Genomic DNA, 70,035 nt, shown 5'->3' with positions numbered 1-70,035 from the left:
ACCGTTAGCCCACAATTAAAGCAGATCTTCTATCAGGCATGATCACACATGCATACATACGCACTGCATCTAATTAGCTTGGGAGCATGGTAGTCACTCTCACAGTGATAACTGAGTATCTCAGTTATATAAATAGTTGGAATTCCATTTTATGGAATGTTTCTGTACAGAGCTGACATCACACGCAATGCTTGAGGTGGCACCATTGAGGCAAAGTGATGCACTAACTAAAAAAAGAAGGAAGAGTTGATTCCATTCTTCAAGCGGTTTGCAGAAGAGGAAATCAATGAAAAAAATCAAGGGTTTTAAGAAACTCTACAGTGTGCAGTGCTGGGTATGTTTTTTGTTAGTGTTTTATAGAGTTTGCATTATCTGTGTTGTTGTTTGATCAGGGGCACCCCTCCCAGGCAGAGTTGACTGTATTCAGTTAATTATGATATTGGTTTGATTAACCCTGTCAGTCTCTCACACGTCTAATGGCCCCCCTCCTGTATTGCCCTCCCCAGGTGCTGGTGTACGACCTCCTGATTGGCAGAGGGGTGAAGTGTGGGGGGAGCTGGAAGGCTCTGATCATGAAGCACCGCGCGAGGTTGCAGGCAGCCCTGGCCAGGCTCAAGATCAAGAGGAAGGTCAGCCGCAATGAGGACCTGCTGCCCAAAGCCAGCCAGGCTCAAGGTACGCTGGAGTCCACTGGAGATGGTTAGCTACTGCAGAGTCAGCCAGCATTGTTAGGATGTGAATCTGATTCAGGGTCCCACTGTCCTTGTGAGACGGATTGCTCATTAAAATCTGTAGCATATTTTTAAAGAGGAGGATCTATTCAGGAATTCCAAGATATTTAATGAGAAAGTATGAGTGAAGTTACCCGACAACAAACTCCCCATCCCCAGTTGTGCTGCTTTCCTAGACAAAGGAGAACTTTTCGAAGGACCGTTCCACTTGTGAGATGTCTTGCTCATTAAAATATTTAGCACATGTTTAAAGGGGAGACGATGATCTATTCAGATTCCAGGGTATTTAGTAAGGGTTATGAGTGTGGAAACACGGGCACTACAATCCCCAGCCCCCGGCCTTGGTGTAAATCATTTGTTGCTTCCAAACTTCTGAGCACAACTGTACCTCAGTGAGATTTGCAGAGTCTTTCGTAGTGGAGGGTTGTGCTCCTGCATTAGCAGAGCCTGGCGTTCCAGTCAGATTGCAGTGTCAGTGTACAGAGCAGGGCTGCTGTGTGACGGGGAGATTCGAGTGTCGCCTCTTCCTCCGTCAGGGAAGCAGCTGCCCCGCTATGCTCGGATCAACACTCTCAAGACCAGCCAGGAGGACGTGATCGACTACCTGAAGAGAGAGGGCTACACCTACCTGGGGCGAGCGAGCAGGTAGACACGGTGCTGGCTGGGGGGGGGGGCATGCTGGGTTACCCTTTAACACTTTGGAAAGCTGCTTTCCTACCTTTGATTGCAGGCACAGGTAAGAGTTTGTTAGAATCCCAGTACATCTTGTGTATAGATGTCATCCTGTGCATAGAACACAGCTTAACTAAAATGTAACAGTAGTTCATGACATCTCTTATAATAAAAGTAATGAGACACCCAACCTATTAACATATATTGGGGAACACCACAAGGTATTCTTACGCAAAGAGGGAGCTGTTTGTTCAGTGAAAGCGCTGCTGTTTGATTGCAGTCTGGAGGAGTTGCAGAGGCTGTCGGGAAAGAGATTTTATTGTGACCTGCATCTCCCTGGACTCCTGGTCTTCCCAGCCAAGACTGACCTCCACGCGCACTTCCTGTACCAGACGGGACACGTCATCCTGCAGGACAAGGTGAGGGGCGGGCCAGAGAGGAATGGATCTGTGATGTGGGGCACACCTTAATGCTGGTCGATATAGATATGAATTCTGTATGTAATGTTTAGGTCATTTAAATAGACTATCTGACTTCTCATAGAAACGTTTGCCCAGTTGTATGACCAGGTTTCTCTTCTAGTACTATAGTAAATGTGTTTTAATGATTCGCTCTGTGCTGTACTGCTAAACGAGTGCTTGTGTTTGTAGTTCTCAGTAATTTGTCCTGTGTTGCTGCAGGCCAGCTGCCTCCCAGCATTCCTCCTGAACCCCCCTGCTGGGGCCCATGTGATCGATGCCTGCGCCGCCCCGGGGAACAAGACCAGCCACCTGGCCGCTCTGCTGGGGAACCGGGGGTAGGCGAGGGGGTTCACTGGCCTCTCGAGTATGGGTGGCTTTGCTGCTTCTCGACTCCAGTTCAAGATTTTTCTTGTATATTTAACCCTAATAAAACTACAGCACAGGATTGAACAGTTCCTTCTTTTCTGTCGCCAGGAAGCTGTTTGCCTTTGACCTCGACCCCAAGCGCCTGTCCACCATGAGCACGCTGCTCCTCAGAGCTGGGGTTACCTGTCACGAGCTGGCCAATCAGGACTTCCTGACGCTGGACCCAGAGGACCCCAGATACAGCCAGGTGGAGTATATCCTGCTGGACCCCTCGTGCAGCGGCTCAGGTAAACGCACACACACACACACTATCCGAACTGCACCGGTTACATTGCCACACGGAATTCACCAAGACACAATCCAGGGATGTAAAGCAGATACTGGTTTTCACAAAATCTCTTCCTTTAAGCCGCTGTGTTAGATCCACAGTTTAGATGAGTGCCTTTGTGACTCCCTCTCCCTCTCAGGCATCGTGGGCCGAATGAACGAGGTCACAGACTCCCCTGGCTCCGTGTCTACGCAGCGGCTGCAGTCTCTGGCTGCGTTCCAGCTGCGCTGCCTGAACCATGCCCTGCGCTTCCCGCGGCTGCAGCGTCTCGTCTACTCCACCTGCTCGGTGCACGAGGAGGAGAACGAGAGCGTGGTGCAGGCCTGCCTACGGGAGCACCGCCGCAGCTTCAGGTAACCACCAGCAGGGGGGGGGCGTGGGGCTTTAAAAACTGTTTCTACACCGTTTCATCATTGGTATCCTTGGCACTGAAGGTATTTTTGTTTATCACTTCTACTCTGGTAACAAACAGTCCTTGAACACTGAATCGAAAGATCAGTTAGAGTTAGAAACAGAAAGGATCACACCTGTCACAGTCCTCAGCCTGTGTAGGGGAGGACAGCAATATTTACCAGGGGTCTGATTGCACTAACCCTGGCCTCCGGGCCATTTAAATAATATTCTTAATTGAGGGTAGTTGTGAAATGCACGTTTCTAACCGTGGAAGTTATTCAGAAGATAAACATATTTAGTGAAATCTTAGACGAGACGTCTTTATCAATCACATTGAGTCTTCAGAGTGAAACCATCGTAGCAGCATCTGCCAGAGGATGGCAAGAAGCAGCCGTGTGAAATTTCTACCCCCGCAGCGGGGCACATGTTTAATTTGTGTTGCCTCCTCAGGCTGGTCCCTGTTCTGCCGAGCTGGCCGGAGCGAGGTCAGGCCCCCCTGACTCAGTGTCTGCGCGCGAGCCCTGGGGAGACCCTCACCAACGGCTTCTTCGTGGCCATGCTGGAGAGGAGGAGCCCTGGGGAGCAGGAGGAGGAGGAGGAGCTGTGAGTACCACTTACACATCAAACAACCACTGCACCATCATATCAACACTGCATTAGCAGGGATCCAATTATTCTCTCTGTCCGGAATTTGTATCTCTGCCCCTTTTTGCTGCTTCCTTTATTTTTTAGTTCAGCTCCTAAGCACAGCTCTTGAGTCAAGTGTTATAGTTGTGGAAACACTGTCAGAGGATAGTTTGCCTTCTCGTTTTCAGCATCCACCCAGCTGGGCAGGCTGCTTCCTCATCGCCTCGCCTCACACCTTGGTAACCTCCGTTTCTTAGCAGGGTTAAGCCACTTAGTTGGGCATTTCAGATGGAGCAGAGAGGTAGTAGAATTGAAAACACTGAACATGCTGGAGCTCTATTGGCTGGTCACACAGTTAGAATGGAGGCACTTTTCCTTGTTTTATTGGCCAGTAAGACCTGCGGATTTTTAATGTTTTTTTTCTGCTCTAGAACTTCCTGCGAAGCTGTGACATCACTTCCTGCTGACAGCGATGTAGAAGCAGAGTCACATGACCCCAGCCCCTTGGAGGCGGGGCCTGCCCCCACAGCCTCCAAGAAGACGAGAAAAAAGAGGAAGAAGAAACCCAAGCTGCATCAGGAGAATTGAGAGAAAGAGAGACAGTCCCTCAGTATCCCTGGAACATGTACAGCAGAGACCCGTACACGCGGGCGATTTACCTACCCTTTAAAGCAGTACAGTGTTTTAGATGCGCACTTCCTACAGTGTGTGGAATGCTGCAGCATCACACAAATCAAGAGGGCAGAGAGAGAGAGAGTATTGACTTTCTAAGCTACGTGGAAACCCGGCCACAGTTTGTCATTTTCTCTTGTCAGATGGGAATATTGTATACAAAAAATAAATAAGTAAAGCAAACTAGTACACACTTTATTTACATGTTCCATTTCTAAATATCAAGAACAGAGAAAGAAACATCTACTTTAAATAAACCAGACATCAGCCATGTAAAATCACAGTTTTGTTTCCTTTAATTTAAAACCATTTCAATGTAATGACGACATAATGAGCAGAGAAAGAGAATATCTTACACAAGCCAGGTCTGCATGCATTCACTCCCTCCCTCCCCATTTCCACAAAGCCCAACAGCAATGACAGCATTGATCTTTACTTCGAGGAAAGAACATGAAAAAGGACACACACGGATAGATGTCCGGTCAGCAACAGAAACAGCACGACCTTACAGCATTCACACTGAAGGAATCCAGCCTTTAATCAAAGAAGTACCTCAATGCAAAGGAGAGCGCTTTCCAAACCAACTACTACTGTGATAGAGAAACAGCTGAGTACGGGCTTGCTAAACAAATATTAGCACTTCTGATGTGCGTTTGTTTTATATATATATATAGATATATATATATATCTATATATATATTCTCCAATCCTCCAACCAAACTTTATAAATCTGAGTTGCACCAAACCACCAGTTTAAGGATGTCTTTTTCTTGCTCTCAAGGTGTATTATCTGGATTAAAAGAGGATTCCCTTACACATTCTGATCAAAGAAAGCACAGCCACACACCACAACAGTGTCACCTTTCAGATTATACACTTTATTTACAAAACTACATTCATTTGGGAAAAATAAATGAGAAGACATTTGAGACAGGCGGCATCAAGAAATCGCGACAAAAAGAACCCAACGTTTCAAGACGCCAACTGGGAATCAACTTTTTTTGGAAACCATACTCCAAATCTCAGACACCAGTAGTTAAATGCTGCAGACCATTTGTGCTCATTCACATTGAAATATATAAAAATCTACAGACTTCCACAAACTACCAAAAGGAAAATGCCAAACTAAAAATCATCATTGCAGCTCCTGTAAACATCCCCCCTCAATGAACCAAGCTTGAAGGAATTCCAGAAGGCAATCTGCTTTAATAGAAAAATAGAGCTTGCTTTTTTTTTTTTTTTTATAATGTTTTTGTTGCCTGAATTTAAAGTTTTGTCAATCATCTCCCACACACATTCATACTCCAATTCAAAACGGCAGGCGGCTAGCCCACCCGAGGCAGGGTCGCTTCTGTTTGACAGCTACAAAAAGGAACACATTTACATAAAAAAACACTACCACTGAAACTAGAGCGTATTTAATACTGTCAGCTACTGCATACAGCACAGACCCAAGGCAATACACAGAATAATGCAAAAACGATTTGCAAAAGGTTGTTCCTGTACTTTTCACCGATGCCAAGGTAGGGCAACAGTGGAAAAGTAACAAAAATCGATAAATATATTAACACTGATTTCTACTTTATTAGAAAAAAAAAAAAAAAAAAAAAAAAAGACAGTTTGACTGTTCCACATACAGTGGGACAAGTGACTGATACCATCAACATTCATTTATCAAATTCAAAGTGAAAGAGGAGCCTCCCTCTATTTTGTAGATCTTGCTGTAAATGAAGAAAACGCCTGTCCTCGTTGCCATTTCGTTCAAACGCATTCTGTCTCCTTAAATATATTATTTATTTTTGCAGAGAATAAAAAGTTGCCACTCAGCACCCGAGCTACAGAATCGCACTGTGTTCTCATCCGATAATCGTACTCTCAGATTCACTCCCAGATTCCCCTCCCCTGCCCTGCCATTAGTAAAAGCAGATCCGGCACTACCAATGTGCCGCCATTCGTCACAACTTTCCTCCAGACTCGATTCACTGAGGGATTCAAAAACAATAGAAAAAACACAACATTTTAAAAGTAGTAGTAAGAATCAAGTGTTTTGATACAAAAACACTGAATTTAAGAAAAAAAAAAAAAAATAGACAAAAAGGGGTTATCCCAGTTTTAAAGGCACAGGATTAACTCTGTACTGAATGTTCCCGGCGAATTCATTTCAACGAACATGGCCAGCTTCAGCTTTCCAGGTAACGCTTCGTATTGGTCTGCAATGCAACGTCTCCTTTAAAAAACGCAGCGGTACATAAAAGCAACACTTCGTAAAGCATCTCTCAGCGAACTACCAAAAACGAAGACTCCCAATCCCATTCTTCTATTAATGAAGGCGGGGGCCAAGTCAGCGATTCTAGACAAGGAAGTACTGCGATTCCTCTGTGAGCCAGTTAAACCACAAGAGTGCTGCCCAACCCAACCCACTGGAATAGATCAGTGGGGTTTCCTGTATTGGGGTGCAGTACGCCCTCAATCCAGCAGCTAAAACAGCTTTACCCATCAATTAGCAGGTGTGCTGGACCTAAATAGGAAACTTTAAAGGTTAAAGGATAATCCATGTGCATTTAAACCATGGGAACACCCCTACAGGGGGCATAGGAAATAACATACAGGTATATAGGAGGTAGTCAACCACAGAAAAGCAGTGCATTACAGGGCTCACAAAAAGTAATGCGGACAAGGTTTTGTTTTTTTAAATGCTGTATAAAAGGCTAACAATTGCATAGCTGCTGGCCACAACAGAATAGGCTTCTTTTGCTACACAACTGCCTATCTCACAAAATAAAAGGACACGCAGCAATGACTCCAGCAGAATAACCCCTAACGATGTACCTGCCACTCTGCCTAGCTGTCCCATCCCACACGGAGCTGGAGACACAAACACAGCTTGGATGCTTTGGCACCCGATCCCTGTCCCGCTCCACAAACAGGATCACAACATTAGCTCAAACCCCAACCAGATGACCTCCTCAGCCATAAACACTTGCTCACGACATCAGAGTAACTAAACAAGACTAAGACAAGAAGGGGACTCTGGCTTGGACATCTTTATAGAAATCTGAAAACAAATCAAAGCATTACAAACAGCAAGAGCAGAAAGAAGTCCCTGTGCAAGTGGGAAGAGAAACGAACCGAACCAGTGCTGCACCCAAAAAGAGAGGAAAAAAACCCATGGCGAGCAGATATGTACAGAGTCCAGTATCGGGATTGTTTATTCAAGTAAAATTGAGATTCGCTGTTGCTGCTTGTTTCTTTTTGTTGCCTTCAGATCACAAGAACCCAAAACACTGCAAGATACAGGTTTCAAAAAAACACAACCCAAGATAAAAGACGTGACGTCCCACTGGAGTGCCAGCCCTGTGCAGGGTGTGATCTGAACGGAGAGCCGGGGTGGGGTGGGGTGGGGCTCTCGTCACCCAGGCAGGGTTCAGCTCCTCTCCACTCTACTTCTTGCGAGTGTGCTGGCGCCGAGCCATCAGCCTCTGCCTGCCAGAAGGTTTGGAACCTGCACCGATGGAGAATGAAGGGGTGGGGGACCCTGTGGGACAAACAAGCAGCAGGTTGTTCATGCATTGCACGCTGGACTGGTGGTACACTGAGGTCGCAACACGCAGGACACGTGCTGGTTGTGGGTTACCTTACATGAAAATAATTGACAGTCCATTCATACGAGAAGCTCATTTCAAAACAAGAACAATTTGGTGGCCTACCTACTATTCCACACAACCTCAAAGCAGTCTTATTTTGTAGTACTAACTGGTTTATCTATATACAGAGCATTCAGTTCCAGCGCAGACTCACTTACCGAAGGGGGAGGGTGCGATGCTGCTGTAGTTTGGGGCTGGGGTTGCAGGGCTCCCGAAAGGGATGGGACCTCCAGGGGTACTCTGCCCGAAAGCAGGGCTTGCGCTTCCTAAGGGAAAAAAAAAAAAAGGATATAAAAACTGTCAGTCCCACCTTGACTTGAATATGTACTGGGCCACCGCGTTACCATTGCAATATCCCAAATGTCACTTTAAATAAGAGACCACCACTACTTAAAAATCAACAGATTCATGCATTGCATAGGCTCGGACAGTTTCATGTGCCGACAAACGTGGACTGGCTTAATGAACTTAGTTAACTAATTAATTTCTGCATTTTTATAAGATACAATCCAATTATCAGCACATACTTCACCTAAACAAAGCGCCCAACATGCTTCCCCTGCCCCTGCGAAATCACTTCTCCAGCCTGTTCACTTGACTGTTTTGTAATTCCTCCAGTAGACCCTCTTAGTGTGCTTTTTCTGAGCAGGCATGCTTTGACAGACACTAGATAAGCCTGCTTCTTGTAGCCCCAAATACGCAGCAAAGGCAGAACTCCCAGAGGAACAGTCACTTACCCACCAGAACCCCTTCCGGCCATGTTCCACCAACAGTACGGTCACACTGACAGTGCTGTTCGACCAACCCATTTCTACACAGGGGTAACCAGAATAGCTCCTGCCTGTTTAAAGTGTCACAGAGGGTGTGTGCACAGGTCTAATGTGCACTGGAAAGCAAAGCAGACAAACCAGGCTAACGACTACCTGGCTAAGGAGTTGCAGTGCAATTGCGAAGCACAGGTATAGACCCTGCCCATGAAGTCTTCAGAAGGACAAAGAGTTAAACAGCCTTCAAGCGGCGCTGTGTTTATTATTAGGCAGCGTGTAGACAAAGCAGGAATTTAAGTCGCTGCATATTTTACTAGTTGGATTTCGCTATCCAACCACAACCACCCCCCCAGATTACAAGCAGAGCTCTTGCAGCAAGGCAGACAGTATTACTGGACACTTACCAGCACCAAAATTTAAATTCGGAGTTCCAAAGTTGAACCCTGGGGAAAACGCAACAGTTGTTAACAGGGTGGCCACAGGAATAGAAGTAAATTTTCACCGTTTGTAATAGCCAAAAGTGCTACTGATTTAATGATACACGTTTTTACCTCATTACCATTACCGCTCACAATTTCCCCATTTCGGTTTTAGACTAACTAATGAAGCCACTTTTCTCCTGCCACAATACTCTACGTTTGCTTCCTGGGTTACAGGTATAACACCCCAGCTGAACCTTCTAGTCGTGTATTACCCTGCAATGCAGAAAGCTACAGTACAGGGTGCACGACAACACTCACCTCCAAAGGCAGGCTTGTTCTCCATGGAGGAGGTGGCAGCGGGAGCAGGAGCCGCAAACGTGTTGCCGAAGTTGAAGCCGGCAGTGCTGGGCTTAGGTGCTGTGCTCTGCCTGGTCGAGGGGGCAAGGAAGGCGCTGGCTGCTGAGCTCGACTGGGCTGCTGCTCCAAAGGAGAAGCCAGCAGTGGCGGCGGGGGCGGTGCTTCCGAACGCAGAGGGAGCAGCCGTGTTAGCAGACGAGGTCTGGGTACTGGAGCCGAAAGCCGGGGTGGCGCTAGAGGAGGTGTTGGTACCGAAGGAGAATCCAGTGGAGGTGTTGCCAAACGCTGGCAGGCTGGGGGTCCCAAAGGTAGAGGCTGCTGTGGTTGTCTGGCCTCCAAAGCTGAAAGTGGTGGCCGCAGTGCCACCCCCAAAGGGGAAGGGCGCGACTGCGGCCGGCTGAGCGGCAGGGCCGGTAGAGGCGCTGCCGAACAGGGTGGGGTTCGTGGTGGCCCCCATTCCTCCAAAGGGGGTGGCTGTTCCTGCAGAGGAAGTGGCCGCACTGAAGGTTGCAGGCACTGCATTGCCAAAGGAGAAGGTCGCTTTGTTTGCCGGTGCGGCTGTGGTGGCAGGGGCTGGTGCAGCGGTGCCAAAGCCCCCGAAAGCCCCACTGGCTGCAGTCTGGCTATTAAGGGTCTGTCCGAAGGCAAATGTGACCTGGGGTGCTGGTGCTGGCGCCGTGGCTGCCGGTGCGGCTGTGCTGCTAGCTGCTGCCGGCTGCTTGCCGAATTGAAAACCCGCGGTGGAGTTAAACGTGGTGGTTGCAGCACCAAACTGGAAGGACTGGGTGGCTCCGGCCGAGGTTGTTGTACTACTGCTGCCGGTGGGGACGGTACTTGCTGGGCTTGCCCCAAAACTGAAGTTGGGCTTGGCTGGCAATTCAGCAGTGGGAGGCGGTGCGGTCGTGGAGGAAAGTCCCCCGAAAACAGAGTTGCTTCCTGCTGTGGATGCCTTCGCCGAAGGTTGTCCAAAAGCGCTGCCAGTGGTGGCGGTTCCAAAGACTGATTTGAAGATTGGGGCTGCTGAGCTACTGGCAGGTGCTGATACTGGGGTAGGCTGACTAGCTGCTGGAGCTCCAAAGACAGGTTTAAAGGCAGAGAAAGCCTGAGTGCTACTGGTTGTTGCTGCTGCTGTGGAGGAGGAGGAGGAGGAGGAAGAGGGCACCGTGGAATGCCCCATGCTTGAGAGTCCAAAGGTCATGCCCCCTGCTGCTGCTGCAGTGCTGCTCTCTGGCAGGACCTGGCTGAACACAGAGGACAGAATGGAGCTGGCAGGTTGGCTGGACGGGGGGCCCAGCTGGGGGGCCGGCGCAGAGGGGAAACACGTGCTGGGCTGGGGCTTGACAGCTGCAGTGCTTGTTAGAGTTGATCCCGGAGCAGCAGAGGTACGGAGCAGGGACAACAGGAGAGTATTGGCAGCATCTGTGGTGGTAGCAGGAGAAGCTGTGAATACAACGGGGAGTCAAATCAGAGTAGGGAAATCAAGGCCAACAAAATACACAAAGCAATACAGGCTATGAAGCTGAAGTTGTTCATTACATGTTTAACCACACCCCACCTGCCAAACCTCAATTTACTACATTTTTCCCCCCTATAGTTCAGCTTTGCAGACTCTACTTCAGAGAGCAGTGCCTTTTGCAATTTGGCCAAAAACAAACATCTAACCATTTACCGATTCAAGAGTACATGCAAAAAAAAAAAAAAAAAACAACAACTGATAATTCTGTCTCTCTGCAGTGTAGACAGTGAGTAACAGAGGTGGATTATACAGATTACAGTTTGCATCTGTGCAGCTGGTAATTTAAACCAGATGAATTGTATAAGGCAATCATAAACAGTCAAACTAGTTTTGCACTGTACGGCAGGACGCAAAACTGTACAGTTCTGAAGTGATACTGACCAGTAGTAGCAGCAGCTGTTGTGGTGGCTGGGGTGTTGTGCATTTTCCTCAGTGAATCCAGCAGTGGACTGGGACTGGGCTGGCTCCCAGCTGGCAGGGCGCTTGGCAGCGTGGTGACAGTGCTTGCAGAGGTGGTGACGGCTGTGGCAGAGGCAGATGCAATGACAGAGTTCAGCAGCGAGCCTGTGGGGGCGGTAGCTGCACTGCTAGAGCTGGCCGGCAGACTGGTAATGCCTGCGACAGTGGAACTGGGCACAGTGGCAGTGCTGGAGCTCAGTGGCAGGCTGGCAATGGCAGAGGGGGTTGGGTCCAAACTGTACGATGTAGTCGGTGTAAACGAAGCCACAGACTGGGAAGAGGCCATCGATTTAGATGGCTCTAAAAAGAAAACACAAGAATCTACAGTCAGAGTGGTTACCGACCACAAAAATCAAGCCATTAACACGGATTTCAAATGTACTAATCCACATATCAATTTCCAAAAACACAGCAAGTCTGAACACAAACACCCAGGTTGATGATAAAAGAACACAGCCAGCTACTAAACAATGCATCTTTATTTTGTTGATGTAGTTCAAACGGCACACCCAAAGCATACTGTGTTACGAGAAACCTTTGAATTTCAACACAATGAATAAGACGCTGACGAGACACACACCCCTCTGATTTCTTCAGAAAAGGAAAGTTTTTTAAAAACCAGTTTGAAGTTCCTGAACTCACCGATTTCCTCCAAAACCTTTTTGATCCTGTTCAGGGCAGCCTTCTTCTCGGAGTCCAGGTCACTGGCGGTGATGGTGTAGCCAAGCTCGGGCGGTGGGGGCTGGTAAAATGTATAAAAGCAGTAGGGATACACTTGAATGCGCCAAACTCACAAAAGATAATGCACCTAATTGCATGCATGCATACATACATATTAAAAAAAGCTCTCAATTAGTAATACAAACAAAGACAAAACTGCAAATTTTCCCAGTTTTAAAATACCCCGTGGTACAGAGAGTACCACAGGGGGTGCAGGCTCTTTCTCACCAGGGTGATCTGGTCAGCCCTCCGGTTGGACACCAGGGGGATCTTGCGCTTGCGTTTCCCATGGGCCCCTGCAGAGGGAGGGGTGGAGCAGGAGGAGGAGGCCGTCTGGTTCAGCAGCGGAGACAGCTTCTCTGTTCAGGCAAACAAACCAGAGGTCAATGCAGGGCCAAAGACGGGAGAGATATGGAACGAGGTGGGAGCTGTTTCTGCTTCGGGTGGAGATTCATTTCCCTGGTGGCGCTGACGCAGTAGAGGTGCACTACACTTCGGACTACATACAGCTACAGAAATGATTTTCAATTGTGGCAGAACTTGGATAAGCCATGTTTTATTGAGTACAGGGGGATACCGAGTAACCTGTCCATCTGTAAGCCAATGTTCATTTGAGCACAAGGTGAACTCGAATTTTCAATACAAGAGTAGCTGTTACTTACTTCATACTAATATTGGACACGGCTTTCAACAAGATAAAATGAGATTGTAGAGGTGGGGACCAACCAAGACGTAGCTTCACTGCCATATCACACATGAGCATTCGGTGGATTTCCTATTGGCCCAGTGCTAGCAGCTGAAGTGTAGTGCTGGCTCCTGGGATCAGCGTATTTGCAGCCTCCCGGGTGCATCAGCACACACAACAATTACATTTAAGAGACCTTCGCCAATAGAAATGGTTATTAAATGCATTATATTTGTCTTTTGTAATGGACGGGATGTAATTCATGCTGACCATTATGTACATCACACACACAGACAGAAATTCCAAAAACGTCAAGTGTCTTCAATGTCTTTCAATATCTTAAATGTGTTGTGACAGGATGTTTACTGTAGTGGCTTGAGTGATCTTTATATGTATTGTAACAATCCTCTTCAAAATAAAATCCATACAGCTGTGACAGAGTGCAACCAGTCTCACTTGCGAGTTCCTCGGGTGTTCGGTCCGGCTTCACTGGAGTAGAGGTGCTAGAATGGTGGCTGTTCTCTTCCCTGCACGGCAAACAGAAAAACAAGGCATACTGTGAACACAGCCACTATAAAAATGGTTCCCAGCGAAACAATGACTTTGAGAAATGTAACAGACGGCAATGGAAGCAGTAGTTCTACCTAGGTTTTTTGGGTGATCTTTCAGGGGTCTGAGATCGAGACGAGCCTGGGCTGGACAAGGGGGACATGTTGAGGGCTGAAATCTTCCTCAGCTGAAAACAAACACGGGAATCAGTGTTACAGAAGCAACATAGGACCGGGTGGCAGCAGTCCTTCAACCACAATACGCTGGACCAAAACGAAGTTTTAACCAAACTTATCCTGCAAGCAAGCATCTTGCATGGTAGGTAAGGTAAAAAAAAACTAAAGTTACATGTGTCAAAGTATCACAGTGCTCGGAGCATGAAACTCCTAGCAAAAAAAAAAAAAAGACTTGAAATACATCCCTTATCGCTGTCCAAACAGATGTATACATTTTATCAATGAAAAACAAACATAAGCAATATTATCCTAACTATAGATCTGTATAGGGCACAGAACCTCTTAATGTAAACAGCCGACACTGCAACTCCTCCTACTCCCATTCATATACCATTTTACCAAAGTATACACTTCTGTTTCAAACAAACAGTTCCTTGCGTGTGTGTGTGTGTGTGTGTATAAAATAGCCACACCCCTGTCATTTACCTGTGAGTACCCCCGGGTGGAGCTGTAGGAGCTGTGGATGGAGTTGCGCACTGAGCCGGGCACTCCACTGGGGGCAGTGCAGTTGAGGGAGCTAATGGAGGATGTCCTGGATCTCTTCATTGAGGGATCCTCCAGGACAAGGGAGTTCGCACTCCGCTTCAGGGTCCCAGGCCTGACAGAGAGAGAGAGAGAGGTGTTCAAGTATTCATTGACTTCTGAAGCATTCCATTGCCCGTTGCCAAGAAAACCAGAACTGAACAGAGATCACAAGTGAATTTGGACTGCACTTTGTGGAGATTTTGTGGAGAATCCAGGTGCAGTAACTGGAACAGTTGCGTGGCGTTCCAACTTACTTGGGAACCAGCAAGGACGGAGCCCCGTTGGCCAGCAGAGGTTCGAAGGCAGAGTGCGCGCTTCCACCACTGTCATGGCGCCTGAAACACGAGACACATATAAACATGACTACCAGCGTACAAGCTACCAGCTTAAAACTAATTCAGAAAAGACTACGGGCAAACCAATCTGATGCCTACAATTTAATTGCATCTGACCAACTTCTCCTCAATTGTGGTTTTAATCCACTCACTTCTACACTTCTTTAAATGCATTTATTAGGAAGCATGTTTAGTTTCTAAGTCTGTCAACTTTTGGTGAAATATTAACTATAGTACAGATTAACAAAATGTCACGCAAAAATAAAATTCAACTGTAGTCATATTCCAGCTTCAGCTTGCAATGATGTGACACATATGTCCTCCCATTCAAAACAGAGACACACTTATTTGTTCTTTACCTTCTTTTCTTCTCTTGTCCAGCAGAATAGCACCTCTCCTCCTCTTCATCTGCCACTCTCTTCCGGCTCTCTTTCAGCGCGCTCAGGACCGTCTCCTTTGAACACGGGTCTGCAGAACCAGCAGCCACCACTGGAGACAGGGAAGCCACTGGGGAGGGCAGGTGTTCAAAGCTGGAACAGGAGCAGTTACCATCAATACAGCATGCAAGCAATATAGGAAGAGACTTTTATACAGAACACAGCCCCACACTCTGACTGAAACAGGATTTGTTTACACTAGGTGACATTCAAGCAGTTCTCACGGCACCGATTTCATTTTGAGCTTCAACTTTGCTTGGGAAAATTCCTTAAAGACCACCCAAAACATTCACAAAACAAAAAAACTTAAGTTTAATTTACTTGGCAAACAAAGCACTTGGATACTTCTGCATGGTTAGGATTTGTAGCTAACTCATGTTGGAGCTGCAGTGCGTTGCTTTATAAACTTGAATAAATCTACAGAATCAACCAGGAAACATGTTTTTCCACTCACAACACACAGCCTAAATAAAAACCTGGCCCGCGAGACAAAAACTCTTACAGTGGCGAGCGAACACTGCCAGAGTCCGGCCGGGCGATCTTCACCGTCACAGGGCTGTGCACCATGGAGGAGTTGCGGGACAACAGGACGTTCTTCTTGCGATAGCCGTTCCACTGGACAGAAGGCAGCACGCCCACTGAGGAGTACCCCGTCTGCTGAATGGGGTAGCACCGCTGTGGGGTCACACTAAACCTGCGTGCTGCATTCATAGACTCCCTACGAGAAAGAGAGAGAGATGGGTAAATCATACACCAGACAGTTATTCACACTGAGATGATATACAATACTAGTAAAGACACCCTTTGTATCATATTATACAAATGTGTAACAAGATACCTGTTATTTCATTCTTGTTAAACAGTTTATAATATCCCTTTTGGGGACAGCGTGGAGCTGGGCTATGCACTTGAATATCTGACTACAGAATGTAGATGCTTGACTGTGTGATTCTAACTTAAAATACCTTCTTCAGCAAAAATTATTGAGCGTTTACTGATTAAACATATCCGGAGGACTATCTGTATGTAAATGTACACGCTAACATTAAAGAGCGGGGTGGCACTATTGTACCCGAGTGCCAGCGTATAAACAACGTTAATTTGCAATGGCAAAAGCAGAGGGGTTGGCATTATGCTGTAACCTAAACGCAAGAGCCAGCTGTCTTTCCACCAGAGAACTTGCTCAAAGTTACGCGGTGGTGTGCAAACACAAAGGGGCTGGTTTGAAACTCAGCTACTCCCACCAATTCAAATCTTGGAGGGAACTTACCGATTCGTTACTAACAAATAAAGCGTCCACAAAACAGCAATGTGCCGCTCAATCAAATCAGTACAGTACTCGGAATGCAAAAAACACTAAACGCGGAGGTGCACACGTCCTTTGAAAGCAGCCCTTTCCTGCATCACAACGCAATATAGTGAGTCACACGCGTCTATTCTCTCCGCACACGGACTGCGGTTCTTACCCGAATGAGAGCCTCTTGTTCGGGGTCTGCACGATGTGGTTGGGCCGAGCCAGCCTCTCCCGAAGCTCGCGTGTCCCTCCGATGGGCCTCCCATGGGCTCCGGCAGCCGAGGGGCTTTCGGGCTTTGCAAGGTAACTCCCCATCAGTAAATCCCGGGGGCTGAACAACAACGATCCGCTGCTTTGGTCTCGATCTGCCTCCTTTCGCCTCTCCCCACTGTACACCACCGACTGCCAGGAATCTCCTATGAAGCGACCACGAGTGCCCCTATTGCTAACCTTTCCTGGAGAAGAAACACCGTTTGCGGGTTTCCCGGGGAACCAGCGCCTGATAGCCGGGGGGATTACTAGGTGAGGCCGAGGATGATGGCCTAGCCTGCTTTGTTGGGGCGGACCGTTAGTTTGACAAAACAATGCTGCACATGCGAGCCCGATAATAAACAAGACGTAAAGAAAGGTCGGTATAAAGTAGAGGGCCAGGCCGAGGATCGCCACAGAGACGAGCGCGATCAGCCGCTTCTCTCTGGGATACATCGCGGCACCGCGCCGCCGGAGGACTTTAATATCCCACAATCCTGCCCGAGCCCGCAAGGTGCTGGAGCAGGGGGCGAGGCACAATGCGTGCACGTCAGGTGGAGGGACGGGGACGAGCACGCCGGGTCTGTGCGCGGACGTAATTACCCATTTATACAGTTGCTGTTTATTTTTACTGGAGCAATTTTGGTAAAGTACCTGCTTTACATTTCTAATCACTGATTGCAAAATATATATCTATATATATGTGTGTACGTGTGTTTTTGACTCATTATAAAATACTGAGCAACCTACACAATAAAAACAATAGACACTGGGCTGACAAACCAAACTGCGGCACTGTCTCTGTAGCCTTTCTACTTCTTCAGTTCAAGTAAGGAGCTATCAAGTTGCTATTTTTTGCAGATATGGGAAATAGCCAATGTGATCCCTTTCCGGGAATTGACTCGCTGTATTATATAGCAGAGTCCAATGGTATTAACTGCATTAGGCCAGGCTGCTAAAAGAAGGAATGGCAGTGTGGGGTTTGTGGCTTTGGTCACATCCTTAATCACTGACATTGTGGCTCATAAGGTAAAACAACAGGAAGTGGTAGATGGGAAAGATCAGATCATCTTCGCTGAGGAGTAAGTATCTGAGATTGGAAACCTGGTGGCTGAGTATCTCAAACGAGTCCAGCTGCACCTGGATAATCCACATCCTCTGACAGACAACACCCTTCACAACCAGGGACTGCTGAGTTTACAGCAGACCAGGGTGGAGGAGTCAGTGTTAAAGGATGGGTACATGAATGAAAAGGCTTTAAAGTACTGGTTCAGTGCACAGCCACATGCTAATCCAGCTTGTCAGAATGGGGAAGTTAGAAACACTGCATCAGTCACTGCCAGCCAGCTTTACAATGACCAGTTACCAGGCTTGCCGGGCAGCCTCATAGACACCTCCTGAAGACACTCAATGTTAGAAGTAAATCAGAAGCATGTGGTTTCATGTAGGGTTTATATAGATGTACAGCAATGTTAGAATATGTCAAATTTGAGAACTCCAAAGTTGTCAAGCACTGGATATATTTTGATAGTTGCGAGACGGAGGCTGTCAAAAAAAGGATAGTCAACCAAATCATGGAATGCCAGCAGATTTGGAATGCCAGAGAATTCTTTAAGAAGACCAGCGGAAATATGGACAAATTAATCAACCAAAAGGGAGATTTTCAAATAAGTCAGTCACCATTAAAAAAAATGCAAACATATAACTGAAACAGCATCCTAATAAAGTAAGAGCAGAACACATTTTATTCGTGTCATTAGAACTGTATTGAGCATGAACAGCAGAAACGTGTTGAATAATTCAAAAAGAAAATTGAGATTTCTATTTGTATATGACTCCGCTTAAAAGAAAACAAGTCTGATCAACATTTTGTTTTGAAAATGTTGATAATACTTGCATAATGTCTGAAATACAGTGATGTTGTTTTTTTAATACAAAGTGTAGTTTAGTAAGAAAATGATTGGTACAATTAAATAGGGCAAGTTATATTATCTAGAAAATATAGTTTTTCTTTCAAGCATTGTGAAGATCACCTGTACATCTGTTTACAGTAACGATCTGAAATCCTTTCACCCACAACATATTAAACTACCAACATATATTCAACCAACTAGCAACATTCAACATATCCTGATGAACACTCTTTAAAAGTACTTCTGTTCTGCAGGTTCTGTGAAGTGCTGAATTCCTCGTAATGTTAATTCCTTTAGCAGTCTGTGGTAGTAGATACTGTGCTGCCGTGCCATCTCTCCACACTGGAACACCTGCGTAAAAGTAAAGCGATGTCTGTATAGTGCTTCATGATATATGTATTGTTTTTAAATTTTCACAATATGTATCAATATGAAGCAATGTAATATATATATATATATTATATATATATATATATATATATATATATATATATATATATATATATATATATATATATATTATATATATATATTATAAACAGTATTTGTATACATGACATATTAGATAATGAAAACATACTTTTGTTGTCGTCTCACAAAAATCAAGATAGTAGATCTATATAGATCTATAGCTATCTATTATCGATATCTATCTATCTATCTATCTATCTGTCAATCAATCAATCAATCAATCAATTAGATACACAGTCCCTAGATGGTGTGTCTGTGTGTTGAGTCTCTCACCGTCACGTCACATTCCCAGCCCTGGATGGACAGCTGCTGTCAAATCAATAGGTGTGTAATTGGCCTGTGCTTGAGGTGCTGTCACAGTGTTTACCCGAGCCAGGTTTCCAGGGGAGCCAGGCAGTCCTGACCCAGCCCCCTCCACAGCTACCACACCTGGACACGAGGCATTGCAAACAGAAGGACAACTCTGCCTCCCTCCCTTCACTGCAACTCACTTTTAAAGAAATTAAATGAAGCAGACAAACATTTCCTCTTGTGCCTTTATAAGCGTTGTCAATAAAATGCTCATATTTAGCATCGGTACCCACACAGCTGTGCAAGGTCAACTAATCACAAAATGTACAGCCCTCCACAAAGACACTCGCTTTACGAAGCCCACTTTGCATTGTCAAAATGAAATGGATACAGCAGGAGCATTACTGCTGTGCACCTTAGCAGCTCCTAGCAGCCACTTTTAAATCCTTGTGCCCATTATTGTTTTAATGTTTGTTTTATTTGTATAGTCATGTTCTAAAATCCAGTGCTTCCACATTATTGCTACAAAAAAGACACATTGCAAAATGAGACACATTACCAGAAACATTAGCTGTCACATCTCATGACTAAGCGCAAGGATGCATTTCCAAATGCAATAACAGTGCATTAGCAGCACTTAGACAAGTCCATTTGGATTTTCAGTTAGATATCGCAGGAGGATTATTTACAATATATATCTCTGTCTGCAGAACACATTTTCATACATTGCATGTATGCAAATCCATTTAGGAGCAACCCTTAGAGAGCAAATAGCTTCAAACCACAGTTTAAAAGCTGTTCTCGCTGTTTCCCTTATCTTTTCTCTGACAATACATTTCCTCTAGTTAGTTTTGGAATCACCAAAATGGAATACTGCTATTGACGACTACGCGATGCTGTATCAGGCAGCAGAACTCGTGAGCAGACCGGGTCGTGATCTGAACCAACACACACTATCCGGTGTTCCATTAAAGAACTGCTGTATAGTTCCGAAGCCATTCTGTTGGCATTCCTGGTGTCTCTTTGGGCTCCTGCTTCTGGTTCTGCAAGGCTTTCTTCAGTGCAATCCACTGGTATTGTCCAGCTGTCCTGTAGGGTCTGGCTTGCTTCCCTGGAAGGTGTGCAGTACTGAGTGAGCCTTGTTGTGGAGACAGGCAGCTGCAGCCTGCAGCCCCAGCTGGGTGGGATGATGTAAATAGCTCTTTGTCACGCTGCTGTGAAATTCTAAGGGGATCTCTCACTTCCTTTCGCCACTTCCCCCTTCCCTTATCAGACCCCGACAAAACTGAGAGCTGCCTTGTCCTGGGAGACAGAGAAAGAAACGCATCTGAGAAATCTTGCCCTGATCAAATGATCTTCAAGGGCAAGGCAGTAGTGGCACTGCACTGGAAACAGCTCTGTATGAGGGGAATGGCAGCCCAAGGATGCTGGGACGGTATGAGGCTGATCATGGTAAAGCTGACTGGTTTTGTGTTGCTATACCAATGGGATGAACTCACACACACACCGGCGATCTATTGCAGAATCATATGGAGCAGCACCGGGCAGCATGCTACTGCATCAGGACTGGTGTTATAATGGTATGCCAATGGTATTTTTCAAACTCTCTGTACCACTGTAGCCCCATATCCCAGATTGCAGAGGTACAACCCTCCGTCAAAGGGAACCCATTAATGTAGCAAAGAGCCTGTTGTAAAATATCTGCATTCAAATATTTTATAAGCGCTGGAGAGTTCAGACAGTTCAAATAGTGTGTTCCTGAATATAAACCAAATCCAGAGGCATGCAAAAAGCAAGGAGACTTACTTTTTATTATTCCCTTTGCATGTGCTTCTAGATTGGCTGCTTCTGTATGGAGTGGATTTTAAGCAACTGGATTTACCATCAGGTTCAGTTCTGAACAGGCACGCTTTATTCTTATATAATTGATAAAATAGGGTGCATTAACATGTATGCATTAACATAAAATAGGGTGCATTAACATGTACGCATTAACATAAAATAGAGTGCATTAACAAAGCACTCTCCTGAATAGGTTTAAAAGAGCTTAGTAATTTCTTTGTATTCTGTTTAGAAAAAAAAAAAAAAAACATACGGGTTAATCGAATATATAAACACATTTCAACTTTTCTTTGCAATAATGGATTTTTATTTGTACCACAGCGTAATAAACATCGACAACCCAAACACACTCCGAGGAACGCCCACAAATTCCGAGGAAAAATAAGAAGTGCCAATGATATAGCGTATAGTGGAGGAGAGGCGGTCTATTAGTAGATGAACGGAGGTATTAACCAATTAGATGCTTATAAAACCTAATGATTAGTTTTTTTAAGGGCGGGGTGAAGCTGTAGGGCGGAGCCTCTTCCAAACATTCCTCAAAATAAAATGCAGGCGAATTCATTGACTGATTACAATATTAGCCAATGAATGACGCTAATCAGGGGACTGGCAGGCAAAAGCGTTACGGGGTGTTTCCAATCGCGTTTCTCTGTTGCATTTGTGGGCGGTGCCGCTGGCAGCATTGGAATCCTCCGCTATCTTGAAGGAGTTTAGACAGCGCTGTTTCCGACAAGAATAGCCGAAAGTCCCAAAGAGGGGGGTTGGATTGATTAGCGCTGTTAAGCCGCTTGTTTCAAAGAAACTGCCTTTTTTCATACTTCACAGAGGAGGGGAATATTGTTTTTTTTTAATGCCACATAATTTATCTGCTACTACCAACCCGGGGTGGACAATTCGCAAATGGATCGAGTGAAGAACTCAATGCAGCAGGTCCAGAACCCAATTCCGAAAGTGCTGAACCGCCGGGCGGGAGCCAACAGCTTAGAGGCGGAGAAGGAGAACTTTGAGCGGAGCCAGGTAAGGACTGGGCACCGGTGGGATAGCGGTCTGCCCGGACTGGGGAAACGGGAAAGGAGAAGGGTGCGTGGGGGAAGGGGAGGACACGCAAGGGAGAAGATCTGGGGTCCTGGGCGGGTAGCAGTGTTATAATTGCCGTGCACATTCAAAATATTCCACGCTTTCCAGCATGTATTGCGTAATTGCAAAACATTGCACAATGTTTATTTATGAAGCACAGATCACTTTTGTGTCAGCATACAGAGCTTATTGGTATAAATAGCGAGTGTCAGTGTTTAACAAGGGGGATTGTCCAGTCATTTTATTAGCACACTAAAGCAAACAGATCTTCTTCGTTATAGTTGTGTAAACCTTTGTTTTTGTTCTACTAATAAAGATAATGATCTCGTTTATAGTAAATACTACTTAGTCTGTCTTTAAGGTAGAGATGCAGCTGGAGAAACGAAAGAAACAGTATTTTTAATGTAACTCTTCATATAGTGGCGGTTTTGGTTGTCCCGCAGTTTCTTTCTGGTTTGATGTTTTTTGTAGTAATCTTATAGCCCAGGTAGCAGAGGCTGGCGCTCTGGGGCTCTGCCCACTATTGGTGTCTATTTCAGGAGAAATGATCACCTAACTTGAGCGCTGGACTTGATGCGCTGGTCACGCTGTTACCCCTTCATCATAAACAACAGCCCCGCTTCAGGGACTTCAGACCGTATGAAAATACACGTCGTTTGAGTAGAAGGAAAACGACGGGTGTAATTTACAGAACGTGTGTATTTTTGCGGTAACGCCATGCTTAGATCACTTCTACTTCTCCCCCCCAGCAGCTGTGAATAGAAACCCACGGATGAGTCCCAACACTGCACAAGGGGGACACTAAACTGCGTGCCACTCACTTACCCCTGTCACCCTGTCAGTACAGCTCCCCCGTTTCAGCTGCCTGATACCTGGGTGATCCTTATTCTGTGCGTTCTTCAACATAAACTAGACATTGTTGGCTTACCAGTTTGTTTACGTTGTCGTGGGGCTGTCTGTTAAATGAAGTTACAGTTTTGGGCAGCACACCTTTTTAAGTGGTGCTCTGCTAACTGGATAGAAACGCTGTGCGGAGAGGTGGATCAGTAACATTAGCAGCAAACTCAAGGTTGAATGGGAGTAATGAGCTGAGAGTGGTGAGCGTCTTCATTGAAGAAAAGACTGGCATTCAATAAATAAATAAATAAATACTCCTCAGTGATTACAATGTAATTGGAGCAAGAGAACAGTTCTGAGAAGCTAGGTCATTGAAAGTGCTATTTCCATGAGAACATACAGTCCTTCCTATCGAAGGGTAAATACAGCCCCCCTATTTCAAGTAGCGCTTTCTGTAACGTCCCAGTCTGAAGATTAATGGAAAATAAACAGCGTTCTGGTGCTTTGCACGTGTCCCCTGTCCTTTCAAAGGCACCAGTGCTTAGGAACTCCAAAGGGTTTCATTGGTGTGTGCTGTCAGATATTGCATCTTGCACTTACACCAGATTCTGAAACTAAATTCCTGGACACGCTGGGTGAGTGGGCCAGTTACAATGCGTACCAGATTTTGTGTGTGCAAGTCTCTAATTTTAGATGTGAAAGTATTTGGTTGTTTCACAGGAAGTCTAAACTGGTCATTTTGAAGCTACGTCGGTTACAGAGGGTGTACTGTGCTTGAAGTAAAAACAGGGAGCTTGCTTCCCTTGCTAATCTCCTGTCCCAGTGCGGGCACTGTACGAATAACTGGTTAGAGAACAGGATTGCATTATTTTCAGAATCCATTGATATGAGAAGCCGGAATTGCGGTGAATGCGCTTGCCGTTGAATAAGATGCCATCTTATTGCCACTGAACAGTGTGTGGAACTTCAGAGAGTGTTACAGTAGATCACACGTTTTATTATACTAGACAGTAACTTTAAAAGTGGCTTTGCTGTTTTACCTTGGCTCCCCCCCCCAACAGAGCCTGTTTGATAGAGCTTGTCTGCATGATTGAAAAGTTAGTTATCTATCTCTTGCCTTCCCTATCGAAGCCCACATGACACACACAGACACTAGGACTGTTGGAAGGCAGTTAACCAGATCACAGGCCTGCCCTGTTCAGGTATAAATAGAAATGAGCAATAACCCTGCAATGTGGAGAGCTCTGCTTCTTTATTTCAGTGAGCTGCTTTGTATACAGAATCGCAACAGCAAGGAGCAGCAACTGCTAGGAGAGCAGCTCTTTTATAGCCCCCTGTCCTGTCACAAGGTGTAGGGGTGCTGGGACAGCGCTGAACTGGGGGGGGGGGGGGGGGGGGGGGGTTAGATGTTAAGGAGCGGAGTTGGGTCTCCTGAATGCCCCAAAGAACAAGCCTCATCTTTAAGAGCGAGGCTTCACCTTTAAGAACGAGGCTTCCCCTTTAAGACTGTTGGCTCTATTCACAGTTTTAACTGGCGAGTTGTTTAAAGTTTTTGTTTTTGAAGTTGTTTTTTGTAGTCCCTGTAGTACATCACTGTGTGCACACCGCCGTGACTCCAGAGAAAGCAAGTATCGTCCTATACGGGATCATTTATTTTAAACACAGAGTTCAAGTTTCTTTTTATTTATTTTTTTAATGGAACTGAAGAAGAGGCTATTTTCATAACTGAGTTAATGAATTCTGCTTTGATCTGATGTTTTACACTCTATCCTGCTTTGCTCACTTAGTTTATTTTGGCTGTATCCCATGCTGCCTATTTATGCAACACTATGTGATGCTCATGTGAGAAGCTGTTTCTCGTGGAGAACGGGTTACGTATTTCTAGCTGTTAAGTGACAGATGTGTAAATTAAAATAGAAAATGATGGAATGTGTATATATGTATATATATATATATATATATATATATATATATATATATATATATATATATATATAAATACCATTACAGACAGCATGGGATACAACAAAGGTAAAGCAGCACTAAGGTGTTCTGTAAGGCTTATTTATCTCCTGATCAGGCCCAGGTAATTCGATGGCCCGGCTCCCTGTTTGCCCCATCTGCTCCCAGGCTCTTGTCTGCTTAGCTGGCTGGGTGTGGTGTGTTGATCAAGGACTGTGGGTACTGCTGGTGTGCCAGGCTGTTAAAAGCTAACGTAACACCCTGCTCTCATCATCGCCCATTCAGTTCTGTAATTCAGACGTTAATTTCCAAATCATTTCCTGACCTTCAGAAGCAGAGCTTCCAGTAAGGAAGGGAGGGGCCTCTCCTGGCCCTGTGCAGTGTGTTACTCATAGCTCACGCCCATTCCAGACTGCTGGGGCAGACAGCAAACAATCACGGGCAGATCGAAAGCTGAGGGAGCACTGAGACATTTTGTGGCTTGGAACATGGTTTCAGGAGACGAGGTGTCGGGCCACTGCATGGCACACCAGGGGAGCCTTGGGGTTTGATCCAGCAAAGCTGCCTCAAACCAGGTCTCTGCCTCAAACCAGGTTCCTTCATATTTCCATAGCTTTCTAGAAACATTTGAAAACATCTTTAAAAACTAAAAAAGAAAAGACAGGTTGGTTTGCTGTAAGCTGGTTTCTGAAGGTGGGTAGGCAGGAGATCTTGTTAGTAGGCCTGCATGTTAATCTGCTCAACAGTTAAACAGTTCTGTGATAATAAAGATGCAATTTCAGGTGGGAGTATTGAAAACTGCACTGGGATAACCTGCAGGGCCAGTGCATTTCCTTTGTGACGAGGTCACCGTTCACAAGCTTGCACTGTACATCCTGTCCTGAGGCTGTTTGTTTCCAGACAATCAGGGTCACAGTCTGAGCTCAGCACAGTACCAGCTATCTCCCTCTCCCCCTGTCCGGCCTTCATGAGCTCAAGTAAACAAACCACAAGGACAGCGGCTCCTTTCCATCGGGGGAGCGAGGAATTCACTGTTAAAAATAATAGGCTGCCACGAGCTTGTCAGTTAAATTCAAGTTTATATATTAAACAGCATGCACAGTCCACTGCCTGCCGCACAGATGTGTATAAATAGCGCTTTTCATTATGTGCTTGCGTGATGTGCCTGTTCTGACAGAAGAGTTAAAAATCACAGGACACACCCTGCTGGGCCCTGTGTGGAAGCCAAGGCACGGCATTACACTTTTATAAGCTTTTCTTCTGTTTTAGAGTCTGGCTTGGGCACTGTTGGGTAGGATTCTTCGACCAGTGTTTTGGTTATTACACTGGCAAACTCAATGCAACAGGTCCAGTGTATTCTGTGTTGTTCCTGAATTGCATTGCACTCTCCCTAATCCAGACGCAGGTAGTCTGAATTGATTGATAAAGCCCAGATCTCCAGCATGTTTCACCTGCATGTCTTTGGTTATGTTTAAACGGTCAGGCTCTGAACTGCTCTGTTATTAGAGGCAGTGGAATTGACTGGGAGAGCCGAGATTTTCCTGCCCTGCCTCAAGCGATCTCATCGTGACGCTGCTGGTTTTTGTTTTGTTTTTTCGTGTCATGCTCAGCCAATAACCGTGTGGTAAGCCCTGAGGTGGCATCGGCTGTGCTTTTAAACTGTGTCGTTACCTTATGAGGTCATGTCTTTACACTCTTCACTGTCTCAGGTCTACCTCTTACAAGTGCTAGCTGTGATCTGAAGATTTTATATATATATAAGCTGATCCCTGGAGCCAGCATTCAGCCATCAACACCAGACAGAAGGATATCTACATCATCAGATGGAAAGCAACACAAATGGATGGAGACGCAGATGGATCACATTAGTTTACTGTAAAGCTACGTCTTAGTTGGTGCTTATCTTGGCGAGAGCAGAGTGCAAATCAGATCAAGAAGTTCAATATCTACTCTCATGTAATGGAATTCATTTTATATATATTTATAATCATTTTATGTCATTATTTCGTTATCTTTGATAGTGAAATAAAGAAGGGAGCCTTGTGCTGTTAAACGCTTTCTGTAACAGTGGGGTTGCTTGTGTGATTGTGGCTGAAATGGATCTCAGACGACACACCGTTTAGGACACGGCCCTCCTCCTCCTCCTCCTCCTCCTCCTCCTCCTCCTCCCTCCCTCTCTAAACCCGAGAGCGGCCAGGAAGGAAGTCTGAGGCTGTGCTTACCATGGAGCCCACACAGAAAAGAGGGCTACAGCTTCAAAGGGTTAAATCCTGCTTTGCAGAAATAATTGCCGTCCTGCATTGCTACAGAGCTGAAGTGTTTCTGCTTAATTATTTAAACCTGTAATTATTTCCTGCTGCTCGTTTCCAGCAACGAATCCCAGCCGTTCGGTGAGGCCACCCTTCCCAGCAAATGGCAAGAAACGGTCTGGCCACAAACTGTACTGAAGCCTGGAGCTCTTGGAACCTCATTTATCTCAGAAATGTTCGCTAGCCTTGCAATGTTTTCAGAACTCGCGTTCCCTGACCTTATAAAAATGACTTGGCAGGGTAATTGCAGTGTGGGAGTGCAGTGGTATGCTCTCCTTGAGGAAGCCACGCTTCCTGTCCTGCTGTAGAGGGAGGGCCTGCTTTTAACTGTTTCTCTGGCATTACTGTGTGATTTTTATACTGGTATTCTGACTTATTAGCACACTGCACAGATTTAGAAACGTTATCAGCTACTGTACTTTGTTTATTGTAGCTTCCTGAGCCAGTTTATTGGGGTGTGTAAGATTCTTAACTGATATCAGTCTCAGTCTCTGAGCATTATAAAACCTTGTGTTATGTGAACTGTGGTATCTTGCTTATAGCCGAGTCCTTCTCCCCTAACCACTAGGACTACACTGCTTCCCTCCCAGTCCCTCAGCTCTAACCACTAGGACTACACTGCTTCCCTCCCAGTCCCTCAGCTCTAACCACTAGGACTACACTGCTTCCCTCCCAGTCTCTCAGCTCTAACCACTAGGACTACACTGCTTCCCTCCCAGTCTCTCAGCTCTAACCACTAGGACCTCACTGCTTCCTTCCTGTCCCTCAGCTCTAACCACTAGGACTACACTGCTTCCCTCCCAGTCCCTCAGCTCTAACCACTAGGACTACACTGCTTCCCTCCCAGTCCCTCAGCTCTAACCACTAGGACTACACTGCTTCCCTCCCAGTCTCTCAGCTCTAACCACTAGGACTACACTGCTTCCCTCCCAGTCCCTCAGCTCTAACCACTAGACTACACTGCAGCTCTAACCACTAGGACTACACTGCTTCCCTCCCAGTCCCTCAGCTCTAACCACTAGGACTACACTGCTTCCCTCCCAGTCCTTGGGTTAGAGCAGTGTGTGTTTTTCTTAGGAGGGATTTCCAGAATGTTTCAGCAACGCAAAGATAAAGTCCCTTGACTGATCTCCACAACCCTCCACTCTACCGTAGGTCTTTGTGAAGCGGTGCGACGACGCTGTGCTTCAGGCTAGCCACAGTGAGCGCTGCCTTCCCATCCCTCGCCCTTCTAAACCAGTTGCTCGCACACTTTTCTTGTTCGCTTGCAGCTTGGGAATTCAGAAATATCAAACGGTTGCATGCGTCTGTAGCCCAGCCTGATGGGAGCAGAGCAGGTCCAGACAGGCTCCCTCTAATCCTCTCTGCCCACACCTCCATGGGTTTGTTTGTGATTGCTGGCGATAGCTTGCATTAAAGCCACTGAGGCAGCACAATTATCCCATGCAGGAGCGCAGGCCTGCCTGACACGGGGCACCGAGGGGCGAGGACAGCAACAAGAGTCTGAATGAGCAGTGAAAAGAAGTAGTTACAGCTCTGAATATCTTGTACTGCTGTCCCCTGTACCTCCACCACATTGCCTTATGAATGGGACAAACACACTTCCATTCGGTACTGGTTTGATTGATTTCAACAGTGCTACAGGCTACACAATAAGTGGCTTTTTTATTTTTGTTCTAGTAGTTTTTGTGTAGTTACAAGGCTGGCTGCGGAAAGGCTAGTGGGCATTGCTGGTTAACGACAGGAAATAGGATTTCAATCCCTGGCTACAACACCTTTTTTAATATCTTAATTTTTTTTTTATCCTTCAGGCATGATTTTGAGCTGTATCAGACTTGACACATTTACACCAACTTGAGCAATGGGATGCACTGCTGCGGTGTGGCCACAAGAGGTCAGACTTGCTCTGTAGTGTGCGCCACCCGGACCTGGAGTCTGTATTGGAAATTCAGAGTGTTCCTGCCTTCAGTTTTTAACCCATTGGAAACCAGCAAGAAGTATTCCCATGTGAGCAGCGTGGCTGCAGTATAGCCGTAACACATCCCATAATGCTGTTCAGAGCTGCTTCGAGTCTGTGTAGTGATGGTGCTCTTAACAGACCAGAATTAGGCCTGTATTTTCACATGGTTATCACAGAAACATTTGTTAGTAAAATAATGCAAGAGAAAATGATACATTTTGAATAAATAGTTGTAGGCTGTGAAATAAGCCATTTGTAATGTGGAAAACAATACAGACCTACCGCTAAATAATGACAGGCTTCAGCCACCGCAGGCTGAAGCTGCTTCTGTGTCAGTGAGAATGTCACTGGCACTCTCCCAGCTAGCCGTAGGGTCTGGTCAGTGTTGAATTGAAGTGAATGCTTGGAAATGTCCATTTGTAAGCCTTGAACCTGCTTACTACAGTGACACACGTTCGTTTAAGGTTAGTCAGGTGTTTGTGAGGGTTTGTGAAGCTGCTTCTTCAGTCTGTGCATGTAACGTTGTTTATCCAGATTTAAACTCCAAAGCCAGCCCCTTAGCCCCTGGTGTTTGCGGCTCTCTGAATGAGCGATTTTCTTCTCTCCTGGATTTCTAAGTGAATGACAGAAGGTTAAGTGTAGTGTGCGGTTCTATCCCGGAGCCCTGGTTCTCAAAGCCAGGCTGCTTCCACCTGCGGCTCCTCCCAGCCAGCCTGGGGAATGAAGCCAGACTCCCCAGCTCTGTCAATAATGAGGGCTGTGGGGTACTGACTTGTTAATTACAGTCTGGTGAGAGATGCAGACTGTTCTTTCTCCAGAGCCTGTGTGCATGCAGAGACTGAGTGGAGAGGATATAGTAGGGAGTGTGGTGAGTGTGGAAGGGGTTACCACGTCATGCTTATGATAGCACAAATATTTGAGACTGCCAGTATGTGCATATAAGGAGATGCCTGTGTAATTATATCTGAACAGGGCCTGGTCCAGCACTAACTCAATTCTAACTCGACTCTCGGCAGTGCCTTTAACATTGCATCCCTGTGTGCATGAGAAGTGCGTGCATGCGATGTGACCACAAGGGGGAGGCTTGCCAGCATGTGTTTGGTGGTTTTTCTTTTTTGTTTGCTTTTGTGTTTCTGATCTCGGCTGTCATTTTGGTAACGTCCTGCAGAAAAAAAGAAAGTGGGATATTTCTGTCGAGCTGTGATTCCTTCTTGAGCCCTCTATTTTTGATACTGCCAGGAAGGGGTTAAATAATCTAACACAAGAAACTTCGGGTCTTAGCGGCAAGACTTTTATCCACTCCAGATAGCTCTGATGGCTTTAGTTCTAACTTGTAATAAACTTTGTAATTTATGTGAAGGAAATGAAAGGGTTTGTGCCTCATGAAGACTCTGCTATGATGAGGGAAGGAGTGAAGCAGTCCCATAGCGCTAACGGGAGGGAAAAGGACAGCAGCAGTTGCTTGCACAGCTGCAGCAGTGAAAGGGTGCAGACTGCATGGAAACCTGCTCCCTTTGTGTGTTGCTCGGTTTCATTTCCTCAGACCCAGCGTGTGTCTGTTTGGGAGGGGGTGTGTGAGTGTGATCTCTCGGGCTTCAGTGCTCGTTCAAGCACACCACCAACCGTCTGAATTCCTCCCCTGTTGTCCCAGAGTCTCCAAACTAGAATCACCTTTTGTTATTCAAATTGCAGGGTTTTAAAGCTGATGTGGGGGGCTTTCTTCTGCTGAAAGGCATTGATTAGAGGCTGGATCTTACCTTGTGATTCCTCCCCCCTGTCCTCTTCAAAAAATACAACCGGGGGTCCCTACAGAGGAGAGAGAGAGAGAGAGAGAGAGAGAGAGAGAGAGAGAGAGAGAGAGAGAGAGAGAGAGAGAGAGAGAGAGAGAGAGAGAGAGAGAGAGAGAGAGAGAGAGAGAGAGAGAGAGAGAGAGAGAGAGAGAGAGAGGAGAGAGAGAGAGAGAGAGAGAGAGAGAGAGAGAGAGAGAGAGAGAGAGAGAGAGAGAGAGAGAGAGACGGCCAGCCATCAGACTTGGATTAAATTGTCTGCAGCTTCTAATTCACAGACAGCTTGTAAACACACGCACGCTCGCACGCTCACACACACACACGCTCACACACTTGCACCACTGGAAAGCGGTGTTCTCCGTCCCTTCCGCTGTCTTTCCTGGGCTGGATATCGACTTCCAGACGCTGTTTTCTTCTTTATTTTTCCTCTTTTTTTTTTTTTTTTTTTTTTTTTTTGCCTCTTTGGATGCTGCCGACGTCTCTCCCTCAGCCGTCACTAACAGGATTTATTATTTGCTATTCACGAAGAGAGAGGGCGAGCAGGAGAGAGAGAGAGAGAGAGAGAGAGAGAGAGAGAGAGGAGGAGGCAACAGCAAGCTAAAGGGGACTCATGTTGAGCTAGGGAGCCCCAGGGCGGGCTGTTTGGAGCAGACTAACAAGGATATATGCTCATTTCAGCTTAATTCTGCAGAGGACCCTTTTGTACCTGAAACAATGGACCTTGGGAAAATGGTAAGTAATTGTGTGTGTGTGTGCGCGCGTCTCACAAGAGCAACAGTTCACTGAGTAAAGGGTGGGGGTTGGAATTTCTGTCTCTTGTTTTGAGCATCAGTCTTGTCCTCCACTGCTGGTGCTTCGCTAGAAGAAGAAGCGTGCGCTTGCTACCATAGCCTTGTGCATCTCTGGTAATTGTTCTGCACCAAGAGCTCTGTTTAATTCCATTCATTTTGAAATGTATTTGAATCCAGCGCTGGTTTGTTGTTTCTCTGTGTGCTAGTTGCGGGACATGCCTTGTAGCTTTTCCACACCTCCATCACTAGCATAGTAACAGTCTGGCAGCCTCATTTTTATTGTTAGAAGTGTTTTATTGATAAGAATGGACAGCTTTCTTCTCATGCCCATCTGCAGTACAGGGTGGCAGGTTTGCTCTGCTGAATTCTTTGCCCTGGGGCTGCTCGGGGCTTGTAGACACCTCCCATCTCCATTACTGCGATCTCCGCTCTGCTCTTTAACACCTGCTGGCCAGACTGAAGGCAGGAGCTCAAACACTCTGATCCCTGAGCAGAGACATGGGTGCTCCTATTTGTTTCCTGCAATTTAAAAGATGGATTTTGTCCAAAACCGTGTCTCGCGGCTCAACCAGAAACGAACAGTTGTGTTGATACAAAACAACATGGAAGGGGGTTTGAGAGGGTAGAACACGGTACAGTGCAGCAAAAGGACCTGTCTCTTACTGGAGCCGTGGACTGCTGTGGAAAAACAAAGCCCTTTCCTCAAGCAACATGTGATCTATGACATTCTTGTAGGGGAACCCTTTATTGGTATACTGTGCCAGTGCAGTAACAGCTGGCGTCACCCGGGATGTGGATTTGAGCTTCATCAGTTGCTTGTGTAATATATTCTGATACCTGGGGTAAATTTATTAAAAAAGAGACCTTTAAAAATACCCACTCTGTTTCACATGACACACTTTGAACTTTTAAGAGGATGTGGGCAGATAATCTAAGTTAAGCACAAAGAGAATGTGAAACTGAACTCGACACAGAGAGTACTATACAGGACACAGTGAACCAGGCCAGGGATGGGCAAGGTGCACTGGGATATATATATATATATCTCCTACCTCTTTATAATAGACTTGACTCAGGTATTGCAATGTTATATGTTTGTATCTTCTGAGATTATTTATTGAGGTTGTATTGTATTATTGCCAAGGATCATGTTTCAGATTGTCTTCTAAAGGTAAAAGAGATAAGCCTCTGTTTTGTAGATAACTTGCAGTGAACAGTTTTAATCACACATCAGGGGTCATTAATCAACTGGACAGTACTTTTACTGTGGAGCATTCACCAGGACAAAACTGAAGTGTAAGCATCATAGTGTTTCTAAATCACATACTACCCTGGGTTTGTCTATATAGAGATTCTGGGGGTAAATAAATAAGTTCTGTTTAAGTCCATTTGACTTGGTAAATTTTATTTAATACAGCTGTGGAAAAATAAAGCCTGTGTGAACTTCCTTCTGGTCTTCTCTTAGTGTGACTCTAGGAATCCCAGCTTGTGAACTACAGCAGTGTGCACATTGATGAGAGCGCCACATTGCTTCTGTGTTGAGTTATTGTGCATATGAAATCAAACCACTGGAACTGAACATCTTGTGATTGTCTAATTCAGTTGATGACTTCAATAGGCCACACCTGCAATTAATTTAAAATAGTAAGAGAAAAGGAACAGAGAGCCCTTAATGGTAAAATGCAGGAGACTTAGAAAGTTGTTTAAGATACCTAATTAAAGCAGAGTGGTCTAACATTTTCACACATGAGTGCCTGTTGTTTCTATATCACTGATTACTGAGCGGAAATTGAAATTCTCACAGACTGAGGTTTACATGCTGGTAGGTATATAAAACACAAGAACGACACATCGTCAAGTGTTCTAAGACAGTGGCACTACTGTTTATCAGTTATCAATTCGTCAGTCCAGTCACTGGATTGTGAGCAAAGGTCAAACCCAGGCCTGGACTGAACATGACGTGGGGAATGGACAGCACTCTCTGCCCTACAATAATATAGATTTCTCCAGCATTGTATTTTTAAGATGTTACATTTTCTCTCTCCCTTTATTAAGGACACTTAGTAAAATAGTTTCTGCTTTTATTAGCAGTTTTAAAAAAATAATAATTTAGCAGCCAGTACATAAGATTATATGGGATCCCTATCCACATGGTAAATCTCATAAAGCAGTTCTATCTTTGTACTGTGGGAATGAGTGAGATCAGTTTCCAAGTCAAGTCTGGTTTGAGACAAGGCTGGGTAATGTCGGCTATCCTTTTCAACACTCACTATCTTCGGACAGCAAGTTGGACTAGAGGTCAGTATCAAGAAGATGAATGTAATGTCAGTAAACCCTGCAAAGCTAGTGCCTGTAACTCTCAGGAAACATGTGTTCACCTCTACAGAGGAATTCACATACCTTGGGAGCATCATTTGCAGAGACGGTGGAGCCGGCAACGACATTATAAATAGACTAGGGAAAGCACGAACAGCGTTCATCCAATTGAAACGGATCTGGAAGTCACAATTGTACAGTAGGAAAACTAAACTCAAAATATACCAAAGCTGCGTGTTATCTACACTTCTATATGGTTCAGAATGCTGGCGGATGACCATGCAAGATCTTAGGAAATTGTCCAGCTTTCGCACCAGTCTAAGAAAAATGATGCGGATCTTCCAGCCTCAAATTAACTCAAACAAGGACGTTCAAAAACTCAACCAGAGGAAAACCAGAAGGAGGTGGAACTGGGCAGGCCATGTTTTTCAGAAGGAAGGCAGCAGCAGCAGCAGAATTGCATTACGATGGACACCAGAAGGCCAAAGGAAATGTGGGCAACCAAAAACAACTTGGCGCAGAACTGTGGAGGCAGAGCTGAAACAGATGGGTCAATCCTGGTGCTCTGTGGAGAGAATTGCCAAGGACCGCCAAAAATGGAGAAGCTTTGCTGCTGCCCTGTGTGCCAGTAGGCATGATGGGTATGAGTGAGTGATATACCTACCTGCATTAAAATCTCAAGGTGTCCGAATTTCAATTTCCATGTGTCAAAATGTTAGACAACTTTATGCTTTAATTAGGAATCTTAAACAACTTCTAAAAAGTCTCCTGCATTTTACCATTTGGGGGTCTGGGTTCATTTTCTCTTACTATTTTAAATGAATTGCATGTGTGGCCTATAAAATTCACCAATTAAATCAGACAATCACTAATGTACCTGTTTTGACTATTTGCAAGATTTTTCAGTTCCAGTGGTTCATGTGCACAACAAATAAAAACTACAGAAGCAATGGGGTGTTCTAATAAATGTGCGCACTGCTGTAGTTTAATATCTAGTAATATAGTTTTACTTTGAACAGGGCTATACCTTGAATATTGCTAGAGAAATCCAGTGTGAATGTGAAGCTGATTTCCACGCCACCCATTAACACTGTGCGGTTTGTTTTTTGCTCAGCTTGTCTGTTGTAACTTCCCGCTCGCAGCTCGTTGCTTCCTTGCACATGCAGACCGGAAGGTGTTTCCCAACAGATTCTTGCATGGCCCCGTTTCTTTATCTTTGTGAGCTTTGAACAGATACCGTTTCAGTTCAGAAGATGATTAAAAGGTCAATAACGTTGAAAAGCCAATTTTAAAACCAAGCCACCTTTCATAAAATGATCATTTTAACATATAATGTTAAACCACTAGTGTTAAATATTAAAATAGGACCAAAACAGGCATGTGATTGGCTTTCAATGACAAAAACACATGAAGGCTCCTTGCACACATTTTTATAGCTGGTCTTCACAAAGATCCCCTTGTATTGGTTTAAGCAATGCCGTTATTGAGACCTGCCACCGTTTCAGATCAATTGGATCGAATCATACATCTGTCTTCATGTACTAGCTCAATATCAGGATGGTGCTTGCAGTATGTCCCCCACCAAGGATATGCATAGGATGCATAGCATGTGGGAAAATGTCGTAACAAATGCTTCTGCAGATTTACATCAAGATCAGACAAGCGCTTATCAAGACATAGCTTTGGATTACTCAGCCAGTCAAGTGTCTGTGCCATGACCGACATACTGCCCTGCAGAATATACAGTAGAATAACTTCCTGTAACAAATCTATTTAGTAGATCTTAATAACGCCACCATTACTGTTTAGGCCCTGTTTTAATGAATTAAACAACGGCATTGTTTAGGTCTGTCACTGATGAGATCTGTCGACTAGACCCTATCGTGCCTTCGTTTGCCCAACCAAGTAGATGCCAACAGCACTCCTGCAAAAAGGTCCCCATACCCTAAATTCAGATACCCTGAAGAACATCCTGCTTTCTCTGAAAATATGAAAGTGAATAATCTCTGAATGGACAGATTTTATCCACCTGGAGAATCTGTTATCATTGCAATAATAATCCCTGTTGCACTATTGCTATTTTTAGTTTAGCTGTTTGTGTGGGGGCATGTTTCCTATGTAGGTCAGATCCCATCCCATTGACTTTCACTCCATCCTCTCGTTGAGCTCTGTGCAAATCCAGGAGGAGAGTTCATGCTGGAGCAGCTTCCTGACACAGCGGTCTGCCGTGCGGTCGGCTCGTTGCAGTGCATGCGCTCTGGTGCCAGGGCTAGGGGTGTTTGTGTGTGTTTAAGAGCGAGAGTACAGTCCTTGCCAGTGCACTCATTATGAAAGACGGTGTTCTTTCCCTGCGTTGCTGCAGGAGCACTGTGGTTTTGTGTGTGAGCGTTTCATTTAGATTTTAAAGCGACACTGGGTCTAGTGATCTAAGCAACACTGCTGATCTTTATCTGTGTATCGATCCAGCTGTGGTTTCCCCTAGCCTGGGTGACATACTGATTAGCTTTTGAACATTGCTACACAAAATACAAAACACAGTGCAATAGAGTGGCACTGCTGGCATCATTAAAATAGACCAACCCCACTGTGTCAAAAGCTGCTGGAACTCCTAGTCCTGTCAGTGAGCAAGAGAAGTAAAGGGACACAGAAAGCTGATGTGTGGATTGTCTTGTTAGCTTTAGACATAGATCCCAGCCAGCACAGTGCTGGTTTCAAGGTGTTGCTTCGGACACCGAATGGAATCCCGTGCTGGACTAGACTGCCTAGCCTAGTGCCTGCACAGTGCATTACAACCCAAAAAATCCACTTCATTGGGCAGCTTTGGGCAGTTCCTCGGACTGACTCGTGAGTTTGAATCTCAAAGCTCTTCTTTACTCCTCCAGCATCACAGCTGGCCCCATGCCCCTCTGCGCTTCTAATCTCCGTTGTCTTGTTTCCCTCCCACTCCCTCCCCATCCCCAGACACTCTGCCCCAGCTCTGCTGCTGGGCAGTTCCCTGGCGTGTCGGCTGAGCTCCGAGCTCTCCTGCTCAGTTTACTACTGACCAAGCAGGCAGCCGTTCGCTGAAACTAAACTCTGGAGATATCAGCCAGTCTGTTCAATACCTTAGCAATGTGCGTTGCTGTTCCTGGGAATCAATGTCAATTTGTCCATAAATTGTGGCTGGTTGTGAATTTAGCAAAATCAATAAGCGACTGGCAAGTAAGATTAGTGGGTCTGTGAAACCAGCCGAAAGTGCAATTAGTTCACGGAAGTTAGCAGACACACGTGCAGCTGTTCATAAACACAGAAGCCCTGTCTCCCAGACTGCAGGATACAACAGGCACCCTTCAGATAGATTCATTGATACAATCCAGCTTCCTTTTATACAGCGCCCTTCATGCGAAGCATTCCGGGTCACGATAAAACCGAGAAATAAAAAGGAAGCCAACGGCCAAGCAACCCAGCTGAAAAATAACAAGCAGCTCAAACAGATATGCTTTAAAATTCAATTCAAAAGCTTCAACCGTGCCAGCATTCTAAAGGCAGGGAGCATAACTACTAAATACCCTCACCCCTTCCTGATTTCAATCCTGATCATATAAATAAAAACGGCAGGTACTGCGTGCTGAGTAAATGGCCGCACAGACTCGTAAGGGCATCCCTTGAGCGCCCTCTGAAGTGAAACCCTGTGAACATGGAGTGGAATGTGTGCCGTGTCAGGTCTCGACTCTAATGATTTTACCCTGGCATGTTTCTTTTTACAGTAGTTGGCTTGTGCTCCATCTCTCTCGTCAAAGCCGCGCTCTTGCACCCCATGGCGTAGTTTTACCTGTGTGAATATTTCATGAGAAGAAGCCAGGGTCGTACATTTTTAACCAGTTTGAATCTCGTGCTTGTGGTAGCATTCACCCGCCTGTAAAAAAGCATGGTGTCGAGCTGGCAAGCAAGCATGGGTTGAAGGAAGGAAGGAAGGAAGGTGACCCTCTCGTGTTCTGCAAGGTCAAGGGTATTGGAGTGATGGGATAGTTTCGTTAGAACGCTGTACGATATGTACTGTAGGTGTTCCTCAACACAATAGAGCAGTCACACACGTCTATAGACCATTGTCTATGCACAGTGTCATTTTTTTCGACAGCTGCAGAAAGTGCTAGTTAATCACGGTGAGTGTTTCTAGCACTTTCTCAGAGATGACTGTACCCCATTGACTGTGCCATCACATCAGATCCATCGTCACGCTTCTAAAATAAGGGATTTGCAGAAATAAGTCGCTTGTGTGGGAGTTTGTATTATAACCTCTTTTCTATTTTGCACTTTCGAGTTCCTGTATTTATCTACATAATCATTTTTCTCCTTTCATCCGTTTTATTTTCAGCGTGTCTGACATGTGGAGCGCTGTACGAATTTGAAGTGGTGTCAGTGTCACAGCGCAGGGTGCTCCTGCGTCAGGAGCCAGGTTGCATTGGACAGGTGGCTGTGAATATGTGAATGAGCCCCAGCTACAGCTCCCTCTGTCTTACCCAGCCGCAGATGTTAGATGGATGATAGTGTAACAGGAACATGAATTATTGATCCCGATTGTCTCAAGTTAATTGCATAGCCATTCAGTTGCCTGCAGGAGCTGACCTGTTCAGCTTTGAACCACACAACGGCAGGCCCTTTGTAAAACCTGATCTTGAAAAGTGAGCGAATAGATTTCAGGAGAAGGCAGTGAAGCTTTCTGGAGTTTTGTATGGTGTGTCACACCGCATAAATCTTCAGTATCAGACTACAGTGTATTTCAAGAGATGGATCGTCAGAAAGAAATCTTGGTATTAGTCTGATATTGATGAGCAGTGCAGCAAACGCATCATGAAATGGGCCACTATGCAGTTCAGAAGGAATGCTAAAAACATTTGAAGACCAAGCCATTAGTGAATAAAGTGGAACTACTTTATTTATTTTTAGTGCAAGCACTTTATTGAAATTGCATTGAATTGCATTTTAGTTTCTCTTTTTTTCTACAGGTTGTCAGCATCAACAAGGCCATTAATGCCCAAGAGGTTGCTGTGAAGGAGAAGCATGCCAGGAATATCCTTTGCACAGTGTGTGAGTGTGAGGTGGCTGAGGCAGGGGCAGAGGAAGCTGTGAGTGACAGGGCAGGTTTGGATGTGCCGAGGGGACCCGAGACTTTTTAACCATCCAGAACTACAAACAGGCCAGAGTGAAAAATAGATCGGTTTGCTATAACCCAAGCCCCTCTTTTTAACACCAAAGATTGGTTTGTACTCTGTACTTTATATTCCCACCCACCTGCATGTTTCTCCCGAGTGTGTGTGTGGTTTTTAATTTTCAATACAAAAACTGCATTCTGGTAGTTTTACTCACCCAGATTCAGGAAGTCGGATTACACAAGTTTGTTTTTTTGAAGGATGGCCCAGTCATTCAATCTGTCCAGCTTTACAGTGCATCCCTGCTGCAGCGTTTTCCTTAACAGCCAGCCCTCACCCTGCATCCTGGGGACGCATCACGAGAAGGGCGCGCTCACGTTCTGGGCTGCAGTCCACCGGCTCCCCCTCTCCAGCAACGCCGTGCTCTGCTGGAAGTTCTGCCACGTCTTCCACAAGCTGCTGCGTGATGGCCACCACAGCGTGAGTCCGACCCCACTGAGCATGTACCAGGACTGGACTGCAGAAACAGGGGGCAATTCAATGTGGTTATAGGCGGGTCTGTACACAACGTCCATTAGATAGGACTCTAGGGTAACAGAAAGATGTTTTGGCTTGTGCAATGCCCGATACATTACAGTCAATTTTAACACAGAGAGGCAGGCAGTAAAGGGACTCTCGTGCGGTGTCCGTTGTTTGAATTTCAATGAGAACAGTACAGCAGAACTCAGTAAGCTCCTGAGCGTTTCTTTAAATGTGCGGTTGCCATGGAGATGTGCCTGTAGTGCCCATTTGAGCTTCTATGCCTGCTCTGTTGTGACTCCAGCATCCTTCTCTCTGTTGTTCAGGTCCTGAAAGACTCCATGAGGAACAAGGCAGACTTGAGTGATATGAGCAGGATGTGGGTAAGGAGAGGGGAGAGGGACTGGCTGGGCTGAGCCCCACGTGCTTTTAAAGTCTTTGTAGCTTGTTTAGTTTTTTATATATTTCTTTTAATATAAATGTGTGTAGATGCTTACTGTAGTTTGTTTACTAGGCTTCGGAACGTGTTCAGTTTTCCAGAGCAGTGGAGAATGATAATAAAGACAGTACCTGGAGAGCTAACCTGCCTCTTTCTCTGTGCTCAGGGCCATCTGAGTGAGGGTTACGGCAGGCTGTGCAGCATCTACCTCAAACTGCTCATCACCAAAATGGAGTTCCACAGCAAGGTCAGGCTCTCCAGCCACATCGCTCAAAGAGCGTGATCTCAAAAGCCTGCCACAAAACATTGTTCTCTTTTAATAAGCACAAACACACGCACACAGACACACACCACCCAAGGATGAAGTGCGACAGCTTGTAACAATGGTGTTTTTGTGTTCTACTCCTGTGTACAGAACAGCATGGCAACGAGATTATAAACGTCCCCTCCGCCACTCTCTGCCACACACGCACACACAGACACAGGCTTCAGTCCGTCCTGTATATAAAGCATCTAGAAGCGTGCAGTGTGGTGTACTGCAGCATTGTTTTGGTATGAATTAAAACAATTGAGCCCCATCTGCTCACCTGTTTGCATTAAGTTTAAAAATAATAAACGGATCTCCCTAGTTTTTTTCCACTGTCTGGATCTGTGTGTCTGTGTTGACCACATGACTGATTCTCTCTTCTCTCTCTCTCTCTCTCTCAGAACCCACGCTTTCCTGGGAACCTCATGATGACAGACAAACAGCTGGACGAGACCGGGGAGAATGACGTCAACAACTTGTACGTTTTTGTGTTCTTTTTTTTTTTTCCTTCCCCTTTTCATTTCAAAACCGGGCTTCTGTTTATATCACTAAGATCTGCAGTGTACAGCTGTGGCCAAAAGTTTTGCATCGCACTATAGAATTAACAACCTTTGCTTCATAAAGTCGAATGAAACCTGCTGAAATAATGTTACGTTAACATACTGAATTGCATACCGCTTTGTAGTTTTCCAGTTACTTAATGAAAAACTGACAAATGTGACATTTTGAAATCTAACATGAAATACTGTATTACTATTGTAGCTTCTGGTAGACTTTTGCAATATCATTAAAAGTTTCTTTGATTACATGATGTTAAATAGAAGATCTAAATGAAGTTCGTATAGTTATTTAAATGATGTCTCAATCCTAAAGTTCTAGGTGATGCAAAACATCTGGCCAGAGCTGACTTGGAACCCAGGCACTGCAGTCTGCTGAGGCACTTCTGTTCCATAGCGTTGTTAAATTAAAAAAAAAGCGCAATACATCTCGTCTATTTTAATTTAGTTTTATATTATTTTCAGCTTCCAGATGACGGTGGAAATGTTTGATTATCTGGAGTGTGAGCTGAACCTGTTCCTGGCAGGTAAGACTGGGGAGTGGGACCCGGGGGCAAGGCCTGGTCTGTTCACCTCTGCTGGCAGCAGTGCGGGAGCGACTAGACAGACCCTCACAGCTGCCGCCCTGCTGTTGCTCCCTCGTGCCCTTGATCCAGCCCCCTCTCCCTCCTTGATTGCACCAGCTAATGAAACCCAAACAGGCGATGTCAACAGCTAAACAGGGGAGCTTTTGCTGCAGCCGGAAAGCTGGGTTCAGGAAACCGCACCTCTGTTTAGAAAGAAAACATTCTCCTGGGAGCTAGTTACCCAGAACACACGCACGCTCTCGCAAACAGACAGGCAGGCATTCAGGGACACACTCCCTCTGTAATACAGAAATACTGAAAGAGTACAGTGCAGCCTGATTGAACCTGACACTGAACACTAGCAGCTGCTTCGGGCAGGGGGCGGCTCCAACAAGGGGCCTCTCTTATACACTTGTATTGGGAGTGCATTGAGAAGTAAACAGGCTTTACTGGAATTGAATCATAAATACATCCTCAACAAATGTATTTTTTCTAAAACATTGTTTATTTCTATTGTAAGGTGAGGAAAGGACCTTGTGCACAACAGTGACCTTCAAATGATATACTTGACGTTTAAGTTCAGCTGACAATGTCCAGATTAGAGAGCCCTGATGTATTCATTCCTAGTTGACGTATTTATTCATATTACTGTACGGTCGATTGCCGTGGTCCTGCTTTTGAATGAGGGAAACCTCAAGAGACAGACGTGTTTTGCATTTACCTGGCAGATGCATATTAAGCCTTTTGCAAAAATAATTCCAACTGCATTTCAAACCCTTTTCGGTTGTTAAGATTTTTTACTTCTGGGACCCTGTGTTGCAAATACACAGCATTGCAGGAGAGCGTTGCGTGATAGAGATGGTGGGGGATGTGGTGTTGGTTTAATTGGGGAAGACTCTCTGATGATGTCAGGTTGAAGATATTTGTTAAAAGTGATTGTGGTTGTGTAAATGACTGGTCGTAGTGCACAGTAGAGGCAGGTGTTGGTTTGGGACAGTAACAGGATTCGCATCAGTCTTGTAACCATGTGCCTGCTTGTCTTGCAGTGTTCAACTCTCTGGACATGTCCCGCTCTGTGTCCGTGACGACAGCTGGACAGTGTCGGCTGGCCCCGCTCATTCAGGTCATCCTGGACTGCAGCCATCTGTACGACTACATTGTGAAACTGCTCTTCAAACTGCATTCCTGTGAGTGACGCACGCACGCACTCTCGCACTCACACACACATGCAATCCTGCACGAGCGCGCACACAATCGCTGTACACTTCACGGGACATGGGAGGACTCACAGCGCACCCCTAGATGCCATTATCAAATCCATGACCCTGTGCTGTAAGGAAGCCCTGTTCCTGTAAATGCTGTATCATGTGCAAACAATGACATTTTTTAACCTGAACGGGGATATTTAAGGGTTAAAAAATCATTCATAACTTCAGAACACTCAAGTAAAAACTAGAAGGTTGTACTGAAGGCACGCTCCAAAACGTTCGTCTGCTTGACTTCGTTTCTAGTTGTTCAAAATACACCTGATGAAGACAGGCGCTAAAAGGCTTGTCTGTTTATTTGAGTGAAGTCCCTGCTCAGTACATGCTGGGCTGCGTTTGTACTCCAGTGGCAGTGATTTTAGCAGCTGCTCTCCCTCTGCTTCCTCCTAGGTCTCCCTGCAGATACCTTGCAAGGCCACCGAGACAGATTCCAGGAGCAGTTCAGGAAGTACGTGGAGAGCCTTGTGCTTCTCTTTCTGTAATCAATGCTGGCACTGGATCAGCATGGCTAGAATCTGAATCTTCTGCAATGTGACTGTTTCAGTTCAGTCTCCATTTCTCACAGGGGATGAGAGAGCAGTTCAGTCTTACTGTGCCCTTTCTGTACTGTTTCAGACTGCTTCTGAAGTTGAAGCCAATAGTTGAGACCATTTAAATAAATCAATAAATCCACCAGGTTTTGAACCCTGGAGATTCCCCCCCCCCCCCCCGTGCCTATAGACAGTCCCTCTTAGCTTGTTGTACCGTTTGAGACTTGATGTAGACAATGACATTTTTCTGCCCTAGATTAAAGGATCTTTTGTACCGATCAAGTAACCTGCAGTATTTCAAGAGACTCATTCAGATCCCACAGCTGCCAGAGGTGAGTTGTAATCCCGGGCCATTTTAGCCATCCAGGCAGAAGCCAATCTAAATCCTGCCACTGCCTTAGAAATGCTTAAAATGTCATTTGAGGCACTTAAACAGGCAGCGTGAAAGCAGCATTATCTGCTTTACTTAATCTACCATTTCTTGGCTTCATTGATTGCAGGATCTGTCAAGGTCAATATGCATTAAAGTTTTTCTCCTCATGCATTTGTTAGTTTGGTTTTGTTTGCAAACATTCCATCTTGTTTTTGGTATATTCTCACAGTTTTTGGCAGGAGTTGCTCTTCTGCATACTCTGTTTTTAAGCTGTATGTTGAAGACTGCTTTTCCTGTCTGAGATTCATGCAGACCGATGTTTCGTCTAATGTGTGCACAAGTGTTGGGGGTCTGCTGAGGACTCTCCTGCTCTAACAGCCGCGTCTCTCTGAACCTCTCAGAACCCCCCGAATTTCCTGCGTGCCTCGGCTCTGTCGGAGCACATCAGCCCGGTGGTGGTGATCCCGCTGGAGAGCTCCTCCCCCGATAATGAGCCCAGCGTGGAGACTGAGGAGCTGGTGGACATGGACACTGCGCTGCAGCCGGTGAGCACCAGAGCTCCAAACAGGGTCACCGAGAGTCAATGGAAAAGGCATATACTTTACATATCTCAATCCATCAGAAGTTTTCATGAAAAATATATTCAAAGATGGTATTGGGAACTAAGTTGTGTTCACCGTATGATTTCAGCTTGTTTGAAATGTAAGGATCATTTATGCTTTGGCACCCCAAAATTCAAACACTAACTCATAAACCAGGGATGGAAATCCTATTGCATAACAGTTTCACCCATTCCAGGTTTTACTACCAGCTTGATTAGCCACAGTGTAGTGCTAACAAGCTCGGGTGGGTCTTATTAAAACCAGGAATGGATCAAACCGTTATGTAAACTAAAACTACAAGAAAGTCACAGCTCAGTTTTAGAAGAGGATTTTTCAGGAATAACCACACTTCGGTGATTGATGCAATCTAGGGTGATTCTATAGTGCTGTGGAATGCTCTAAAAGAAATCAGTACAGTTTTATCCTGGCATGTGTAGTTGCTGTGTTTGTTTTTCTTAACCCAGCCTGAACTGGTAAATCTGTCCCATCAGTGATCTCCTAGATGCACTCCTCCAGCCTCCCTCTCCGCTCCGACATGACACCGCTCTGTCATTATCATTGTTATCTCTTGTTCTCCCAGACTCATGGCGAAAGCAAATTTGACGACCTCTTCGGAACCTCTTCAGCCAGCGATCCGTTTAATTTCAACAGTCAGAATGGGATGTACAAGGATGATAAGTAAGTGTGTTCACATTCACAGGCGTGACAGCACTGCGTACATGTTACTGGCAACTCGGCAGTTATTGATACCGCTGCTGCTGCATGGCACAGCCGCGGATTTGAGGTTTGGTACAGCAAAGTTGCCTCAGACTAGGTCTCCTGAAACCAGGTTTCAAGCCACTGTTCCTGGATATAAAAAGTGGCTTTGTGCTCCCTCAGCTTTATGCATTGATCTGTCTCAGTCACTCTACACTGCCTTGGATTTTAACAAATCCTCTTCCAGCTTTTAGAATAAAACCCAAGCCTCCTCTAGTCCTTTCATGTTGCATTAGGGTATAATCCTGTAAAGTGTTCCTGACACATTAATCTCATATGCTGTGTGTGTGTGTGTGTGTGCGTACAGTGGCTCAATGCTCTGTCTATGCTATTTGTATATAACCTACATACTGCACTCCCTCACACTTCAGGGCATCACTGTTCTTGGAACACAAAAATCTGGCTATCATTGAGAACTGCGAATGAGAGAAATGCATTGGGAGAGTTTCCAAAACAACACATTTTCAGAATTGAAAGCCTGTGTAAGCAAGCCTGAACACCATGGCTTTCCCGATGCCAGAGACGGTTAGGAGTTCTTTGGAAGAGGGCCTGAATCCGGGGACAGCGGCTGCAGAGCGATTGGCAGTCAGCCTGGTGAGCTGGGACTCCCTAGTGAGTGGAGTCTCTCTGGCAGCCTTGTGAGCTGAGTCTCCCTGGTGAGCTTGAGAGCAGCCTAGGACTAAATAAGAGGCATGCATGGGGTGTTCAAGGATTGAGGTTCTCTCTCTTCTCGGTCTGCCTTGCAGAGCTGTGAGGGGAAGCTCCCATGGTGCCTGCCTGCTGGCACTGTGCCTGACTGAAACCCATGCCATTGTACCATTCAGTTCACAAGCACTGAATTCACAAGCTCCATTGTCTTGTTTTTTTAAAAGAAACAAAACTTGGTTATGAAATGAGACCATCCGATTTTTCAGACTTCTTCTCTGAAATGTTAGTCTAAACAAAATGTAAGAATAAGAGGCTGGAGTAAATGAATTGATAGTGTGGTGTTCTTTCTTGATCTCCTGCATATCTGTTGGCCACCTTGAGCTACAGGACCAGTCACCACAGAGCAGTGAAGCAGTGCAGGTGGAGGCGCCAAACGACCAATTCATTTTCATTGATCTTTTTAACAGTCACAGGGGGTCCCTATGGAAACCAATGGGAGTTGTTGCCATCTCACTGTGGTGCTGGACCGGAAAGTGCAGTTTCACTGTAAATCAATTGTTGCCTCTTCCCTCAGAGACCGTCTCATCGAGCAGCTGTCCAGAGACATCAGGGCTCTGAAGGAGGAGCTGGAGACCTTCAAGGCTGAGGTAAGGCTCTCGTCTGGCAGGCGGTCATTGTGGGAACAGAGATTGATCCGCCCTGCTCTCCCAACACTGGTCTGACTCTGGGGTTTACTGCCTCTCAGATCACAATACTGAACTGAGGTATCTGTGTAACCAGCCTCTCAGATCACAATACTGAACTGAGGCATTTGTATATTATTAAATTAGCTGGCTCTCAGATCCCCAGTACCGTTCTCTATACTAGACTCTTATTGAATTAGCTGGCTCTCAGATCCCCAGTACCGTTCTCTATACTAGACTCTTATTGAATTAGCTGGCTCTCAGATCCCCAGTACCGTTCTCTATACTAGACTCTTATTGAATTAGCTGGCTCTCAGCTCCCCAGTACAGAGTTCTCAGTAGACTGTATTGAGTTAGCTGGCTCTCAGCTCCCCAGTAGTTCTCACTCGACTGTGTTGAAGTTCATCTGCTTCTGAACTGGCATGTCATCGCTGGTTTTCCCGGTCAATAGCACAGCACTGCTAATTGCAGTTTTGTTTTCTAAGGGAAGCTTCTTTTACTTTTTATAATTGTATTCTCCGTTCCTCATTCTGTTTTCTGCCCTGTGTTTGAATGTAGGGGAGGGCCTTCAAGCACAGGAAAGCCACAGTGCTATTTGTGGATGCCATTTCCTGTGTTCCAGTTTCACATGTGCTTCCTTTGTGAACCCTGCCCTTCGTTTTCTCCTGCTGATACTTCCCATGGTGACAGGCAATTCATGTGCATCTCTCTGTAAAAGGGGAATCCTTATACCTGCAGCACTGTCATCTTCTATTTGTATTTATTCGTTTTTCTAGTGAGCCTCTTTGATTTTGCCTAATGATTTAGAGAGGCTCACACTGCTCATGCACAGCTGTGGCCAAAAGTGTTGCCTCACCTAGCGTAACTGGAAAACAACGCTATAGGAACATAATTGAGACCTTTTCATTTAACATCATGTAATCCAAGAAAATACAAAACGAGATCGCCTACGTCTGCCGGAAGTCATTGCGACAGTTTTGTATGTGGGAAAACTACAAAGCGGTGTGTAATGCAGTTTAAGGTAACGTTGTTCACCAGGTGTCATTCAACTTTATGAAGCAAAATTTGTTAATTCTGTAGGGTGTTGCAAAACTTTTGGCCATAGCTGTAGACACCATCTAGAAAGTAACAGTAGATCTGGGCGAGGAAGCAGGCTGCCCTGTTTGAGTGGTGATGATCCTGCACCCCTGCAGAGTCACCGGCTGTGCCAGGCCCTGCGGGGGCGGATCAGTGAGCTGGAGGCGGAGCTGGCAGAGCAGACACACCTGAAGCAGCAGGCGCTGGACGAGGGGGAGTTCCTGCGAGCCGAGCTGGAGGACCTGCGCAGGAGGAGGGAGGACACAGAGAAAGCACAGCGCAGCCTCACCGAGGTTGAGAGTAAGTGGCTCACTCGCTCACTCACTCACGTCTATCGTGTCGACGAGACTCCCACAAGCCACTACAGAAACAAAACACATTTAAAGGTTCACGTTTCATAAATTTAGATTTAGGATTCCGATCTCCAAAGGGGCGTGGTGCTGGGCTAACTACTAAATGATGTTCTTATTTAAGAACAAATGTTAGTGGAAAACTCCTGATAACCTTGTGGAGAACGTGTCCCAGCAAGGCTGATCATTCCAACAACGTTCTAACCATTCCCATACAGTCACACTGGAGCTGTTCTAATAATAATACATTGTCCTACTGATTCAGCCCATCCTCTTCTCACAAGCATTTACTTGTTATCAATTGGTAATAATGACTCAGTTGCTCGCAATCCTAATTCCCCAGTTCTCGTTGCCCCACATTAATTCAATTTAATTTATTTATTTAGTCCTTTATCACACAGGCTTCCCTTCAGCGAGTGCAGTCATTTCCTAGTTTTTATCTGAAGACCTGTGTGTGTGTGTGTGCGTGCAGTGTGTGTATATGTGTCTTTGCGCGTGCGGGCAGTGTGTGTGTGTGTGCAGTGTGCGTGCGTGCAGTGTGTGTGTGTGCACGCGTGCAGTGTGTGTGTGTCTTTGCGTGCGCGCAGTGTGTGTGTGTGTGTGTGTGTGTGTGTGCGTGCAGTGTGCGTGCGTGCAGTGTGTGTGTGTGTGCGCGCACCTAAAACAGACCCTCCTAAATCCCATTGTCTCTTCACATTTCTCACTGATTTATTTATTTATTTATGTTATATTTTTTTTTTTTTAAGTACTACACTGTGCGGCACCTGATGACAATAGAAAATACCTAGATTCTAGTGACTGGAGTTTGAAATTACATGAAATGCATGCGGCCTGCACCAGATCACTCACGTCCTGATCCCAGCTCAGGCGCTGCATGTTACCCTGGGTACCTCCCTGATCCTCCCCCCTGGTACACACTGCTCATCCTGGGTACCACCCTGATCCTCCCTGGTACACACAACTCATCCTGGGTACCGCCCTGATCCTCCCTGGGTACCTCCCTGATCCTTCCTGGTACACACGACTCATCCTGGGTACCGCCCTGATCCTCCCTGGGTACCTCCCTCATCCTCCCTGGTACACACAACTCATCCTGGGTACCTCCCTGATCCTTCCTGGTACACACGACTCATCCTGGGCACCTCTCTGATCCTCCCTGGGTACCTCCCTCTGGGTACCCCTGGTACACTGATCCTCTCTGGTACACACGACTCATCCTGGGCACCTCTCTGATCCTCTCTGGTACACACGACTCATCCTGGGCACCTCTCTGATCCTCTCTTGGTACACACGACTCATCCTGGGCACCTCTTTGATTCTCTCTGGGCCAGTGGTTCTTAACAGCACTCTGTCTGTGTGTTTCAGAGAAAGCCCAGGCCAACGAGCAGAGGTACGCCAAACTGAAAGAGAAGTACACAGAGCTGGTGCAGAGCCACGCCGAGCTGCTGAGGAAGGTAACCCTGTCGAGTATCTGGTGACTTGATGCCTCTCTTAAATAAGCATGAGTCTAAAGAGGCTATGCTAAGATTATACAATGCCCTAGTTAGACCCCACCTAGAACACTGTGTGCAGTTCCGCTCACCTCACTACAAAAAAGACATGCTTGCACTGGAGAAGGTACAGAGAAGGGCAGCTAGGGTGATTCCCAAGCAGATGCAGCTTCTGGGAAGGTGGGAGAAATGCTCTACCAGCGGGATTAATGTAGCTTAAAGAGAGTCTGTTTTATTTGTTTTGTGATCATCTAAACCTGCCTGGGATGTTTTCACATCACATGGCTTTTCCAATGAATGCGATTTTAATAGTGAATAGAGGTGCTGCTGTTTTAGCGCATTGAAAGAGCGCCCCCTGGTGTTTCAGAATGCGGAGGTGACCAGGCAGGTGACGGTGGCTCGAGCGGCGCAGGACGAGGTGGAGAGCGTCAGGAGGGAGATGCAGGAGAAGCTGAAGGAGGCTCAGGAGGAGAGCCAGCACAGAGTGAGTGCAGCACACAGGCACACCAGGACAATGGAACACTGTTACAATGCACTGCAATGATGTGCATTCTAGAACACACTCCAGAAGAGAGGTTCTCACATGTGGCCACCAAGGGGGTTTACAATTAGAATTGAGCTTCAGAAAGTCTTAAAATGGGTCCATGTGTGCAGCTAGAACTGTAGCGAAACATACACAAAAGTGCATAATCCAGTGTCTGCTGCAACCCCATTAACATTGCACAGTGTTGCTGGCTTGGAGAAAGCAGATGTGACCAGACAGGCTGGTATCACAGATCCTGATTAGCACTAATCTTGGATTACCTAATGTTCCATTTATATTAGTGGTAATCTTAATTTTGAGTTATTTTGTAGCTGTGATGCTAACTGCATTCTCCCAGAAAGCAGTGTATATCCAAGCATGAGCCCTGGGGTCTAGGCTTGTTTGTAACTGTATAGAGCAGGTGTTTAGAGCATGAGTGTATCTCTGTATCCCCTGGGACGCTCTTGTAAAGAAGTCCCTGCAGTTCAGTGGTTCCTCTCCCTCCTCAGGATGAAGAGCAGAGCGAGAAGCTGCAGGTCCTGCAGAGAGAGCTGGCTGGGAGTCGAGAGCAGCTGAGCACACTGCGGGCCTCCATCACCTCCTCACAGCAGGTAAGGGTCACACCTTCCTACTCACAGCACTCACCCGCCTGCTTCAGAAATTAGAACTATGTGCAGAAAGGGTGTTGGATTTCAAACATTTGAAATATTTTGCAGCTTCAGGAATAGAGATAAGACTCCCATTGCAAAGCAGTTTGATCTGTTCCTGGTTTTACTATGTTTTTAATAAGACACACCTGACCTACTGTGGCTGTTCACCTATATTAAATTCTGGAACTGGGGAAACTGCTATGCAATATGAGTCTTATATGAGCCCTCCCTGAGCTTATTAAAACATTCGTGAAAATGTTACATATTGTTACTCTGATGATCCTTTGATGTTTGATGGTAATGGGAGTCTATGCTGGCTATTGCTGTGCACCGTAATGTTCCTGCTTGAAGCCAGGAGGGCACCACAGATGCGTTGCTTTTCAAAGGCTGTCGGGGCGCTATCTCCTGGTTTCTGACTATCCCTTGCCCCCCTCCCTCTCTCAGATGAGCACGGATCTGAGCTCCAAGATTGAGGCTCTGGAGCAGGACAAGGGCGGTCTAGCCGAGGCGGTGGCGCAGAAGGAGGCGGAGCTCTCTGTGTTGGGGGTGGAGCTAGAGCGGCTGCAGAGCACCCTGTCGAGCGAGCGGGACAGCGCAGTGAAAACAGCAGAGGTGCTGCAGAACCAGCTCAACGAGAAGGCAAGGCTGGATTCCTCACTGTCTCCCACTCTGCATTCTGCAAGGTGTTAAAACTGGGGGTGTGGGAATAGCTGTTTTATGTCCTATACCACCAGTAGAAGGGAATGCAACAAAAGGCATTGTCAGATAGCAAGCTGTATACAAATTATGTGTTTGGAGAGCTAGTTAACATTAGTTTCAGTGCTGAGTTCAATAGAACAGTCGCTTAGCAATACGTTTCTGAGATGCAAAGTATGCTTGTAACCAAACTGGTGATGAGAAGGAGTTGCTGCTGCTGTTAACTGGGTTTGTTTCCAGGAGAGCCATGAGCAGGCCCTGGAGAGGCAGCTGGCAGCGGAGAGGCTGGCCCTGCTCAGGAGTAGCGTGGAGGAGGGGGAGAGGATCATCCAGGACGCACTGGCCCGGCTCGAGCACCCCGCTCACATCGGCTGCACCAGCTCTGCAGGTCAGCCGCTCGCTGACCCTCCCTCGCGCTTCAGCAGCTCTCTGCTTTGGTTTTTAAATTAATCACGGCTGTACTGCCTCTAGAAGCACAAGCTCAATATTAATATTCACTTTTCAATGGAGAAAAATTGAAACTGAAGATTTCGCAGAAGCAGACACCCTACAAGGATAAAATGCATTGACTGAACCGCTCTGTCTGTTTGCTGCCATTTCTGTGGGGATAGTATTGCAACATGGAAAAGGAGCACAAGCAGAGAAACTGAAACATGTCTAACTAGCAAGACTTTGCGACATATTTCAACAGAGCACACAGTTGTATAAGAATTATTGCTAGAGATTTCTCTAGTTTTTATTAACAAGATTACAGTAATAAATAGATCTATACAAATGTATTTTATGGTAGTAGATGTTCCACTGTCTTGGCTCAGGTGATGACCAAGTTCTAGTAGTGCCCCCCCACACATGCACAGACACAAGGGCTAAAGTCTGAAGCCTCTTGACCTGTTACTGAACAGATGCCTGACCTGCTCCTGTTCTCTGCTCTCCAGATTACCTGGTATCCAGAAGCCAGGCTGCGCTGGAGTCCCTCAACAGGCTACAGACAGGCCAGCAGCAGTACCTGAGTGACCCGACAGGTGAGACCCTCTCACTGGCTGGACAGGGGACCTCTTCTCCGTCTTCAATCCGTGAACAAAGCGACTCATTTTAACCCTCCTCTTTCTCGTGTGCCCTAGATGTGAGCGAGCTGCTGCGAGCGGTCGCCCAGTTGGCCCACCTGGTGGGGGACACGATCGTGCAGGGCAGCGCCACCTCCCACATGGCTCCTCAGGAGCAGGCAGACAGTAAGTATGCGGAAATCATGAAACGCAAGGATGGCAAATCTGTGTCTTGACGATGAGAACTAGTGAAATTCATTGTTTGTTTAATATTGTAACTTTTAATGTCGCTGAAGAATCCCAGTATACACCAGTGTTTTGAGGTTCTAATCAAGCTCATGCAAGATTTTTTTTTTCGTCCATTGTGTTTACATTTGTTACAAGTAGTTATTGAACAATATTGTACATCACACCACGAGAGAGAAAAGGCATCAGGGTTACTCTTTTTAATTTCGCAATATATACTTTTCCTGTTGGACCCACATGTACAGAGTTCCACGGTGTGCTGTGTCAGTGAAACACCAGGGGGTGCTGTTTTAATGAGCGCTCTGTGTGCTGTGTCAGTGAAACACCAGGGGGTGCTGTTTCAATAAGCGCTCTGTGTGCTGTGTCAGTGAAACACCAGGGGGTGCTGTTTCAATGAGCGCTGTCTCCTGTGCTTGCTCGCAGTGCTCTCCGAGGCTGTGAAGTCCTGCGGGGGGGACGCTCTGGTGTTCCTGCAGCTGCTGAAGGAGGAGGAGACCCTGGGCAGCGCTGACAGCACCGTGCTGAGGGAGGGCCTAGCCAGGATAACCTGCATCGGGGAGGTGAGAGCAGAAGAACTTTCTGTCACTGTCAAGTGAATAGCCCAGCGGGGATGTGACAAGCCATTGGCTCTACAGTATTTTGTGCTAAGCGTGGTGTTGTCGTGCCTTATTTTATTTGAAAACTGCTGTTTTCACTTAAACTTTCACAGGACACGCATGATAACAATCTGGCTCCTCTTAATGCTTTTCCAGGTTAAATATTGTAAATAAAATGACAGCATGATATCTGGTTTGCTGGTGCCCTGCACAGCAGCTGCTAATTGCAACACCTGGGAACCCATTTGTTTTCTCTCTTCAAAGGAGAGATGATTAAATGTATTCTTTACCTCTTTTCTTTTGTTGTGTTTCTTTATTTAAAAGTGGAGGTTGCCTGTAAGGCTGGAAGCAGTGTTCTGTTGATCGTAACCCAGTTCTCTCTCTTGCTCTCTCTCTCAGGAGCTGAGACCGAAGGGTCTGGATATTGACCAGGGGGAGCTGGGGGACCTGGTAGAGCAGGAGCTGGCAGCCACCTCCGCAGCAGTGGAGTCTGCAGCAGCCAGAGTCGAGGTGAACACCCACATTAGAAATCATGAAGCCAGACATGCGTACAACTGCGTACAACTGTGTCAACTGTACATATCCAAGTACACATCGCTCCCGTCATTCGATCCGCTTGTTTCCATCGGAGCTGTTAGCTGCGGTGAGCACAGCCTGGGAGAGAGAGTGGAATCCGGGAACAACAGCGGAGAACAGTCCGGGCAGTGAACCGGGGACTGTACAAAATAGCACAGGACCAGCTTTTCCACACAGCTGGAATACGAAACAAATAACCCCACACATGCTCGGGATCAGCACCGGTGCAGCGTGGCGCAGTGTCTGTCTTGTCTATACTGTATAAAGACCGGTAATTGAGTAATAACAGAACCGCTTTGATTCATGGAAATCAATGGGGCAGCAGTGCTGGTTGTTGTACAGCAACGGCTCCTCAGTTGCTCTGTCATTCTGTATAAAAGCAGGGCGTCAATGGGGTGGAGCCTCTGGGGCTTTCAGCCCATGCTCTCGTGGGTTTGGAGGCAGTGTCAGGAGTTGATTCAGTGAGTTTCAGTGTGTGGGTCTTTCTCTGGGCAGTGTCAGGAGTTGTTTCAGTGAGATTCAATGCGTGGGTCTCTCTGGGAAGTGTCAGGAGTTGATTCAGTGTGTGGGTCTCTCTCTGGGCAGTGTCAGGAGTTGATTCAGTGTGTGGGTCTCTCTCTGGACTCTCCTGGGTACAAAGATTAGAGCCTCTGTTCTGGTTTCCTGTCTTGTTCTGCTGACACAAGCTCTCTGTCTCTCTCTCAACAGGAAATGCTGAGCCAGGCCCGAGCTGCAGACACCGGGATCAAAATGGAGGTCAATGAGAGGTCAGTCCTTGCTACTCTCTTCAGCTGCATTTTTTCTCCCTACTTCATCAGCTAATTAAAGGGAGGGATTGAGTCATTTATAGACTGGGGTCACTGGGTCCTTGTGAACATTAGTCTGCATCACAAAACCACTGAACAATTTGATGCAACTCATTATGCGCTGGAGAGAGGACTGAAAGGCTGGCTGGAGGTGTTCAGCTCAGGACTGGGTGCTTTCATTCACATCAGAGCTATGGGAGCCAGCTCTCCTGGATAACTACATAAGGTGACAATGCGACTGAACTCAATTAAAGGAATTCTAAGCAAAACTTTGTTGTATCTGATTAGCGTTAGTCTCACTGGTGCCTTTTCTGCTGTGGGTTTTTGTATTATATTTTACAGTACTTCGGAATATGCAAATACAACCCTATAGCACCTCTGAAGTTTCCCACAGTAAAAGCCGATGGAAAGTGTAATAAAGCACAGTGAAAGCATGGTAAAGCATAGGTTAGCATTGTGTAAAGAAGTACGGTAAAGCATATTAAAAAACACGGCAAACCAGGGTAAACTATGTTAAATGCATATTACATGGGGATGGGCTGCAGAGATACTGTGGAAATGTGCTGGGTAAAGTTTGCTAAGGGAAGTGTTTGCAGCGGCAGCTCCAGCTCTTGCTGTTTTTTTCGGGCAGGATCCTGGCCTCCTGCACTGACCTCATGCAGGCGATCAAGGTGCTGATCCTGTCCTCCAAGGACCTCCAGCGTGACATCGTGGAGAGCGGGAGGGTGAGTGCGGCACGGTGCTCGCGTCATTCCACACTGAATCTGTGCTCAAGGAAACTTGATTAGTTATTTAGTTCAACGTATTGGGTGGTAGCTTTCAGACAAACCTGTCTCCAAACTGCAAGCGATAATAAGTCGTACGTTTTTGAAACTGAGAATAAGAAAAGGCTTCTGACGGGCTGTGATTCTAACAAGAGGACAGTAAATGCTGCTTGGAGGAGTCTGGTAACTCGTCGTTTGAAACTTAAGATCTATATCGATTTTTTATGTCGCATTGCATGTAACGCTTTGATATCTGAAGATGAAAACTGCTTAAGAGAGTCACTGGTTAATTGAATTGACCGCATGCTGTAATCCAACACTTGCAAAACAAAACCGTTTTGCTTTAGTGAATCAACAGCTGTGTGTGATCAAAGTGACTGTGTACAAACGTGATCATGTTTTAAGAGGTTTTCACTGTGCTTGCATTGATGGTTTCAATTCATAGTTTGAGGTTGAAGGTTAATACTGTGCTGTCATTCTTTGTCTAATCCGTAGGGGGCAGCATCAACTAAGGAGTTCTATGCGAAGAATTCCCGCTGGACAGAGGGCCTGATCTCAGCCTCCAAGGCTGTCGGCTATGGAGCCACGGTGATGGTGTAAGAGGGCCACAAAATTACATCCTTTTAAACCGTACTTTTAATAACATAACTCTGTGTTTCCTAATGTAGAAAAAAATAATAATTAATTTTGATAAAACTTCTATATTTCAAATACACACCTCCAAACAATTCAGAGATCTGTTCATTAATCTGGTTCTGGAAATATTGACAAACATCCCTCTAGTGTCATTTTAATGCACAGCGGGATGTATTGGAACGTAAAGTTGTGCTGATATGCTGGTAGCCCTTAGCTGTCTCCCATCACTGCGCTCTCCTCCATGTGTTCTGCTGCGCTGCCCCCCCTCCCGTGCTGCAGTTTGTAACCCTCTCGCTCCTGCCCTCTTTCAGAGACGCGGCAGACCTGGTCGTCCAGGGCAAGGGCAAGTTCGAGGAGCTGATGGTGTGTTCTCACGAGATCGCAGCCAGTACAGCGCAGCTAGTGGCTGCCTCCAAGGTAAGTCTTTTAAACCGGACCCTGCTCCCGCTGCCTGGCGCTGGGTACAACAGAGAGGGAGTGCCATCTAATGCCGCTTCACAGATTAGAAATAACCATCTGTGGAAATACTGGGTGTACTCGAGGCTGAGCGAGCCAGTGAAACAGGTATTCAGGATGACGTTTTAAATTGCTGTATAGCTGTGCACTGGATCTTCTAAAAAGACACGCTGGCCGAGGTTCCATGAGAGCAACTCTTTGATTCCTCTAAAGCACCTGAGCACAGAAAACATCAGAACGTTAAACTAAAATCAATATTTTCTAAAAAGAAACACTTGTGGATGATTGCAAACACCAAAAATATCATTTGAAGCTATTTACTCTTCTAAAATAGCACCCAGGTGATTCCAGATCTAAAGCTACAGTGTTACGGGAGGAGACGTCTAGAGGTAAGCATGTATGAGGCAAAGTAATTTCTCTCTTGTCCGGCAGGTGAAGGCTGACAAGGGCAGTGCCAACCTGGGCAGGCTGCAGCAGGCCTCCCGAGGGGTGAACCAGGCCACCGCCAGCGTCGTGGCTTCTACCAAGAACGCCAAGTCCCAGATCGAGGACACAGGTGAGTGCGCTGGGAGCCAGGTCACGTGGGCCACAGGTCCATCGGGAATGCTTCAGTTTTAAACGCATAAAGAGACAGGTAAACAGGCTCTTGGCCAATTGGAGACAAAACTCCAAGTGTAGGGATTTGCTCCCACCAGACTCGTAATCAATACATCCATGTTCTGCACAATGGAACTGTTTTTATATAGAAGTGCTAAACCACAAAGGTTTCAGCTAGAAGTCTTTCAATAGCACGGTTTGAGAAAACACTTCTGGCCTGCACATTTTAAATCCAGATTTTCCAAACCAGAATTCCACCCCAGCGTTTTGTGTTTGCACGTAAACCTCCTGGGACCTATTCTGAAGCGGGAGCGGAGGCAGGTTGTAACGGTCCATCGATTAACACAATAAAAAAATAAAAGCCGTCATGATTAGCTAGCCTAGCTTTATACTGCTGCATTTGTTTTATTCCTCTTGGAAAAATTGCCTCTGTGCTTCAAAACAGGGCCCTAATTCTATCATAAACAAGATCTATACAAACTATGTGTTCAGTGGCTGGAGTTAACCACTCTCTTCAAACCAGAACCACAGCAGCCCATGCCTGCAGTACCACACTGGCATGCGGTGGAACTGAGGCTGTTTTTTCCTGTGCTTTTCCAGAGACTATGGACTTCTCCAGCATGACCCTCACTCAGATTAAGAGGCAGGAGATGGATTCCCAGGTAAGGACGTGCTGCTGATCATGCTGTAAATTACTTATCTCTTGTTTGGAGTCTCAAAATGACCAAAACCACCCGAGCACATCCACAAGATATTGAAGCTTGAGACCAGTTTAGTAGGATATTAACACTGGGAACCAGAAAGAAGCTTGAGGACTACAGTAATCCAGTGTACAGCGTGCTGCTGTAGTGTGAGCGTATGAGTGTTACTGTGTCACTCTGTGTGTGTGTTTGTACGAACATTTTCCTATTTCAGCTGATTTAGTTCCAATTGAAAATACTATTCAAGTTCGGAGAGATTGAAGATTGACTATGAAAGTACAAGGAAAGTTCAGTTAAGAGCAGCAGTTTATTGAATACAGAAATATTAAAGCGCAGCTGCATCAAAGTTAATTAATAGCATTAAACTTGAAACCTAACTTTTCTTAATATACTTGTCTACAAAGAGCAAGTTCACTTCAAAGCTCGTCACATGCATAGATGAGGTCATCTAACTTATAGTATCAAGGTTCATTTAAAAGTTACTTTTCAGAGAAGCGGTCGGCTGACGGCACACGCTTCGGAGGACAGTGTGCGTTCGTCTTCGCCGCTCCCCGAGTCAGCGTGGGGGTGGTAGCGGTGAGCTGAGCCTAAAAACAACTGGACATTTCAAACTGGGAGAAAAAACTGGGTACAATTAATTGGCGACTAGTAAATTTTATAAAAAGTAAAAAAAATACTTTTCGCAAACTATGTAGCTCTCAGTAATTATTAGCATTGACTGTAACTATATTTCAAGTAATAAGGTTTCATGTGGAAAATGTGATATAGGTTATACTCAGCAGCCCGGGGCAACATGGACTCATTCGACATCTGCTTGTAGGACCTGATCCGTTGAATTTACCCATGACGTTCGGTCCACAATGATTCTTCAGTGTCCAGCGGGATCAACGCAATGCGCTGTCCTCTTCAGTTCTTCAGCCACGGAGTGCCGTCCAGCACAGTGGTTTGGGTCCTTTGTGATCCAGTAGATTGACGTGTTTGTCTAACAGTCCTCTTTGATACACGGCAGGTCTATATCTCGCCCTGTCACAGGCTCTCTCAGGCTGTCTCCACGTCTTCCTCTTACAGCATCTGCAGCTGAGGTTTGCTTTAGTCTCCTTCAGTCAAGGAGCGGCACCTTTGGGCTTTCAGAGTTTGATGCTCCGTTGTGCTCCTTTTTGATTAATTGAAGGTAGCGTGACACGTCCCCACGTGCTGCTACAACTGTTTAAATAACATACCTGTCATTTTTCTTTTCATTGTTAACATCCTGACAACTTTTTACACTTATAAAGTCTGTTTCAAAGCTCTTTTTCAAAATGCCCGCTCTAGAGCTCTGATAGTATCAGGATTATTGCCCTCATTGCGATCCATGATGGGTTTATTTCTATATTTCAGTCTTCATGCAATGATTTAGAGGACAGATCTCAAACTCCAAAGATCTTTGAAACACTTTCTAAAGTTTTGTAAGTATAAAAAGTTGTCGTGACAATGAGAAGAAAAATGACACGTTTTGTTATTTCGGAACCCCGCTACTTCCTCTTCAATAGTCTTTTACGAGTAGGGGTCTGTGGCGCACTTTCAATATAAGGTAGTAATTCTACTTCTAAGAGTCTTGGCTTTTGTTACTGTAACAGCCTTTTCTAAATATAGATTGGTTCTGTTGAAGTCATTTGTGTTTATCAGCAAGACTAAGTCCTGTTTCATACTAATTTTCATTTTTGCCGACACGTTTCCTGACAGTTGCTGTCCTTTCCTGGGCCTCTCGTTTCTTGGAGCAAGCAACTTTTAACTGGAGTTACACTTGCACAATTATTATCAATATAGTGCGTCCATGCTTATTTGTACTTTAGTCCAGTAATGAATGCTGGGAATCCCTCGTACAGTGTGCGTGACTGTGTATAACTGCGTCTCTGTGTGTGTCTGGCAGGTGCGTGTGCTGGAGCTGGAGAATCACCTGCAGAAGGAGCGTCAGAAGCTGGGCGAGCTGAGGAAGAAGCACTACGAGCTGGCCGGAGTGGCAGAGGGCTGGGAGGAGGAGGAGGGTGAGTACCGCTCCATAGCTCACCAGTCAATGTATATCACTGCTTGTCTGACTCTCTGACTTGGTTATTGGTGGGGTGGGGCTGTGTTGTCATCACTCTCTGAACTGTGGTTTGTTTTTCAATGCAGGGACAGGCGCTGGCTGCTGAGATCCTAGCAGGAGACCTGCTTGCTGTGGGTTGATTCCAGCAGCTTCCAGTTTTATAGTTTTCCAGTGTTTTTTTTTTTTTTTTTTTTTTAATTCAAAGCCAAATAAATGGTGCTGTTCTCAACCAGACCCGCTCATCCTCCCTTGTACACTCCAGCTTCAGAAACTTTTGGAACAATAAGATAAATGAGGTTGAAAAAAAAAAACCCTCAAGGAACACTATTTGAGACTTGTGTGGAGATGATGGGTCTGTCTGTGGCGCCACCCCCAGGATGGCTGGAGAACTACCGTACAGGTTGAGCCTTCAGTTTTCATTATGAGTTGTACTTCAGATCACAAACCTGTATGAGGACAACTTACCAACCAAGTTTCAGTTACAACCTCCCTACAAAGCACACCACGAAGACTGATTCTGATGGGTTTTCACGGTTCATAAAATAATGGAGCAGATAAGCTGCAAATACCCCCAACCCCATCCTCCCTTCAACACAGACATCTCCTCTTTCAGCCAGTGTGAGCTGGGGACGGAGGCTGCCTTCCCAGGGGGATACAGGGTGAATGTGGAGGGATGAGGAGCCCCAACAGCGAGCTGTGGTTCAGACTGTTCTAGTTTGATTTGTGTTCCTTGTGCTGTTCTAAAGCTGCTCACATTTCTTCTGGGGTTTAATCAATCAATAAAACAAAATAAAACCATGATGCCATCTCAACCTCAATCAGGATTCTGCAACAATACTTTTACACAAAGTAACTTTACAGAAAGACTACCCTACAATAACTCATTCAAGTGGTTATACTGAAAATGAAAAGGTCACATGGTAGATGTCCATTCCTGTATAATGGGTTGCTGCTCTGCAGTGTTGAGAGGAGTTCTCATTCCTGTATAATGGGTTGCTGCTCTGCAGTGTTGAGAGGAGTTCTCATTCCTGTCTGCTGCAGTATAATGGGTTGCTGCTCTGCAGTGTTGAGAGGAGTTCTCATTCCTGTATAATGGGTTGCTGCTCTGCAGTGTTGAGAGGAGTTCTCATTCCTGTATAATGGGTTGCTGCTCTGCAGTGTTGAGAGGAGTTCTCATTCCTGTATAATGGGTTGCTGCTCTGCAGTGTTGAGAGGAGTTCTCATTCCTGTATAATGGGTTGCTGCTCTGCAGTGTTGAGAGGAGTTCTCATTCCTGTATAATGGGTTGCTGCTCTGCAGTGTTGAGAGGAGTTCTCATTCCTGTATAATGGGTTGCTGCTCTGCAGTGTTGAGAGGAGTTCTCATTCCTGTATAATGGGTTGCTGCTCTGCAGTGTTGAGAGGAGTTCTCATTCCTGTATAATGGGTTGCTGCTCTGCAGTGTTGAGAGGAGTTCTCATTCCTGTATAATGGGTTGCTGCTCTGCAGTTCTCATTCCTGTATAATGGGTTGCTGCTCTGCAGTGTTGAGAGGAGTTCTCATAATGGGTTGCTGCTGTATATTCCTGTATAATGGGTTGCTGCTCTGCAGTGTTGAGAGGTATAATGGGTTGCTGTATAATGGGTTGCTGCTGCAGTGTTGAGAGGAGTTCTCATTCCTGTATAATGGGTTGCTGCTCTGCAGTGTTGAGAGGAGTTCTCATTCCTGTATAATGAGGAGTTCTCATTCCTGTATAATGGGTTGCTGCTCTGCAGTGTTGAGAGGAGTTCTCATTCCTGTATAATGGGTTGCTGCTGCAGTGTTGAGAGGAGTTCTCATTCCTGTATAATGGGTTGCTGCTCTGCAGTGTTGAGAGGAGTTCTCATTCCTGTATAATGGGTTGCTGCTCTGCAGTGTTGAGAGAGGAGTTCTCATTCCTGTATAATGTTCTGCTCTGCAGTGTTGAGAGGAGTTCTCTTCCTGTATAATGGGTTGCTGCTCTGCAGTGTTGAGAGGAGTTCTCATTCCTGTATAATGGGTTGCTGCTCTGCAGTGTTGAGAGGAGTTCTCATTCCTGTATAATGGGTTGCTGCTGCAGTGTTGATAATGGGTTGCTGCTCTGCAGTGTTCTCATTCCTGTATAATGAGTGTTGAGAGGAGTTCTCATTCCTGTATAATGGGTTGCTGCTCTGCAGTGTTGAGAGGAGTTCTCATTCCTGTATAATGGGTTGCTGCTCTGCAGTGTTGAGAGGAGTTCTCATTCCTGTATAATGGGTTGCTGCTCTGCAGTGTTGAGAGGAGTTCTCATTCCTGTATAATGGGTTGCTGCTCTGCAGTGTTGAGAGGAGTTCTCATTCCTGTATAATGGGTTGCTGCTCTGCAGTGTTGAGAGGAGTTCTCATTCCTGTATAATGGGTTGCTGCTCTGCAGTGTTGAGAGGAGTTCTCATTCCTGTATAATGGGTTGCTGCTCTGCAGTGTTGAGAGGAGTTCTCATTCCTGTATAATGGGTTGCTGCTCTGCAGTGTTGAGAGGAGTTCTCATTCCTGTATAATGGGTTGCTGCTCTGCAGTGTTGAGAGGAGTTCTCATTCCTGTATAATGGGTTGCTGCTCTGCAGTGTTGAGAGGAGTTCTCATTCCTGTATAATGGGTTGCTGCTCTGCAGTGTTGAGAGGAGTTCTCATTCCTGTATAATGGGTTGCTGCTCTGCAGTGTTGAGAGGAGTTCTCATTCCTGTATAATGGGTTGCTGCTCTGCAGTGTTGAGAGGAGTTCTCATTCCTGTATAATGGGTTGCTGCTCTGCAGTGTTGAGAGGTGTTGAGAGTTCTCATTCCTGTATAATGGGTTGCTGCTCTGCAGTGTTGAGAGGAGTTCTCATTCCTGTATAATGGGTTGCTGCTATGCAGTGTTGAGAGGAGTTCTCATTCCTGTATAATGGGTTGCTGCTCTGCAGTGTTGAGAGTTCTCATTCCTGTATAATGGGTTGCTGCTCTGCAGTGTTGAGAGGAGTTCTCACTTCTGTAAACAGGGCTGCAGGACTGGAAGGGTTAATAAAGGTAAGGTGCTGCAACACTAGTATGTTGTTACTGCAGGCCTCTCACATCTAAGAGATACTACGAGATAATCAGGGCTGCATTTTCTTCACAGTTACCACAGATTTCAGTGAAGTTTACCCATTTTTGAATAGTGTAAATATACATGTTTTTATCACTTCAGATAAATAGAGCAAACGCTTGCCTTACTGCCACCCTACCTGTTGCACTGTATTCAGGAGCCTGGCAGCTGGTGTGATTGAACACACGCTGCATAGAGCTCCACCATTTCTTTAACATGTCTGCAACAGAAAATAAATCAGTTGCATCAAAGATGATAATATTTCTGTTACAGATCGCTCTGTCCAATACAAGAAGGGGACGTTTCTGTGATTTTTATATTTGGTGGACATAAAGCAAAATATTCTACAGTTTAGCATTTTAGTGTTTCAAATACCTGTTTTTAGACCTTCAAATGCACAAGTACCCGAACCAAAGCAACCAAACTGAAACCCGTGGCCCATATTCACAAAGCATTATCCACAAAACAAAACCAAGAAACAATGCAAAACTAGCATGACGCTAAATGCTTGGTTTCTTATTTGTTTTTAATATTTGAATTGGAGTGAGCTAATACTGATCCTAAGTAAAAAGGCTCTTAGAATCCAGCCCGATGTTTATTTTGTACATGGATTTAGAATGTGCTTTTGCGTGATTTTCCTTTAGTAGTGCTGGCAGGTATCTGCTCCATTGTCCTTCCAGGGATCCACCCTGCCAAGCTGGGTTCCATGCCTCTCCCTTCACATTTCAGTGAAGCCCAGCCACACAAGCTCTGCTCTGTGTTATTTATTATATTATACTTTCCCTGGTTTATTCAGTTGCACGCTGCAGTGTTTTGTGTTAGAATTAATAGCATTTTTTTTTTGCGTGTTTTGGTCTGGCGGTTCTTCCCCGGTTATTAATAATCTGGTTGAAGTGCTCAGCTTGGGCCTGGGTCCCAGTATGAGTTGGCTCGACTCGAGTCTGAAATGAGCGCAGACTGGCACAGCGACGACGGCAATGAAAAGGAATCAAAGAGACTGTGATGTCACTTTCAGAACACTCAATAGCTATCTTTGTGTATCCTAGTTATTAGTGAAGCTTCCATTCTGACTGTTGAACAGCAAGATTAACCCTTTAATGCCTGTGGTATACAATTGTGTACATACATTTTTGGTATAATATATATTTTTCTTTTTTTCTATCAAAGGACCCAACAGTAACACAACTGCTACCTGTTATACTCTCATGCATCTCTCTTGGCTAACTGTAGGTGGCAGCCCTAAGCCTTGTAGCTCCCTCTAATCTAGTGCGTGGCGGTTTGATTGTTTTGCCTCGTCTGAACCATGTTGGGAGGGAGACCGGTTGGTCAGATTTTCTGCTTTTAATAAAAAAAACAAAAAACACATAAATGAACAGCACATGAGTGTGCCAGAGAGGGGTGTGCAAGTACCATGTTGTGAAAGTGCTGTTGTTTTCACAATCTGTAAGAAATCAGAGACTGTTCGAGCAAGTTACATTGTTCTGAAACAAAACAAACACAAAGCACATCAGTGATGGAATTCCTGCAAACTGTAATAATAAAAGTGTCAGCTTTTAGCTGCTCTGAAAATGATGCTTTGACAGTGTGCTGATAGAAATATCTCTATATTGGGGTCTTTCTCTGGAAGGGGGAGGGTTAACTATTATTGTATCATATTTCTCACGACACACAGACCAGGACATGGAACAGTTTCAACAGCCTCCCCCTTCACATATTCTTCACCACGGCTCAGCGTTGCTGGGTGAGTTGGGAGCACTGGTTGTAGGTACACTTTCTGTGATGTTTCTCATTCCTGCCTCTGACCTACCTGGGCTTTCTCAGCCTGCCTGCTTCTCGCTCTACAACTTTTAATAAAAAAAGATAAATGTATATCTTTGTACAATAAGCTAAGGGTTTGTGTTTGTTTTTGCGATTCTGGGATTATTTTAAATATCTCAGACTATGTGAAAGTCACAATTTGGGTTTATTAATTCATTTGCATTAATTATTCATGCAGGAAGCAGTGGCCAGTGTAACAGGCTTAGAAAGTTCAAAGTGTAAAAGATCTCTATCCGGTATACACAGTCTGTTTTATACATGAACGATGGGCTAACTACATCACTGATAGGTCGGAAACGATACATCTTGTACGTAAAGCTGGCCCACATGAGCACGCCCTGGTATTGCTGTTGCAGCAGCCAGGTACTGAAGAGCACTGGCAAACACACGCCTAGCCTCGGACCCCTCTGCAAACACCTGTGATGTCATCACTGCACCAGCCTGAAAGCAGAAGAGTGGCAATACCCTGAGCTGAGCAGCAGGTGCCACCCTGGCACTGCTTCTGCAAATACAGGACCGCCACTAAGACGGGGACTTGAGAAGCACTGTTTGTGAGGCGTTGGGGCTGGGTTAGTACAGAGCTGCAGCTTCTCACATATCTTTTCAGCGGGGAATGAGGAAGCGCATTGCATAACTCTGAATCACTCCTCAGCATCAGCCTCAATTCACCTCCTCGCTGCAGTTTAAAGGTGCAGTCACTGTGTACTGCGGCTTCTCTCCCTGTCCCTACCGCTTTCCATTTCTGTGTAGAGCAGGTCAACGTCCTATTGAGAGGAAACACGAACGCTGCATTCACCTACCTGCCTCCAAGATTCAGCAAAGAATGGTTTAAAACATTCCAGAAAACCATCGTATTGATAGAAATACTTCAGAAAAACATGTTGTTACTGTTGACCCCTCAGACTATCAAAAGAGAATTGTCTGTAATGGTGTTGATGTTGTTGGTAAGGTTAGGTTAATAAAATGAACCAATGTTAGGAACGTTCTTAATGAAACAGTTATCATACGATATGTTCAATACATTGTTTCCAGAGCCGCTGCAGGGGTGTCAATAGACATGGCCGTCAGCAGGAATTACAGTGGACTCCTACAGCCGTGGCCTTGCAGGTGTCTGCTACTTCAAATGTCTCTCTAGGACATGTACCACTGTTTTTACTTGAGTTTTTTTTTTTTTAATTTGCACAGTAATCAACAGCTTCCCTTTCCATCGGAGTTGATGTTGTTTATCTTGCATGTCTAGGAAGTCATACACTTGTTTATTGTGCATTGCTGTGTCATGATAGACGTGTAAAAGGCTGAGGAATATATTTAGTAAGAAATATTATAATGCAGATTGAATGAAATATGACTATTTACATAAGGCTATGTGTGCTGCAAAACTGTGGTGTTTTATTAGGTCCACACACCTAAAGAAACTGATAAACACCTATTTTGTGATGCATGATTTTACAGGATGTGGTATTGATAAAATAAATAACAATCCTAACAGTAAAAGCTCCACGATGTAATCTGATTAAGTCTTGTGTAAATGTGTTATAAAACGTCTTGTAGGAGTTTATTTATTTTGATCGGTGGTAATTCAGCTAGTGTCCATAGGAAATCTAATAAACGGTATACTGAGCATGCTTTCATTTGATCCAACAGCATTGCTGCCATGATGAAAATGACAACAGTGACCTGTTCGCTGGTGGCTTTAACCCTTCTTAGTGATTAGATATACCCACTGGGTGCCCATTAAACATCTGAATAATATGTATGGGACCTTCAAAATATACTACTTTGGCCAGCCTAACTCTTTTTGGAATTGATTAGAAGATGAGAAATCAGTGACCCTGCAATGACTTTGAAGCCCGATGGTCCTGCACATGGAAGGTCAGTGGTAGCACAATGGAATCTACTGACAATGGAAGCACAGTGACCACACTGTCAGGGGTTATACCCCTTCCTCGAGAAAATGGTGATCAATCATTAATCTGGCCTAAATTATTACACTTGCATTTCGAATCAATAAAAGAAAAAGAAACAACTCTGGTTTATTTGAAATGATAGAACCTGCAAGTTGAATTAAGAACCCATCAGTGAATGTACTGGGCACACAATCATGTTCTGATCTTAGTTTTATTTAGTGGGTTGTACAGTGACTGTCCCGGGTCTGTCAGTTTTAATTGCGGGTCTGGCCTGCAGTGGAATTCCAATCCGCATTTTTCTAACTTCTCAGTACGCCTGTGTTGCATGTTATGGTTTCTCTGGATTTCGTTCGCTAATATGCCTTTTATTTTATTTTATTTTTTTTTTAAAAGAACCATTCAGTAAGAGCGGCTGTCCTAAATTTAGCTCCTAGCTGTGTCTGCAGGCTGGCAGTGAGTAGGAAGAGCTGTGTGGGTGTCTAGTTTCACTGCAGAGCCTTCGGCACACAGGGCTGCCTTAAGAATCCGGTGTTTGAGCTTCCAGACTGCTGGGAGTTCTGCACTGTTTTACTGTAATCCTGCTCCAAACAGCAGTACACATTTCAGCGCACCACTCAAATGCCATGCAGAGATATTGAGCTAAGTTGTCCTGCGCTGTGTGGCAGCTTTCTAGCATGTTTAGAGGTTTTGCTCTGACCCTCTCGCTGCCCTGGCCGTGCTCCACGGTGACCCTCTCGCTGCCCTGGCCGTGCTCCACGATGACCCTCTTGCGGCCCTGGCCATTCTCCACACTGACCCTCTCGCTGAAGTGTGTGTGTGTGGGGAGGTGGTTATAGTGGACGTGGTTGTATGTACCTATGGCACACTTAACATTGTACCACTTTGCTGTAGCACAGTTTTACTCCAGTAGTCTAGCTGCAGGCAGGTCATCCATTTACCATAGTTTACCAGGTCTGATTTAACTGGCCAACCATACCTGAGGGTGTAGGGGGTGTGTCTATCAGTGCTGTCACTCGTCTGTATGAAGCAGAATGTGAGGGTGTAGGGTGTGTGTCTATCAGTGCTGTCACTCATCTGTATGAAGCAGAATGTGAGGGTGTAGGGGGTGTGTCTATCAGTGCTGTCACTCATCTGTATGTCTCACTTACACTTCAGCATATAGCTGTAGAAGTGCTTGTTAAATTGGGATTCAACATGTCAGTGCTATTTGCTAGCTATGGTATTCTGTATCAATACTGCTGATGTCCTGTGACTGTTCAAGCTGTGGTGAGAGATGTATGTTACTGACTGGCTTGTTCCACTCTGCTGTGCTTGGACTACGGTTACCTTGTCTAAGGGATGTGACTTGCAGCACCTGAATTAATGAGGTGCCAGGATTCAGCAGTCCAGAGATGGTTTTAATGAAGAGAACAAGTTGAAGAAGGAATCCCTCTGATCAACAACGTGAAGCTGCTATTAGCTGCAGCCAAGTTGTTGATGGCTGGTGTTATATGCCAGTAAACCAGCTGTCTTTGAAGTGACCTTGTATTATTAGCATTGAGTATTTGAATCCCTCATGCATAGTCCCAGCCTCACCCTTATTTGGATGCCTGCTGTCTATATGTGCACTGCTCCAGCTTGAAATGAGGTATTTGGTGTGGCAGCCGCCCACTCCCCATCAACTTGCATTCTGCGACATTTCTGTGCGCATTGTAAGCACTCATTGAGGTGCAGTGCAGTGGAGTGTGAACCCAGGAAGCGAACCTGCACCCCCCTGACTGAACGACTCGCCCTGCACACCACACAGCCAGGATGTGAACCTGTGCTCCCCTGACTGCATGACTCGCCCTGCACACCACACAGTGTTGTGTAGTGTGATGTGTGTTTGATGCGTTTCCTGTGTGTTCAATGAAGTTGTTTAGTTTAGCAGTGCTGTTGCATGTTGTTCACGATCCACCTTGAATATATCCCTCCTGGGTCTATATGAAATGTTGTGTGAAATATATAACATGATTCTTGTGTCTGAAACCGCAGTGTAAATGAATGGGTTTCTATAGCCTACAGATTTGCAGCATCAGTAAAAATGTTGGGCTGTAGATCTTACTGGAGGTTCGGGTGAACTGAGAGCTGTAGTTAATGGTACCAGTAATGAACAATGAGACTATTGATTGTAAGAGTGGGACCAGGGACGATGTCCTTCAGGACTGTGCTGTCCTCAGATGAACTGATGTGGATGTGAGCGATCTCCCGGGCCTGCAGAATTCCGCTTGCGCTCACTGTGCACCTGGCCAACAGCCCCCTGTTGAAATCCTCTGGAACTCCTGCCCTGGCAGTAACCCTACAAACACCCATGGAACAGAAAATAGGCTGGCCAAGGTGGGAACAGCCCAGCCTTAGTAATGAGCGACTTTCAGTAACCTGTGTAATCTACAGCGTACACCATGTTCCGTGTGTGTGGAGAAGAGAACCCCACAGAAACCAGACAGGCTTACAGGCTTACAGGCTTGCACACCTGCGGCTTTGTTCTGAACATGTTTTGGCAGCAGTTCCAGTAAACAAGCAGCCCCATTCAGGCTGACAAAAACAATGACAGGCAGGATGCGAGGTGGAAAAAACGGCATCCTTGTCTTTGTGCAGTGCACAATAGAGCAGGATTATGACGTACTGACAGCGGCTGGCTTGACTGAGCTCTCATTACCGGCAAGTGCTGTGTGCGGTGCAGACGTTTGGAGCTGAATGTATCACCAGTACCTTTGCTATGCTGTGTGAGGACAGCAAGGCTTGGAAATGCATTGTGTTGTTAGACACCTTATTCTCGCTGGTCCTCTTTTCATTAACAGCACTGTTGAGTTGATGGTGTGTCTGGACCTTGGGACTGAACACAATAGAGTTTGAAACTCAGTTCAGAAAAATAACAGCAACCGCCAGGGCCGATGCAGTATCTGCTGGTTTGCTGGGAGACTGCCTTGTAGGTTTGGGGCGGGTCATATAAGGTGTGGCTGTTTCGTGTGTGAAGTGTATCAACTATAGTTTTGTTGGCGTATAAAATGATGACAGCACTGGAGCAGCCTGGAGTGTTGAGGTGATCGGAACAGGAAGGTTGAAACCAGTGGTTTAAAAAGCAATGCCCTGTCAAGTCAAACTGATTTTCTCACTTCATCGTGAACAAAGAAGCAGGATGAACGCCGTTCAATTTAACAAAGTGCTCTGCTTTCGGGGAACACAATAAAGCTTAAAGAAAAACAAAGAAAATGACAAATGCGCGCTTTACCTATATGAAGGAAAAACAGCCACAGTGGTAGCGACATGATGACGCACTTCATTTGTAGCCAATTCGGCGACATCGCGTATGAGATACAAAAGCTTAGCAGAGGGCTGCGCTCAGATGCTCGGGCGAGCCGTGGAAACACACTGTGTTGCTGCCGGGAGCGCCAGACAGTGGAAACAGGGTATTAGCAACAGGCTTTAGTGAACACATGTTCAGGATTCAATTTGTACTTGTACTGCTCGAAGAAATCCACTGTGCTCACTAGATGGTGCTTGCTTACTTACTGAAAGACACTCGCAATGCTTCTACAGATAACTCCTCCA

General features: G+C 45.6%; 3 protein-coding genes across 5 annotated transcripts in view; 2 read left to right on the top strand and 1 right to left on the bottom strand.

Moving 5' to 3' along the window:
* The window catches only part of nsun5 (NOP2/Sun RNA methyltransferase 5), a 5,576-nt gene extending 1,140 nt beyond the window's left edge, over positions 1-4,436 (top strand). Inside the window, exons 3-10 of the mRNA XM_041240953.1 lie at positions 507-675; positions 1,268-1,376; positions 1,684-1,822; positions 2,084-2,199; positions 2,339-2,517; positions 2,698-2,911; positions 3,402-3,554; positions 4,010-4,436. Of these exons, the coding sequence (XP_041096887.1) occupies positions 507-675; positions 1,268-1,376; positions 1,684-1,822; positions 2,084-2,199; positions 2,339-2,517; positions 2,698-2,911; positions 3,402-3,554; positions 4,010-4,166 (1,236 nt within the window). The 3' untranslated portion in view covers positions 4,167-4,436. The remainder of the gene's footprint in view (positions 1-506; positions 676-1,267; positions 1,377-1,683; positions 1,823-2,083; positions 2,200-2,338; positions 2,518-2,697; positions 2,912-3,401; positions 3,555-4,009) is intronic.
* A 1,407-nt stretch (positions 4,437-5,843) lies between these two features.
* pom121 (POM121 transmembrane nucleoporin) lies at positions 5,844-17,111 on the bottom strand. Of its 2 annotated transcripts, XM_041240952.1 has the most exons (14): positions 16,369-17,111; positions 15,405-15,620; positions 14,825-14,995; positions 14,385-14,465; positions 14,032-14,203; positions 13,465-13,556; positions 13,277-13,347; positions 12,364-12,494; positions 12,058-12,157; positions 11,338-11,715; positions 9,402-10,880; positions 9,066-9,104; positions 8,053-8,160; positions 5,844-7,785 (listed from the first exon to the last, which is right to left on the bottom strand). In XM_041240952.1, exons 1-14 carry the CDS (start codon positions 16,899-16,901, stop codon positions 7,691-7,693), a joined length of 3,666 nt encoding a protein of 1,221 aa, XP_041096886.1. In that variant the 5' UTR covers positions 16,902-17,111; the 3' UTR covers positions 5,844-7,690. The 2 variants fall into 2 exon arrangements, with proteins under 2 accessions (XP_041096886.1, XP_041096885.1); XM_041240951.1 differs by lacking the exon at positions 9,066-9,104 and having other exon boundaries at positions 16,369-16,987.
* A 4,525-nt stretch (positions 17,112-21,636) lies between these two features.
* On the top strand, positions 21,637-60,445 carry hip1 (huntingtin interacting protein 1). Of its 2 annotated transcripts, none has more exons than XM_041240963.1 (31): positions 21,637-21,979; positions 38,987-39,050; positions 39,468-39,610; positions 39,976-40,032; positions 40,255-40,335; positions 40,797-40,873; positions 41,418-41,479; positions 42,565-42,705; positions 43,174-43,231; positions 43,570-43,645; positions 44,088-44,231; positions 44,869-44,966; positions 46,267-46,339; positions 47,569-47,752; positions 49,168-49,256; positions 49,660-49,776; positions 50,325-50,426; positions 50,910-51,104; positions 51,402-51,549; positions 52,097-52,183; positions 52,283-52,390; positions 52,874-53,010; positions 53,446-53,556; positions 54,331-54,389; positions 55,060-55,153; positions 55,688-55,788; positions 56,140-56,245; positions 56,717-56,840; positions 57,482-57,543; positions 59,492-59,606; positions 59,734-60,445. In XM_041240963.1, exons 1-31 carry the CDS (start codon positions 21,863-21,865, stop codon positions 59,751-59,753), a joined length of 3,150 nt encoding a protein of 1,049 aa, XP_041096897.1. In that variant the 5' UTR covers positions 21,637-21,862; the 3' UTR covers positions 59,754-60,445. The 2 variants fall into 2 exon arrangements, with proteins under 2 accessions (XP_041096897.1, XP_041096898.1); XM_041240964.1 differs by lacking the exon at positions 21,637-21,979 and adding an exon at positions 31,390-31,626.
* Positions 60,446-70,035: the final 9,590 nt, after the last annotated feature.

The sequence above is a fragment of the Polyodon spathula genome, unplaced genomic scaffold, assembly GCF_017654505.1.
Source record: "Polyodon spathula isolate WHYD16114869_AA unplaced genomic scaffold, ASM1765450v1 scaffolds_731, whole genome shotgun sequence".
NCBI classification, from domain to species: domain Eukaryota; kingdom Metazoa; phylum Chordata; class Actinopteri; order Acipenseriformes; family Polyodontidae; genus Polyodon; species Polyodon spathula.
This window is presented reverse-complemented; position numbering and strand designations above follow the sequence as displayed.

Coding starts and splice junctions, on each gene's coding strand:
- pom121 (XM_041240952.1), bottom strand. CDS start 16,901: ATGTATCCCAGAGAGAAGCGGCTGATCGCGCTCGTCTCTGTGGCGATC. Junction 8,161..9,065: donor GAATTTAAATTTTGGTGCTG/GTAAGTGTCCAG, acceptor TTTTTCCCTTAG/GAAGCGCAAGCCCTGCTTTC. Junction 7,786..8,052: donor CATCGCACCCTCCCCCTTCG/GTAAGTGAGTCT, acceptor TTTGTCCCACAG/GGTCCCCCACCCCTTCATTC.
- hip1 (XM_041240963.1), top strand. CDS start 21,863: ATGGATCGAGTGAAGAACTCAATGCAGCAGGTCCAGAACCCAATTCCG. Junction 42,706..43,173: donor GCTCTTCAAACTGCATTCCT/GTGAGTGACGCA, acceptor GCTTCCTCCTAG/GTCTCCCTGCAGATACCTTG. Junction 50,427..50,909: donor CCATCACCTCCTCACAGCAG/GTAAGGGTCACA, acceptor TCCCTCTCTCAG/ATGAGCACGGATCTGAGCTC.